Genomic DNA, 72,089 nt, shown 5'->3' with positions numbered 1-72,089 from the left:
CAGGCTGCCCAGCTGGCACGGATGCCCCCTGTGAAGCCCATGCTTGCACCAGGGTGGGGTGGGGTTGGGGAACAGGGCTCGGGCTGCCAGTTGCTGTCAGCAGGTGGCTTCTCTACTGAGCTGAGCCAGCAGCTGGGGAGCAAGAGGAATGGATCCCAATTAGGGGCTGCCTCAAGCTGTGGCCCGATGTCAGCGGGTCTCTCCGGCTACCCCCACCTCCAACACCCTCCTTTCTCCTCTTCTTTCTTAGAGAGCTAGGTCAGCATTCACTGCCTCGCATTCCCATCCCCAAATCCAGGGCTCAGCTACCTACACAGCAGAAAGAAAGCTTCCTGTGCCCGCATTCTACAAACCTGCTTCATAACACCTTCCATGGACACCCTGTTGTGGCTCCCTTCAATGTCCCCCTCTGTACCTGCAGCCAAGGGGGCATCTGGGCACCTGCCTATTAGTCACACCCCAAGTCTTGAACAGACCCAGTTGTTCTCAAACTCGAACATGCATCAGAGCCTGGAGGGCTTGCTTAGAAGGACTTCAGCCATATTGGGTTACAGCCACCCTCATTCAGTTTGGCCTCACCTTAACTAACAACAGTTTCAAAGATCCTATTTACAAAAGGTTCAAACCCACAGGACTGGGCAATTAGGACTCAAACATGACTTTTGTGGGGAACACCAGTCTATCCCCAACACTGTCTAAAAGCCCCCTTATGAGTCTCAGTTACACACTGAAGGGAGCCCCCTGTCCACACCAGGTGCCTGTCAGAGAATAACAAAAAGGCACTTCTCCATGTCCAGCAAGGGGACCTTGAGGCTAGAAAAGCCCCACGGTATGCCTCTCACCCATACAGCCATTTATATCCATTTTCTCACGTCAGTCTCACAAGCCTTATTTTATATAACAGGAGGCTGAGTCACCCATCAGTGATGATACTAGTCCAAAGTCACCTGCTGGTTATGTGACAGAGATGAGTGTCCAACCAGGTCTCTGCTGCCACATTTCCTGCTCTTCTTGCCTCCATTCGGCTTTTGTGTCTGCTGGGAATGTTTTTGGCTGCAAGTAACAGAGCCCCCAACCAACAGTGGTTTAAATGCACGGAGGTTTATTTTTCTCATGCAAGAAGTCTGGAGGTAAGACGTTAGTGACCAGGTCAGCAGTTCACTGATTATCAAGACACAGGCAGCCCCTCTGCCAATTCTTTGACCTTGCTCTTAGGATCCATAGTGGGTGCCATGGTCCAAGCGTAAGTCCTACCCACCCACCCCATGACAGTGTTAAAGGCAGGGAACAGGGGGTAACAAAAGGCAGAGCTTTCCTTGGCTTGCTCCCCTCCTGCCGAGGAGGTAACCCCTACTGCTCCCCAGCAGATTTCCCCTTACATCTCATTATCCAGAACTGGGCAGGCAGAGAAGTTCTGCTATCAAAGAAGAAAGGCAGTGAAAGCTTGGGACAGGAAACCAAGACAACAGCATGTAGCATCTTCCAGAAATAAATGCCCCACAGGATGTTGGGGGCAGTTGAATGACAAATACCTTCAAACCTATTGGGCTGTGTTGCCCAAGCCTTTCTCCCCTTCCTCCTCTCAGTGCCTAGGAGTAAACTTGTTCATTCCACACACATTGGTTCCTTCCCAAATGCCAGCAGCGCACCAACACCACGGCAGGCATCGGGCCAGCGTGGCCTGGCGGAAGGAGCATGGGCTTTGGAGTCAACCACATTGTCTTCACATCCTCACCACTTTCAAGCTGTGTGACTTTGGGCCAGTCCTTCACCTCTCCAAGCCTTTCTTTTGTCATTGCAGTGTGATTGTGGAAACCAAATGATTATAACGCATAGAAGGTACAGAAGAGAGCTGTTGACAGTGACCATGATCTAAGAATGGCTGCAGCCCCAGTTGACACACCGCCACGCCTCCAAGTGGCTCACCGTCGGGGGAGAGGACAGACCCCTAAACACCAGGTGGTGGCATGGAGCCAGCTCCAAGGGAGCCCTCGGACGGCGGGGCAGATGCGTCCGGCCATCATCGGCAGCTTTCCCACGCAACTCCACCGCCATCATCGTTCAGACCTCGATTCCTCCCAAAGGCCACCATCAAAAATGCTGAATAATAATAAGATGAAGAAAAACAGTCATGGCCAGTCATTAACTCCTTAGTTCAAGTGGGGCACTATGCCAGAGCTTTACAAATATTAACTCTTTGATCCCCATGAAAATTCCAGGAGGTGGGGACTACTATTAACTCCACTTTTCAGTGGAAGAAACTGAGGCACAGGGAGGTTAGAAACTCAAAGCCTGACCCCTGGGTATGCAGCCTGCACTCTCAACATTATGTTACACCATCCTGGGCATGTTAAAAGCAACTTTCCTGTTTATGGACTCCATATGGCAGCTGCCATTTGCTCATCTGGAGGAAATCCTGGTGAAATTGGATTTGGATATATCCCTGGCAAGAGGAGCAGGAGGAAAAGCATCATCACACCCCCAGCTCCTGCCCAGTCCCTTGGAGGAGGGAGGCACTCCATCTGCACCTCCAGGGGCTGTGGGCAGAATGACGCGGGCCCAGGCCATGCCAGTGGTATCCTCAGTTCTTGGGAGTGTTGATTCTTCATTGCCGTTGGAGTCCTGCATCCCAGATGGGCTTTGCAAGGCTGCAGAGCCAGCTGCCCCACCCCCCAGGCCATGCCATGGATCCTCCGTCCCTTCTGCATCCTGCAAACTACGCACATTGAGGCACCTCGAATGCACCAGGCCCTGGCCCAAACATCAGACACACACAGAGATGTACCCGACTCAACCTCAGCCCCCAAAAGGGCCCAAGGTCAGGGATGCACACAGAAACAGACAATGGGGGCAGATGTTTGCAAGGCTGGCTGCAGACCCCCAAGGAAGTCATTGTACCCAGCCTTGGTGAGGGGGCAGTCAGGGATGGCTATGGGGAGATGCTGAGCATAGGCAGAAAACAGAGAGCAGCCAGGGTGAAGCACTGAGGGAGGGATGATAACAGTGGCAAACATTTGCTGGGTCAGGCGCTTTTCAGTACAATATACTGAAATCAACTCATCAGAACTCAAAAGCAACCTGATGAGGTAGGTACCCCTGCCATCCTCATTTTATGGAGAGGAAACTGAGGCCCAGAGAGGTTATCAAACTTGCCCGAGAACATTGAGATGGTGAATGGTGGAGTCAGGATTCAACCCCAGGCAGCTTGGTCCTGTCATGCAAAGCCCAGGCACCAGGCAGGAGAGCCCACTCACAGACCCCACATTGTTTATGATGGCTGGAGCCCAGGGGGCGAGAGGTGAGGCTGGAGGGATAAGCAGAGTGAGTTTTGCTCGCTGAGATAGCTCTTGAGTGGGGCAATGGCAACCCAATCATGCAGCAGATTTGAAAGTGTGCTCAGCTCCCCCCACATCCCAGCTGATTGACAGCTGGGCCCGTAGACCCAATTTCCAAAGACCTAACCTGATGCCAACCCAGCCTGAGCCCTGGCCCCAGTCCCCATCAAAACTTCCCTGGCTAATTAGGGGAATGGAGACCATCAGCCCACATACTCATCGCCCACCCCTCTGACCCCTGCCTGGCCCTGTATCCATAATGCATTCACACGAACCACGGATGCCCTGTATGGAATCTTTTCATGGATGTCCTCAAACCACACCTGGCTGATTCGTTAAGTGCTGGACCAAAATCCAAACTCACCCAGGAGACAAATTAAGGGCCAACTGTTCCCCTCACGGGAGAATTAACCACAGAACTTTTACAACTGTAAAATCCCCAGTTGATTTTCAGTGCCAGTGCAATACAGAATCATTGTATTTTTAAATCAATCTGCAAATGTTTGTTCTATTGATTTTGTTGATTTGTTTATATATACCCTGTCTCATTCTACCAGGAAAAAAAAAAGGCTTGAGGCAGTTTTTAAAAATATATGTAACTAGATATAATAAATAGTCGTGAAATCAGGACAAAGGATAGGCAATGATAGAAAATAAAATAAAACTGGGAGTTTGATTAAATTATAAAATGTCATGTTGAGGCAGGGCAAGATGGCAGACTGGTGAGCTGTATGTTTTAGTTACTCCTCCAGGAAAGTAGGTAGAAAGCCAGGAACTGCGTGGACTGGACACCACAGAACAATCTGACTTTGGGCATACTTCATACAACACTCATGAAAACGTGGAACTGCTGAGATCAGCGAAATCTGTAAGTTTTTGCGGCCAGGGGACCCACGCCCCTCCCTGCCAGGCTCAGTCCCGGGGGAGGAGGGGCTGTCAGCTCCGGGAAGGAGAAGGGAGAACTGCAGTGGCAGCCCTTATCGGAAACTCATTCTACTGATCCAAACTCCAACCATAGATAGACTGAGACCAGACATCAGAGAATCTGAGAGCAGCCAGCCCAGCAGAGAGGAGACAGGCATAGAAAAAAAACAACACGAAAAACTCCAAAATAAAAGCGGAGGATTTTTGGAGTTCTGGTGAACATAGAAAGGGGAAGGGCCCTGAGGCGCATATGCAAATCCTGAAGAAAAGCTGATCTCTCTGCCCTGCGGACCTTTCCTTAATGGCCCTGGTTGCTTTGTCTCTTAGCATTTCAATAACCCATTAGATCTCTAAGGAGGGCCCGTTTTTTTTTTGTTTGTTTGTTTGTATTTAATCCTTTTTTCTTTTTCTAAAACAATTACTCTAAGAAGCCCAATACAGAAAGCTTCAAAGACTTGCTATTTGGGCAGGTCAAGTCAAGAGCAGAACTAGGAGAGCTCTGAGACAAAACGCAATAATCCAGTGGCTGAGAAAATTCACTAAACACCACAACTTCCCAAGAAAAGGGGGGTGTCTGCTCACAGCCATCATCCTGGTAGACAGGAAACACTCCTGCCCATCGCCAGCCCCATAGCCCAGAACTGCCCCAGACAACCCAGTGTGACGGAAGTGCTTCAAATAACAGGCACACACCACAAAACTGGGCGTGGACATTAGCCTTCCCTGCAACCTCAGCTGATTGTCCCAGAGTTGGGAAGGTAGAGCAGTGTGAATTAACAAACCCCATTCAGCCATCATTTCAGCAGACTGGGAGCCTCCCTACACAGCCCAGCAGCCCAGAACTGCCCTGGGGGGATGGCACTCACCTGTGACATAGCACAGTCATCCCTCAACAGAGGACCCGGGGTGCACGGCCTGGAAGAGGGGCCCACTTGCAAGTCTCAGGAGCCATACGCCAATACCAAGGACTTGTGGGTCAGTGGCAGAGACAAACTGTGGCAGGACAGAACTGAAGGATTAGACTATTGCAGCAGCTTTAAAACTCTAGGACCACCAGGGAGATTTGATTGTTAGAGCCACCCCCCCCCCCTGACTGCCCAGAAACACACCCCATATACAGGGCAGGCAACACCAACTACACACGCAAGCTTGGTACACCAATTGGACCCCACAAGACTCACTCCCCCACTCACCAAAAAGGCTAAGCAGGGGAGAACTGGCTTGTGGAGAACAGGTGGCTCGTGGACGCCACCTGCTGGTTAGTTAGAGAAAGTGTACTCCACGAAGCTGTAGATCTGATAAATTAGAGATAAGGACTTCAATTGGTCTACAAATCCTAAAAGAACCCTATCAAGTTCAGCAAATACCACGAGGCCAAAAACAACAGAAAATTATAAAGCATATGAAAAAACCAGACGATATGGATAACCCAAGCCCAAGCACCCAAATCAAAATACCAGAAGAGACACAGCACCTAGAGCAGCTACTCAAAGAACTAAAGATGAACAATGAGACCATAGTACGGGAGATAAAGGAAATCAAGAAGACCCTAGAAGAGCATAAAGAAGACATTGCAAGACTAAATAAAAAAATGGATGATCTTATGGAAATTAAAGAAACTGTTGACCAAATTAAAAAGATTCTGGACACTCATAGTACAAGACTAGAGGAAGTTGAACAACGAATCAGTGACCTCGAAGATGACAGAATGAAAAATGAAAGCATAAAAGAAAGAATGGAGAAAAAAATTGAAAAAATCGAAATGGACTTCAGGGATATGATAGATAATATGAAACATCCAAATATAAGACTCATTGGTGTCCCAGAAGGGGAAGAAAAGGGTAAAGGTCTAGGAAGAGTATTCAAAGAAATTGTTGGGGAAAACTTCCCAAATCTTCTAAACAACATAAATACACAAATCATAAATGCTCAGCGAACTCCAAATAGAATAAATCCAAATAAACCCACTCCGAGACATATACTGATCACACTGTCAAACACAGAAGAGAAGGAGCAAGTTCTGAAAGCAGCAAGAGAAAAGCAATTCACCACATACAAAGGAAACAGCATAAGACTAAGTAGTGACTACTCAGCAGCCACCATGGAGGCAAGAAGGCAGTGGCACGATATATTTAAAATTCTGAGTGAGAAAAATTTCCAGCCAAGAATACTTTATCCAGCAAAGGTCTCCTTCAAATTTGAGGGAGAGCTTAAATTTTTCACAGACAAACAAATGCTGAGAGAATTTGCTAACAAGAGACCTGCCCTACTGGAGATACTCAAGGGAGCCCTACAGACAGAGAAACAAAGAAAGGACAGAGAGACTTGGAGAAAGGTTCAGTACTAAAGAGATTCGGTATGGGTACAATAAAGGGTATTACTAGACAGAGGGGAAAAATATGACAAACATAAACCAAAGGATAAGATGGCTGATTCAAGAAATGCCTTCACGGTTATAACGTTGAATGTAAATGGATTAAACTCCCCAATTAAAAGATATAGATTCGCAGAATGGATCAAAAAAAATGAACCATCAATATGTTGCATACAAGAGACTCATCTTAGACACAGGGACACAAAGAAACTGAAAGTGAAAGGATGGAAAAAAATATTTCATGCAAGCTACAGCCAAAAGAAAGCAGGTGTAGCAATATTAATCTCAGACAAAATAGACTTCAAATGCAGGGATGTTTTGAGAGACAAAGAAGGCCACTACGTACTAATAAAAGGGGCAATTCAGCAAGAAGAAATAACAATCGTAAATGTCTATGCACCCAATCAAGGTGCCACAAAATACATGAGAGAAACACTGGCAAAACTAAAGGAAGCAATTGATGTTTCCACAATAATTGTGGGAGACTTCAACACATCACTCTCTCTTATAGATAGATCAACCAGACAGAAGACCAATAAGGAAATTGAAAACCTAAACAATCTGATAAATGAATTAGATTTAACAGACATCTACAGGACATTACATCCCAAATCACCAGGATACACATACTTTTCTAGTGCTCACGGAACTTTCTCCAGAATAGATCATATGCTGGGACATAAAACAAGCCTCAATAAATTTAAAAAGATTGAAATTATTCAAAGCACATTCTCTGACCACAATGGAATACAATTAGAAGTCAATAACCATCAGAGACTTAGAAAATTCACAAATACCTGGAGGTTAAACAACACACTCCTAAACAATCAGTGGGTTAAAGAAGAAATAGCAAGAGAAATTGCTAAATATATAGAGACGAATGAAAATGAGAACACAACATACCAAAACCTATGGGATGCAGCAAAAGCAGTGCTAAGGGGGAAATTTATAGCACTAAACACATATATTAAAAAGGAAGAAAGAGCCAAAATCAAAGAACTAATGGATCAACTGAAGAAGCTAGAAAATGAACAGCAAACCAATCCTAAACCAAGTACAAGAAGAGAAATAACAAGGATTAAAGCAGAAATAAATGACATAGAGAACAAAAAAACAATAGAGAGGATAAATATCACCAAAAGTTGGTTCTTTGAGAAGATCAACAAGATTGACAAGCCCCTAGCTAGACTGACAAAATCAAAAAGAGAGAAGACCCATATAAACAAAATAATGAATGAAAAAGGTGACATAACTGCAGATCCTGAAGAAATTAAAAAAATTATAAGAGGATACTATGAACAACTGTATGGCAACAAACTGGATAATGTAGAGGAAATGGACAATTTCCTGGAAACATATGAACAACCTAGACTGACCAGAGAAGAAATAGAAGACCTCAACCAACCCATCACAAGCAAAGAGATCCAATCAGTCATCAAAAATCTTCCCACAAATAAATGCCCAGGGCCAGATGGCTTCACAGGGGAATTCTACCAAACTTTCCAGAAAGAACTGACACCAATCTTACTCAAACTCTTTCAAAACATTGAAGAAAATGGAACACTACCTAACTCACTTTATGAAGCTAACATCAATCTAATACCAAAACCAGGCAAAGATGCTACAAAAAAGGAAAACTACCGGCCAATCTCCCTAATGAATATAGATGCAAAAATCCTCAACAAAATACTTGCAAATCGAATCCAAAGACACATTAAAAAAATCATACACCATGACCAAGTGGGGTTTATTCCAGGCATGCAAGGATGGTTCAACATAAGAAAATCAATCAATGTATTACAACACATTAACAAGTCAAAAGGGAAAAATCAATTGATCATCTCAATAGATGCTGAAAAAGCATTTGACAAAATCCAACATCCCTTTTTGATAAAAACACTTCAAAAGGTAGGAATTGAAGGAAACTTCCTCAACATCATAAAGAGCATATATGAAAAACCCACAGCCAGCATAGTACTCAATGGTGAGAGACTGAAAGCCTTCCCTCTAAGATCAGGAACAAGACAAGGATGCCCGCTGTCACCACTGTTATTCAACATTGTGCTGGAAGTGCTAGCCAGGGCAATCCGGCAAGACAAAGAAATAAAAGGCATCCAAATTGGAAAAGAAGAAGTAAAACTGTCATTGTTTGCAGATGATATGATCTGATATCTAGAAAACCCTGAGAAATCGACGATACAGCTACTAGAGCTAATAAACAAATTTAGCAAAGTAGCGGGATACAAGGTTAATGCACATAAGTCAGTAATGTTTCTATATGCTAGAAATGAACAAACTGAAGAGACACTCAAGAAAAAGATACCATTTTCAATAGCAACTAAAAAAATCAAGTACCTAGGAATAAACTTAACCAAAGATGTAAAAGACCTATACAAAGAAAACTACATAACTCTACTAAAAGAAATAGAAGGGGACCTTAAAAGATGGAAAAATATTCCATGTTCATGGATAGGAAGACTAAATGTCATTAAGATGTCAATTCTACCCAAACTCATCTACAGATTCAATGCAATCCCAATCAAAATTCCAACAACCTACTTTGCAGACTTGGAAAAGCTAGTTATCAAATTTATTTGGAAAGGGAAGATGCCTCGAATTGCTAAAGACACTCTAAAAAAGAAAAACGAAGTGGGAGGACTTACACTCCCTGACTTTGAAGCTTATTATAAAGCCACAGTTGCCAAAACAGCATGGTACTGGCACAAAGATAGACATATAGATCAATGGAATCGAATTGAGAATTCGGAGACAGACCCTCAGATCTATGGCCGACTGATCTTTGATAAGGCCCCCAAAGTCACTGAACTGAGTCATAATGGTCTTTTCAACAAATGGGGCTGGGAGAGTTGGATATCCATATCCAAAAGAATGAAAGAGGACCCCTACCTCACCCCCTACACAAAAATTAACTCAAAATGGACCAAAGATCTCAATATAAAAGAAAGTACCATAAAACTCCTAGAAGATAATGTAGGAAAACATCTTCAAGACCTTGTATTAGGCGGCCACTTCCTAGACTTTACACCCAAAGCACAAGCAACAAAAGAGAAAATAGATAAATGGGAACTCCTCAAGCTTAGAAGTTTCTGCACCTCAAAGGAATTTCTCAAAAAGGTAAAGAGGCAGCCAACTCAATGGGAAAAAATTTTTGGAAACCATGTATCTGACAAAAGACTGATATCTTGCACATATAAAGAAATCCTACAACTCAATGACAGTAGTACAGTCGGCCCAATTATACAATGGGCAAAAGATATGAAAAGACAGTTCTCTGAAGAGGAAATACAAATGGCCAAGAAACACATGAAAAAATGTTCAGCTTCACTAGCTATTAGAGAGATGCAAATTAAGACCACAATGAGATACCATCTAACACCGGTTAGAATGGCTGCCATTAAACAAACAGGAAACTACAAATGCTGGAGGGGATGTGGAGAAATTGGAACTCTTATTCACTGTTGGTGGGACTGTATAATGGTTCAGCCACTCTGGAAGTCAGTCTGGCAGTTCCTTAGAAAACTAGATATAGAGTTACCATTCGATCCAGCGATTGCGCTTCTCAGTATATACCCGGAAGATCGGAAAGCAGTGACACGAACAGATATCTGCACGCCAATGTTCATAGCAGCATTATTCACAATTGCCAAGAGATGGAAACAACCCAAATGTCCTTCAACAGATGAGTGGATAAATAAAATGTGGTATATACCCACGATGGAATACTACGCGGCAGTAAGAAGGAACGATCTCGTGAAACATATGACAACATGGATGAACCTTGAGGACATAATGCTAAGCGAAATAAGCCAGGCACAAAAAGAGAAATATTATATGCTACCACTAATGTGAACTTTGAAAAATGTAAAACAAATGGCTTATAATGTAGAATGTAGGGGAACTAGCAATAGAGAGCAATTAAGGAAGGGGGAACAATAATCCAAGAAGAACTGATAAGCTATTTAACGTTCTGGGGATGCCCAGGAATGACTATGGTCTGTTAATTTCTGATGGATATAGTAGGAGCAAGTTCACAGAAATGTTGCTATATTAGGTAACTTTCTTGGGGTAAAGTAGGAACATGTTGGAAGTTAAGCAGTTATCTTAGGTTAGCTGTCTTTTTCTTACTCCCTTGTTATGGTCTCTTTGAAATGTTCTTTTATTGTATGTTTGTTTTCTTTTTAACTTTTTTTTCATACAGTTGATTTAAAAAAGAAGGGAAAGTTAAAAAAAAAAAAAAAAAAAAAAAAACAAGGAAAAAAAAAAGATGCAGTGCCCCCTTGAGGAGCCTGTGGAGAATGCAGGGGTATTCGCCTACCCCACCTCCATGGTTGCTAACATGACCACAGACATAGGGGACTGGTGGTTTGATGGGTTGGGCCCTCTACCACAGGTTTTACCCTTGGGAAGACGGTTGCTGCAAAGGAGAGGCTAGGCCTCCCTATGGTTGTGCCTAAGAGCCTCCTCCCGAATGCCTCTTTGTTGCTCAGATGTGGCCCTGTCTCTCTAGCTAAGCCAACTTGAAAGGTGAAATCACTGCCCTCCCCCCTACGTGGGATCAGACACCCAGGGGAGTGAATCTCCCTGGCAACGTGGAATATGACTCCCGGGGAGGAATGTAGACCTGGCATCGTGGGACGGAGAACATCTTCTTGACCAAAAGGGGGATGTGAAAGGAAATGAAATAAGCTTCAGTGGCAGAGAGAATCCAAAAGGAGCCGAGAGGTCACTCTGGTGGGCACTCTTATGCACACTTTAGACAACCCTTTTTAGGTTCTAAAGAATTGGGGTAGCTGGTGGTGGATACCTGAAACTATCAAACTACAACCCAGAACCCATGAATCTCGAAGACAGTTGTATAAAAATGTAGCTTATGAGGGGTGACAATGGGATTGGGAAAGCCATAAGGACCACACTCCACTTTGTCTAGTTTATGGATGGATGAGTAGAAAAATAGGGGAAGGAAACAAACAGACAAAGGTACTCAGTGTTCTTTTTTACTTCAATTGCTCTTTTTCACTCTAATTATTATTCTTGTTATTCTTGTGTGTGTGCTAATGAAGGTGTCAGGGATTGATTTGGGTGATGAATGTACAACTATGTAATGGTACTGTGAACAATCGAAAGTACGATTTGTTTTGTAAAAAAAAAAAAAAAAAAAAAAAAAAAAATGTCGTGTCCTGTACAATCTGCTTGAGTTGGGCTGCTTTCTGGGTTCCAGGCTTCCTAGTGGCCAAAGCAAGAAGGACAAATGTGTTTATTTGCCAGATTCCCAGGGCTTATGAAGGAAAAATAAAACAGTTAATCAAAAAGAAGATGTGAAATTGCTAAACTGTAATCCAGTTGCCTGGACCTTTGAAAATGATAGTATAGCTACATAGTTTTTATCTTGCAACCTTGTGATTGTAAAAACCTGGTGACTGACCCTCACTTGTATCCCCTTCATCCAGATTTTTCAACTTTAGAGTCACAAAGGCAACCCCCTAATGTAAATGCAGGAACTTGAGTCAGCTCAGAACTAACCATTGACTTATTCTTGTAATGGATAGCTTAGTTCTAGCATGGCTCCACTCCTTTGCATCTGTAGATTGTTTCTGCTCTACTTGTTATTGACATGGTAACAACTCCATCTCCCCTTGTTCAAATCCATAAAAATCTTGAACTCAGGGAAAGAGATTTTTAGGCCGATAGGCCAGCTGAGCTCCTGCTTTGCACCTAGCAATAAAATCCTTTTCTCTTTAAAAAAAAAAAAAAAAGATCATCAGCATAAGGATTTCTGAGATGTGTTGCTCAAGCCTGCACTGGCTTTGGCCAAGGTTTTGGGGGATTTAGAGTGGAACCTCAAAACGCAACCTGATCTGTTGTGAGCATAATCCTCACCCCCCAACTCCCATCCCTCCACCAAATCATCTGTCCTTTCTGAGTTTCCATTTATCCATCCAAAAAATGAAGAGGCCACCCAAGCTAGCCCAAGCCCACTCAAAGCATGCTCATGCAAATCAAATGCAATAATAGATGAGGAGTTGTTTTTAAAAATTAAAGTTTTCTGCCAGGGATTATTATTGTAAATACTGTACACTCAACTCTTGATTTCCCATACTAATGGGAGGGAGCAGTGGTGCAGATAATTAAAAATGCATTTATATCTGGCTTCAGAACATGTTTTTGTTCTCATGTCTGGGGATGGGTGGGTCTGGTGTTCTGGGAATTCAGTGTGACTTCATAATCCTTAGGAAAAAGGAGAAAAAAGAATAGCAAACACCTGCCTTGAAAGAAGCCAGAAGGTCATCTCCCTGTTCAGCCCCTGCTCATTCCTTGTCTCTGCTGAGGATGGAGAATGTCACCTCCAAGGTGGATGCAAAAGCACTCAGCCTAGCAGAGCTTCGAGATAAATGATCATTGTTGTTTTAAGCTATCAAGCTTTAGGATGATTTGTTTTGCAGCAATGGATAACCGATACACCCCATTTCATGTGTTCCTACGTGGTCTGCCATCCTCACCGAGACATCTGTCAAGTCCTGATCATTTCGGGATCCCACTTCTTGCTTCTTCTAATCCCCCCCATCTGCCCCCCATCCTTCCTTCCATACATACTCCTTCCCAGGCCCCAAACCCATCTCTTTCCGCTGATATCCCCCAAATAATTTGCAAGGCTTTTGTGGGTGTAACAGACTTTACCAAAGGTTTGGAGGAGAAGCAGGGGTTTGCGTATCACGGGATCTCAAATGACTTACATCTGGATGCTAGAAATCCCTGCTCTTAAAAGATGTTTGGCCAACAGCTTGCTTTCTTAGCTTAAATCTCCCGACAATTTGCCTCCTCTTTCTCCCAGTTTGTCTCCCGTCCCTGTACTCCCATACCTCCAAATTCCCATGGATATCCTAGGCTGGTTATTAGGTTATCTGCCATTTCCAGACTTCCTGAGTCTTATCTTCCAGCCCCAGAAGATTGTCAAAATATTCTCCAAAACAAAGATAGTTTTTCCCTAAGGCGGCTCCGATGCCTGATATTAAATTAATAGTTGCACCTTTACTCCTTCTATTCAAGTGAGGCAGACACTTCTAGTTGTCCATTCAATATCCTTTCTCTTCTTCCTTCACACTTTTGATCTCTAATTTTATTTAGGACAATTAATTTTCCAATCTCCTTTGCAGCCAAGAGTGGACATGAGACAAGTTATGCCCCTTGAGGTGTAAACAGAAGTCTGCAGGGGATTTATAGGAATGTTTACCCTTTCCTGATATAGGCACTGCCCCATCTTCCTGCTTCTTCCCATGTAGGATGTGGGTGCAATGTCTGGCAGTGCAGCAGCCGTCCTGGGAACAAGAAGACAAAAACCACATGCTCAGGATGGCAGAGCAGAAAGACTGAATGAGTCTTCACTCTTGATGACTCCTTTCAACTGCACCTGCACTGCTTAATTCTGGACTCCACTTCTAGTGAGAAAAATAATCCCCTGCCTGTTGGGTTTGTTGTCCCTTGCATCTGAATGCAATCCTGCCTGAGTCAATAAATAATCACATTTTGATTCCAAAAACCTTTCCTTTATGGCTGCTGCTTCAGGTAAAAGGATGATGATGTCAACCACAAACTATATATTAAACAACCTGGGTAATGGTGTCAATTAAAAGTGATCAGGTAATGCCACCTGAAATGATTGAGAATTGTCTGTAGGTGGAAAGGAAAAACTGAGAAACTCCAATTTCAGAATAGTATTAGCCTGAGCTCTCCTAAGGGCAGAGACAGTGCCCTAGTCACGTGGGTCTACCTGTGTCTACACACACCTGGAACAGAGGGGCTTCCAATACTTATCAATTGAACAAATGCACTGTGACTGAACAAAGGAGTTAGCCAAGAGTGAGAGCAGTCCTGAGAAGGGCCAATCACTTCAGTTCAGGCTGGCCCTGAGGAGGAGGGTTTGTCTGGGTCTTGGCGGACTGACAGGACCCTCGGGAAGCAGCTTGGCAGAGCAGGCACGTGCCAACACTTCGATCCTCATCCCTGGGCTGAGGTCTCAGCTCGGCCACCAGGTAGGTGAACAACACTGGGTGGACACAATAGTTGCCCTCCCGGCCTCAGCGTTCTTGATCGTGACATGGTGACATTATCACTCCATCTTTTACCATCGTGAGCAAGAACTGAGAAAATGCAGGCAGGGCATTTACTGTTGGCTCACAGTAAATGCTGGCTTTACTATTCTTACCCTCAGGGATGTCATTTTGGTAGAATTGTGCAGGCGCCGGAACCAGTAAGGAGACACAGACCAATGCCAGACACCGCTCAGCAGACGGGGCCCTGCCTGGGTTCTGGGGTGAAGTTAGCCCCCCCAGGGGCCCCTAGCACATTGCTTGTTCTCAGATGTTCCTCTCTCCTGGCCAGACCCTCCTCATCACCCTGCTCTCTCAGGATTTGTCTCCATACCAGGAATTATCTCTGTACCTCGAGTGCAGCACATAGAAGCACTCACAAACGCTTACTGAAGGAGGAATGGGCTGGGGGTGAGGGGCCTGGCAGTGACGTGAGCAGAGCTGAGCTGGCTCCAGGCTGCCTAAGAAAAGGACTTGATGCTGTGGGGTGCTATGAGCTGCTGAGGTCTCAGGGGGAGGAGGCAGGTCCTTGGGGAGCAGAGGTAGAGAGACTCAGGATGGGGACAGCGATGACGCCCAGCAATTTGGGTGGGCTCCGAGCCAGAGTCCTGAGACCTACGGCAAGCAGGCTCTGGCCAGGACAGGGTGAGTCTGGCCATCGCTGGGGCAGGGCCACGCAGGCTGGGGAGAGAGCATGTGCCAGAGCCAGGAGCCGGGTCTTGCCCGGCCTCTGCCACTTCCTTGCTGTATGAGGATGGGCAGCCCCCATCTCTGGGCCTCAGTTTCTCCATCTGTAGAATAGACAGTGAGCAGGATGCCTTCCGAAGGCCCATCCGGCTCTGACATGCCGGGAGCAGGTACTGGGCTACACTCCAGGGGCTGGACAGAGGCTCTGCTAGAGCCCCCCTCACACAGAGTGCTGAGGAACCCCAGGGCCCCTCTGGCCTGGTAGGGCACCTGCTCCCCCAGGACTTCAGCTCAGGAGGGTATCACCAGAAAGCCCCCAAAGCATCAGGATGAGAGGAAGAGAAGACTAACGAAGCAAGAAACTTCCAGCTCTAACAAGCTGTGGAACTACAAGGGGCTTCATTCCCTCACCCAGTCATTCCCTCACTCTTTCATTCCCTCATCTATTCATTCCCTCACTCATTCATTCCCTCATTTCTTCATTCCCTCACTCGTTCATTCCCTCTATCACTCATTCCCTCGCTTGTTCATTCCCTCACTCATTCATTCCCTCGCTCATTCCCTCGTTGTTCGTCAGGCAGTCAGTAAAGCAAGCCCCTCCTTTGTGCCAGACCCTTTGCTGGGCGTTAGAGATGGTGAGACAAATAAGACCTTCCAGGAGCTCAAAGTCTAGAATCAAAAGCAGACACTGAAACAAAGAACTAGAATCGGCACCAGTGGGAACTGTGATGGGGCCCAGGAGGCATGTTCTGGTAAGGGAGATTGAAGGGAGACTGCACCCAGAAAGCCAGTACCCCTGGGCAGGGTCTTCCCACACTCCTGGGGAGACTGTGAGCTCCCCCTCTGCATCTTGAGGCCAACTGGAGGGTCCTAAGGTGCTCAGCACCTGGCAGCTTAGTTATCATTTAGCATCTTACTTCATCATCTGAGAGTCCCAGTGGGCGTTGCATGCACCCTCGCTTCACCACCCATCCCTGCTCTCCTGGCATCAGTCCCAGGTTCAGCCAGGGTCTCTGGACCCAGAAGCCCCCGGTCACTGCTCCCACTGGGTACCACAGCCCTTGTGGGACCAGCTCATCTCTTGCACTGAGCCCTGCTTCCCCACCCCCATCACCAGACCCTTTGCTTCCCTTGGGGAAAAGCCACCCACATTAGCCTCCCCGTTCCAGCCAGGCTCCTGCTGCTCTTTGATATAATGGCCTAATATTCTCAGAATTATTTTTTGCTCTGTGCTTTGTTTTCTTGAGCAGCCCCCATGAGGCCATTATCTTGCTCAGGGCATGGGGCACTGCTGTCATCAAGCCACCCCTGGAAACTCCAGCAGAGTCAGGATGATGCCCAAGCAGGGGCCCTGGAGGATTTGGAAGTTCGTGACCAGCAGCTGAGAAGGCATCAGGCTTGCAGTCTCTGAAGCATCACCCATCCAGGGAGCCCCAGTGCTCGCACCTTCATCTTCACCATGGTCCTTGAGCTGTGGCCTGGCCCGAGGGACCTAGCCCAACAAAGGAGAGGGTGGGGGGCCCTCCCCACTGAAGGGGCCCAGCTCTCACTGCCCTCCACCTGACTTAATTTCCCCCTTCCCATCTCCAGGGTCTGTCTCTGATCTTTTAAATCCTTCCACCAAATGACCACATGTCCTTCTCCTTTCCCCACTCCATCCTGAATCAGAGAACTCAGCAGAGCACCACACCCAGGGCCAGTGCGAGTGGAGGACAGGACAGGCCTTGAATGCCAAGCAACCTTGCTCAGGTCCCCCAACATTTTAGCATCTTTCTTTGCTCTTCTTTAAAATGAGGGTGCAATTTTCTGCTTTGCTCATTTATTCAGTCATTAAATATTTAACGAGTATGCTAGGGTCTCGTGTCCTAAGGCTGTCGTAAGAATGAGCTGGTAATAGCCGCAACAATAATAAAAATAGCCAAATTTCCCTGTGCCGGACACAGTGCTAAGCATTTCTCCTTCTTCTTCTTCTTCCTCACCTTCATCATCACCACCAACTGCAGCAGCCCAGCTAACACCAGGTGTGTGCCATGTGCTAAACACTGCTCTGAGTTGATTATGGGTATTGATGCTTTTAATCCACACAGTGAGGTTGGAACCATGAGGTTCGTTATTTTACAGATGCAAAAGCTGAGTTTCAGGAGGGTGATCTGACTAGCTTGTGGTCTGAGCCCTAAATCCATGCTCCTAACCACTGCACTCGATTGCTTCCGAGCTACATTAACGTATTTGAAAGTGCATAAAAAAGCAGGAAGTGTCACAATAAAGGAGTTTTATAAGACTCGGCCCCGGGCAGCAGTGGGGCCACATGGTGCCTCAGGAGGGGGGCGGGGGGCAGGGACATAGCTCTGCCTCCTCACAGCACCCAGGGCAGCATCTTGGGAGAATTCAGACCTGGATTTGATCCTGGCTCTGCCACTAACATGCTGGGTGGCATTGGGCAAGTTACTGCACCTCTTGGAGGCTTCATTTTCCCATCTGTAAAATGGGTTCCCATCTGTAAAAACTTCGCCAGGTTGATGGATGAAGACGTGAGATAAATACATGCAATAGCCTAGCACACTGCCTGGCACCCAGACCGCCAATTAGTGTGGCTCTTCTCTCTTCCTCTCTTCCCCTCCAGAAGCCCCCTCCCCTCCCTTGCCTCAAGGTGGGGCAACGATGCGGTGTGATTTATTCTCTAGAGCTGCCCAAGGGATCAGGCTGAGCTAGACTTCACCGATAACCACAAGCCTGCCGGCCACCTACCCCCACCCAGAGCTGCTTTCCTCCTTCCCCGATGGAGGCAGCACCTCTCGGTGAGTCCCGTGCCATGAGCCCCCGTCTCAGGCTCTGCTTCAGGGACCCTAACCTAAGCAAGCACCACCAGTAAGAAGGGTCCCAGGGCAACGGCAGGAAGTGGGGAGATGAGTATTCTTCGTTGCAGCTGGGAAAAGATCCAGGACGGACGCCAGGACCCTGGGAGGTAAGATGTGGTTCTTAGTCATGAACATCCTCCCCGGGAGGAAAAATGCAAGAGCCTGAGAACTGTCAACCCCTCAGCGCCTCTCTGGGGCGCCTGCCAGACCCCCGTCCCTGGACTGCCAGCAACTGTGCAGTGGCACTGCTGCTGGTGACCCCACCCATGAGTGGAGAATGTCCCTGAGGGAGCTGCATTGGCCTGGAGGCATGCCAGGTGGCCCCAAGCCCGTGGGCTCCTAAAGAAAGTGTGGATGTGTGGTTAAGGTTCAGTCCTGGCTTTGAATCCCTCTGTGCTGACTCCCTGACTGTGTGACCTTGGGCAGGTTGCTAAACCTCTCTGGGCCTCAGTCTCCTTTTTGTAAAATGGGGGTGATAAGATGGTACCTCCCTGATTGGGTTTAGGGGGGCATGAACTGAGCTTCCTCAGGTCAGGCTTTCGGCACAGCACCTAGTTCATTGTGAGCACTCAGTACTCGGTGGCCAGTACTATTAGGATGGCTGGAGAGAGGGGGGCTTTACTTGGAATCCTACAAAGCAGGGGGTTTGGTCAGAGCTTAAGGAGGTGGGAAAGGAACTGGGGTGACTCACCTTCTCACCCCTTTTCCCTTCTCCCCATTATGGCCCTAACTCAGGCCTCATCATCCCTCACCTGGAAATCAGCCTCCCTGCCCCTGGCCCGTCCCCACCAATCTGGGGCAGCACAGCCACCAGGCACATCCATCCCAAAGCCCAGGTCAGGCTGCTCCACAGGCTAAGCCTCTTCGGGCCCCCAGTGCCACGTGATGAAGTCCATACTTCTCGGCTCAATAGTCAAGGTCCCCAAGGGTCTGACACCGACCTCCCATCTGCTTCCTGCTTCATCACATCTCCCACAAATAAGGAGAAGCCCTGTCACTCCCTGACTAGAAGCCAGACAGTATGGACTTGGGGCTTGGTCCTCAGGCTGCCAAGACCTGGGGAAATTCAGGACAGGGAGTCCTTGTAGAAAGTGGCTGAGAAGTTCCAGGCACAGAAAGATCAATGTGGGACAAAGTAGGCAGGCCATTCTCCGTGGAGGTCCACCTGTGTTCTAGTTTGCTAGTGCTGCTGGAATGCAAAACACCAGAAAAGGATTGGCTTTTTTAAAAGGGGGTTTATTTGGTTACACAGCCACAGTCTCAAGGCCATAAAGTGTCCAAGGTAACGCATCAACAATCAGGTACCTTCACTGGAGGATGGCCAATGGTGTCCCGAAAACCTCTGTTAGCTGGGAAGGCACATGGCTGGCATCTGCTCCAAGTTCTGGTTTCAAAATGGCTTTCTTCCAGGATGTTCCTCTCCAGGCCACAGCTCCCCATCAAAACATCACTGTCAGTTGCACTTGGGGTGTTTTTCCTCTCTTAGCTTCTCTGGAGCAAGAGTCTGCATTCAACGGCCATCTGGGTCACTCTCAGCTGCACTTCAAAATGTCACTCACAGCTGCACTGAGTTCCCTCTGCCCGTCAGCTCATTTATATGGCTCCACTGATCAAGGCCCACCCTGAATGGGTGGGGCCACGCCTCCATGGAAATATCTCATCAGAGTTATCACCTACAGTTGGGTGGAGCACATCTCCATGCAAACAACCGAATCCAAGCGTTCCAACTCAATCCCCACCAATATGTCTGCCCCACAAGATTGCATCAAAGAATATGGCCTTTTCTGGGGGACATAATACATTCAAACCAGCACAATCTGCAAGAAAATGTCAGCAGAAAACTGCAAGTCAAAAATCCACCCCCATGAGACAGGCACAAGAAAACAAGAGTGACACCCCCACAGCTGGCCGGGTCCAGGGGGAAAGGTGCTCCCATCCTTTGCCAGTGCTAATGTGAATTGTCACAGCCTTTTTGGAAAACAGTCTGGTGATATCTATTAAAATGTAAAATACACATGCCTTCCAGCACAGCAATTCCAAGTCTGAGTGTCAGAAATACCACCACTGTGTAAGAAAATAGGAAACGGGATGAACATCCATCATGGGGGTGGGGTGGAAGGCTGAAAATTTACAAACACCCACCCACACCGTGGAATATTATGCAACCATTTGAAAGAATGATTTGTATGTACACCGGCTGAGCTGGAGAAATTTCCACAATGTATTATTAAGTGAGAAATGCATACAAAGGATCCCGTTTTGTGACACAATCAATATGACATACAGCACTTTAAATAACCCTGCTGCACACGCACACACGCACGCTCCCAGCAAGTTCCTGTCTCTGCTTACCGCGGGATGGCTGTGCGGCATCCAGGTGAGGGGGAGGAGGAGAGAGAGGATGGGGAAGGAATCAAAACACTGTGGCCTTTATTCTTAAGGTGTTCCAATATAAAAATAGCATGAATGCCATCATTTCGTTGATGGAAAAGTCCTCGGTCATTGGCCAAGATTCCATCAAGCTGTTGCTCAAACATCGAGCCTGTTTCTCAGCGTTGGTTTCTGTCCTGGGCTGCAGAGATGCAAACGTGGGAAGTTTATGGCCCAGAGAGGGAAGCAGATGAGTAAACCTTAAGGTACAAAAGAGGCAGCAGGTGCTCTGTGGACATATGGGTGGGCACTGCAGGGGACCTGAGGGGAGTCTCCTAACCCAAAGGTCGGAGAAGGCACCTGGAGGGGGTGACATCTGACTAGAGGGTCTGGAAGGAACCAGAAATGGAAGAGCCAATCCCTGGAAGCTTTGTCTCCCTGGTTGAGCCTTCCTTGCCTCCCTCCCCAGGAGAAGATCAGGGAGTACGTGTCCAGGGGAGAGTTCAAAAAGTCCCCATGTGAATTAGACCGTCACCCCATTTTGCTGGGAGAGGAAGCAGGGGCTTAGAGAAATGGCGTGGCTACCCAAATTCATGCGGCTCATCAGTGTCAGCAAAGAACTCAAACCCCAGCCTGCCTGAGTCCAGAGTCCATCGTCCACTCTGCTGTGCCCCCACCTGTCCTTGCGAGACTGGGGATGGGGTGGGGGATCCTTAGCAGATCTGCACTGCATTCCTACATCGGGGCCAGGCTTGCGATGGGCCCAAAAAGGATGCAGAGATGGAAAAGATGTGGATCCTGTCCTCACAGAGCTCCCGAGGAAGGGCGGAGATGAGCCTTGTGCATCCGCAAAGCCACTTGGTGATAAGTGACCCGAGCTGGAGGTGGCTGGGCTGAGAGCCTGTGAATTGAGATGGCCGTTCTCCTGGGCAGCTTCCTAAGGACAAGTGACAGACCCTGCCCATCTCTTGTGTCCTTATTAGGCTAAGGACACAGAGAAACCAAGCAGAGTTAGTGTCTTAGATATCAAAGCTCCAGGGCCCCCAGACACCCTAGTCAGCCCTCCATTGGCAGAGAGGTAAATGCAGTTCAGAACGGGGACTGGATTTACCCAAAGTCACCCAGCCAGGTTGTGCCAGGAGCAGGACAGGAAGCCCAGCCTCCCAGGCAGTGGAGCCTCTGCCCAGGGGACACATGCCCTCACTCGTCTCTTTGCAAGCACTCAGCCAGCTCCTTGCCATGTGGTAACTGACTGAACAGAACTAAAACCCCGTTTGATAGAGATGGAAACTGAGGCACAGAGCGTAACCTGCTCCAGGTCATACGACCACCCAGTGGCAAATCCAGGATCCAAGCTGATGTCTGCCTGGCTCCAAGACCCTGCCATGCCCTGCCAGCACCCCAGCTCACTGGGGCTCATGACTTACTGATGAACCATTTCACATCTGTCATTTCACCCTCATGACGACCTTCCAAAGCCGGAGGCTTTATGCTCCCTTTACAGATGGAGACACAGAGGCTTGAAAGGCCGAGTGACTTCCCAAAGCCATGCAGCAAGTTAGTGAACAAGCCAGGATTGGAACCCAGTAGGTCTGGCCCCATACCTGCATGCTTATCCTCCACCCTAAAACATCCCCATTTGTCCCTTTGCTTCGTGACAATTTAAATCTGGAGGAATCACAGTCCCTGCAACTTGAAAGCCTTTTTCCAAAGCCAGAGATGCTCCCAACCCAATCCATACTGAAGGACGATCTCCCATCCCTAAGGACCCAAGAGTGGCGTGGAGTAGCCAGGGCCCCTACCCTCCTACCCCCCAACTCACACACACACACACTCCTCCTCCAGCCAGCCATCTCCCAGAGCCAATTAGTGAGCCCGGGCGGTCTCGGGGGAGCCCCGCAGGGTGACAGACTTATTGATCAGCTCCAGTGGTGGCATGTCACACAGGAGAGAGGAGTCCCGGAGTCCTTTCAGCAGTGCTCTCCTCCTTCCCAGTGCAGTGGGGACTCGGGGGGTGGGGAGGAAGTTGTATTTACTGTGACGGTAATTGAAAGGCAGCAGCAGTCACCCCACATTGTCCTCGCCAATACCTAATTGCTGGACCAAAAACTGCTGAAGACTTGGGCCCAGGGCTGGGGGGAGGGGGGAAGTTAATATAACCCAGGATCAATCGAGAAAGCTTTCACAGTGTCAGGCACAATAAATGGAGCTGAACAACTGGAAGCTGCAGAAAATTAGCCTCCAGGCTGACTCGGTTTGAAAGCTAAAAGCTGGTAAATGCAGAAACAGAACAGAATGCTCAGCCCCTCTTCTGTCAATGTGTTTTCTGGTGGCAAGTGGAAGCTTGGTGCCAGCTCAGAGCACGCAGATTGGCTGAGGATGGATCAGACAGACCCTAACTTGGCTCCTGTGAAAAGACTTAGGCCACGAAAAGCCCACAGTAGCCCTTGACCTTGGGCCAAGTGTATCAGCTCCCCACGCTGCGGTTTGTTCATCTGCTGGACAGTGTACCTGCTAATGGGGGGTCGCGTGGTAAGGAGGGGACACAAAAAGACGCGGGTTTGAATCCCAGATAGGGCACATCCTTGCCATGGGACGCTGGGCAGGTAACTAAACCTCATCTAGAAAAGAAAATCATGATGCTTGGCTGGGATAGCCTGAAAAGTGCCCTCCACCCCCACCCCCAAAAAAAAGATATCCACGTCCTAATTCCTGGAAACTGTGAGTGTTCACTTTATATGGGGAGAAAGTAAAGGATCTTGAGATGGGGAGATTATCCTGGATTATCAGGGGCAGCCCTAAATGCAATCACATGTACCCTCGTAAGAGGGAAGCAGAGTGAGATCTAACACACACCAAGGACAAGGCCAAGCGAAGACACGGCAGAGATCTAAAGATGCTGTCCTTGAAGACCCGAGCCAAGGAACGCCAGCAGCCACCAGCGGCTGGAAGGGGCAGGGAACATTCTCCCGTGGAGCCTGCAGAGGGGACGTGGACCTGCCAACACCCAACTTCAGCTCCAAGACACTGATTTCAGATTCCTGGCCTCCAGAAGGATGAAAGAATACATTTCTGTTCTTTAAGCCTCCAGGTTTGTGGTATTTGTTACAGCAGCCGTGGGAAACCAATATAGCAGTTTGCAGAGCTGGAAAGATGAGACATAAGGATTAAAAACACCTGGCACCACAGAGACTTCAGAGATCCTTGTTGCAATCCCCAAATGATCCGCAGTTGGCATGTTAAAGCCCAGAGTCCCCTTTCTCTGAAGGTCTTTTTTTTTTCTTTTTTTTGGCTTTTATAAAGGGGGTTTATTTGGTTACAAAATTATAGTCTTAAGGCCATAAAGTGTCCAAAGTAAAGCATCAACAATGGGTACCCTCGCTGAAGGACGGCCATTGGTGTCCAGAAAACTTCTGTTAGCTGGGAAGGCACGTGGCTGGCGTCTCCTTGCTCCCAGGTTGTGTTTCAAAATGGCAGTCTCCAAAATGTTGTTCTTGGCGCCTTTTGTCCTCTCTTAGCTGCAGCTCCTCTTCAAAATGTCACTCTCATTTGCTCTTCTCTCTAAAGGTCTTAAGTTTCTCCACAAAGCATCTGAAATTCCTCTGAAGTATTTATTAAGTGAACTATTTATTGTCTGTTTCCCCAGCTCTAGAATGTATGCTCCCTAAGGGCAGCCTTCTTTGTTTTGTTCACTGATGAACTCAAGTGGGACCATGCCTGGCGCATAGTAAGCGTTCAATAAAATTTGTTGAATAATAATGATGGAACAATAGAAGAAGAAAAAAAAACACCAGGCATTAAGGAGGTGCTCAAAAGAAGGTGACCATGGGGTTGTAACAAAAGGCTTGGAAAGGGCCAGGGGCAGTAGATTTCCTCTGGGCCTCTGTTTCCTGATCTGGGGAATGACGACACCCCAATAGCACAGCTCCCAAGCGCTGGCCCAGGGCCGAATACCCAGTGATGCAGGTGGGATGGGGGGGGTGCTTTAAAAACTACAAAATGCTGTCCCGAGTCCCTACCCAGCCCTCCTGAGTGAGCCTCCCATCACCCACCCCTCCCCCCAGCCCTCTGAGACCCTGAGGGGTCTTTAGTTGCCTTTTGGGGGGGAGTGGTCCATGAATCCCTTCTAATCGTTTACAAAATGTTCTGTGTTATGTGCAAACATTCCCTTCCTGCCTAAATGTTTCACCACTTTTAGATTCTCAAAGGGGGTCTGTAACATAGAAAAAATCAATCCCTGGAACAATCGGCCTCTCATATTTCCAGTGCCAGCCAGTAACAGATGCCGGCCACAAGAATAGCCTCCAAATTCAGACCATCGCTGGCTGTGCCCCAGGACAAGACTCTCTGGAAGACGTGGTATAACTCCTGGCTTCCGTGAGGGCAGCGCTGGGTGCAGGGACGGGCGGAGCGGGCAGGAGCTCTGGAGCACCAGGAGGTAAGGGAGAGGCCCAGAGGTGTGCTGGAGCCGGCTTCCCCAGCCCCGAGAGCCGATGGCGCCCATCTCTTCTCAACTCCATTGTAGCTTGAAATCAGCCGTGGTGGGAGTATTTACACCATGGCAATCAGCAAATGCTAGAAATCTGGTCTTTGGTTTCCCCTGGACAGCTGGTTTTTAACCATTTACCAGCACACCCTGGAGACACACCCACCTTGGAGACAAGCAACCTTTTCCAGAGCTTTGCAAGGAAGCTCCCCCAACTGTCCCCTATATGTGGGGGTCCTGTTCCCGATATTCAACACCAATATTTACCAGGACCCGTGCAGCAGGGGGTGGGAGTGGGGGACTTTGGGGCATGGTGAGGCTGGTCCACCCAGCTCGCAGAGACAGCTCAGTCCGGGAGGGGCTGTTGTCTGGGCCCAGGCTCCCTCCACCCCCCTCCTGAGTGGGTGCTCACTTCTCTCTGCTCCGAGCATGGGCATCACTCATGAAGTCAGTCTTGGCTTCCAATAGGGCTTCCCCCATTCCAAGCAGTGGGATTAGAGGCAAGTCACTTCACTCCTCTGCACCTCCAGCTCTTCCTCTGTACCCCGGTGCTGGACGTGGGGGCTGTGAGAATTAAATATGACAATATCAGAGCATGCTTAAGCCAAAACTCACACCCACTGAGCATCTTCTATGCACCAGGACTTTGGCACATGTTACCACAATTCACCCTCATGATGACCAGGCCTCATAGAGTGGGTGTCCAACACCATCATCTCTCCTTCCAGATGAGGAAACTGAGGCTCAGAGCCATAAATTCCATGCCCAGAGTCACACTGGGAAGCTGGTAAGTGTTGGGAACTAGACCTGTCTGATGCCAGGCCTCTGCTGTTGCCTGACACCCAGCACCAGGCTTGGCACACCAGCCGTGAGATTCTGGCATTCACACCCCTTTCCCAGGTGGCAGGCGTGCTTGCTACGGGGGCCACACTCCCAGTTTGGAAGCAATGGTCGTGTCTCTCCTTCTGCAAAGAGGGTCACCCATCCCAAGTTAATTGCTGGCCTTGGAGCAGGAAGGGATGCCTGGGGATTGGAAATGGAGCCCCAGCCTCAGCCAACAAGCAGAGCAGTGGAGCTTCCCCAAAACCAGGCACAAGGCTGCTTTGCAGGCTGATGCTGCTAGTCCCACACCTGCCGTCTGGCTCGCTATTGGCCCTTCCTCTTTGGAGCCATTTTACTGAGATGAAAACATACCCATGTATATGTGGTGGGGATCTGGGATGGCTGAAATATCAAATTAACAGTGCCAGTCTGAGAACTGCCAGATTGGAAGTAATCAGGAAAGGGGTGAGAAGGGAAGAGGCCCAGGTATCACCAGTACTTGGTCTGGTCAAGTGCTTCCCTTCAGCTACACACAGATCAGAATGAAACACTCTCCAGGGATTAAAAATGGAGATGTTTGTTACCAGGCAGGTAGCTGCAGCACCCACAGTGCCTTGGCTCGAGAAGATGTGGGCCAGACAATGTGACCTCCCTAAGGCACCAGCAGCCTGCCACACCTCCCCAAGAGGATTGCGCTGTCTTCCGGGGACCTCCAGGAGCCACTGACCATAACAGGCAATGGCAGCTTCAGGGGACTTGGGGAGAAAAAGCCGTCACCTGGAAGATTTGGGATGATTAACTCTGGGCACCTAAGCAATTCAGCATCTAGACTCCAAGAAAAGGAGAGAGAGTGGCCATCCATCCACCCACCCATCCATCCATCCATCCTTCCTTCCTTCCTTCCTTCCCTTCATCTACCCATCCATCCATCCATCCTTCCTTACTTCCTTACTTCCCTTCATCTACTCTTCCTTCCTTCCTTCCTTCCATCCATCCATCCATTCATTCATCCATCCACCTATCCATCCATCCATACATACATACATACATACATCCACCCATCCATCCATCCATCCATCCATCCATCCACCCACCCACCCATCCATCCATCCTTCCTTCCATCCATCCTTCTTTCCATCCATCTCTCCATCCATCCACTCGTCAATTCCATAAACTCTTCTCTCTTCAGGGCCTTGCATTTACTTTTCTCTCTAGCTGGAACACTTGCCTTTCAGATGCCCACATAGAGGATTCTTCTCATTGTTCGGGTCCTAGCTCAAATGGCATCTCTTCAAAGAGACTTTTCCTGACAATCTATTTAGAGCAGCTCATCTCTTGCACCCCCATGTTTAACACCCCTTCTTAGCACTTATTTCTACCTGAGGTTATCTTATTTATCTGTTTTGTTACTTGTTCATTGCTGAATCCCTCCTCTACCACTAGAAAACCAGTTTCATATTTAATGCTGCATACTCCAATTTGCAAGAGTGGGCAAGTGAGCAAGTGGGCAAGTGAGTGAAACATTTGCTGAGCACCTACTTGTTCCAGGTCCTGTGACTGGTCACTTGGGCCCCTCTTTGTAACAGAGGTATGAGCATGGCACTCAGACAGCCTGGTGTATCAGGGAAGTCTTCCCATAGGAGGTGGCATTTGAGCTGAGTTTTGAAGGAAGGATAGGAATTTGGGGGGTGGGGGGACAGCCATGGGATAAAGGGCATTCCAGAAAAGGGGAATAGTGTGGGCAAAGGCCCTGGTGGGGAATGTCTCAAGCATAAGAGCAGAGTGATGTGTTCAAGTTGTATCTTCAGAAGATCTCTCAGCAGCACTGGTGTGAATGGATCGAAGCAGGTGGTTGGCACCATGGCCAGAGAGAGAACACTTCGGAGACTTTTGGCAGGAAGCAAGGTTAGGGAGGGATGAGAGGCTGTTGTGGATGTGAGTGTTATTAAGGGGGCAGAATAGAAAGGATTCAGGGTGAGAGCAATGGCATCCGGTTTCTCTCTTGAGCAACTGGATGGATCCTGGGGCCCCACTGAGTTCAGAGAGCCAGAAGCAGAAACAGTGGGAGGAAGAATTCTGTTCTGAGTCTGTTGAGCTTGAAATGCCTGCGGGACCTTCCCACATCACCGGCTCACCCCTCCTCTGAGCACTGCCCAATTTCAGGAAGGACAGAACCTGCTGGCTTGGGGGAGGCCTGGAGGGGAATGGGGCAGGGGTGGTCGTGGACAACAGTCCCCTTGATTCCTCCTTCAGAGGTTGGAATGGAGGGAACCTGGAGGACATCAGGCCATCATCTTCCAGGTGAGAAAACTGACGTCTACAGAGAGGATGTAATTTTCTGCATCACTCAGGAAAAGCTGTGTTTGCCACATTAACAAACAATCTCCAAATATCATAGGTTCTAACCACAGCATTTATTTCATGTCTGCGGCAGGTCAGCTGGGGGTCTAATCTACGTCCACCTCTTCCAGGCCTCAGGCTGATAGGGCAGCCAGTCCCCAAGCCAAAGGGGAAAGAAAGCCTCCAGAGGGTCTCCCACCAGCTATCATGACACCCATATCACACCCCAACGCATTGCCTAGAGGCCATCCACAGCTCCCCAACCCCAAAGGGGAGAGAACATGCAGTCTTCCACATGCCCAGGAGGGAGATCTGGAAATGTTTGGGCAACTGCACTGGTGAGCTTGCAGCTCAAGTCACACCCCATGAGTCAGTTGGGAAGCCAGCACCCCTAACGGAACTGGCTCGGCGCTGCCAGTGTGCTAAATGTCCCACACGCATCACCCATTTAATCCTCACAATGGGCCAATGGATAAGGCACCACTACTGTATCCAGTCGACAGTCAGGAACATCGTGGCTCAGAGAGGAAATATGTCTTGGCCAAGATCACCCAACTGGTAAAGGGTGGAGCTGGGATCCAAACCCAGAAAGAAAGGCTGGACCACCCAGAGGAGAAATCCAAAAAAATGGCCCTGAAACCCTTTCTGCCTCTTCAATACTCTGCAACCTCAAACACATTGCTGGTCCTCTCTGCATCTCGCTGTATTTTTCCTGTGCATTGCAGCCATCTCCAACCTCAGTGCTCGTGGGAGTAGATGGTGAGAGTGAATTTCATCTTAAAATGTGTCAAGCTGTGTGTGCAGTGAGAAAAAAAGTGTCATACACTTTCCAGGTGTTTTTATTGGAAAAGAAAGGTACAAAGTCCAGAGTCACGCTGTCTTCCTAAGTGGGACAAGGCTAGCCAGCTGGAAAAATGACAGCTCCAAACCAGCTCTCAGTGTTAATTGCGTCACAGCCCATACCCCCAGGTGGAGAAACACGGATGCAATTAACATGGAGCCCATGACCCCCAAGTGCCTGCTCTGTCATCATCCATTGGAATTAACACCACCGTCCCCAGCCACCACTCTTCACAGTGCCACAGCCCACCCTCTCAAAAAAGACAAACTTGCAGGGCTTTCCATGTGCCAACACCAGGCTGAGAGCTTTACATGTAACCTGCATGCTGCTGCCTATTTTGCTCACCATGGTGTGCTCTGTACCCCTGGTGCCTGGCAGAGTGCCAGGCATGCAGTAGGTGCTCAATAAATGTCTGGGAATGGATGGATGATGTCCCCAAGTCTTTCCAGTTTATGGATTCAGCTGTTCTTTAATAGTCAAATAATAAGTCTCCAGGCATATGAAGAAAACACCTGTTGCTCCAGTCCCCCATTCCAGGAAATCCATCTCACTCAGACTTCCTGCCACCTGGTTCTTCTCCCCACCCTGGCTTGTGCCAGCCCAGATGTGGAACACAGCCCCTTTGCCTTGATCACTCCCAGGTCCCACTAGGGCAAGACACATCCATACATATATCCAAAGTTTGTTGAAGATTTGGGGTGCTGATGGAAGAAAACTGCATTGCTCTGAAAAGGAAAATCAAGCACCTCAATTTTGAAAATCTTTCTTCCAGTCCCACCTGTGGAAACTTTCACTGACAAGTTCCCTGACCCTGATCCTGCGCCCACCTCTCTCCCCTTCCTCGCCTCTCTTGCTGCCAGCCTCCACTCCCTGGCAGCCACCCGCTCACGTCTCATGCAGATCAGTTTGTTTTTTAGCCCTTTACCGGAACTCCCCCGGGTCCACTTTTACCTATCCAAAAACTCACTCAAGCATTCTAGTAAACATCAGCATTGTCAACCCTGGCATCCCAGAGTCCCAGTGGAAACTTTGACATAGCTCTTTCTCCTCGAACACGAAATTCTTGGACTTGGCTCTTGGTCCAAGTGGCATTTCATCTTCACAATAACCATCTGAGATAGGTGCAGTGTCACTGCCATTTTACAGAGGAGGAAACTGTGGCACAGAGGAGTGAGGTGACTTGCCCAAGGTCACCTGGTTGCTGAGTCATATAACCAGGTTTCAGTGCAGCTCTGTGTGAGCCTGAGGTCCGTGCTGGCATCCACCTGTCATGCAGCCCACGCTGTGCTTTATTGCCCCACCCCACCCCCAAGATCCATGCCCACTAACAAAGAAAATGCAGGATGCAGAAGAACCTTCTTGAGCAAACAAGACTCTGGAGGGACTGGGAAGGCTGTTGGGTTTAGGGATGGGATAGAGGGGCAGAAGCTAGAGAACTAATCTTTACAGGGCATCTGCTGTGTGCCAGGCACCAACTGGGCACTTTGCACATAGTATCCCATTAATCCTGATGGCAATCTTTTTTACCAACATTTTACAGGTGGGAGAACCAAGGTCTGTAGGTCACACAGCCTTGTAAATGGCCAACCTGGGACTTGAAGTGGTATCTCGTAGGCTCCATCCCTCCATCACCACAGTCTCCAAGAGGCACTCCTCTCAAGGTAAGCCTCAGTGGAGAGAAGAGGTCAAATCTTTTTTTTTTTTGGCAGCAAATCCAGCCCTGTTCTCACACGATGCTCTGTGAAGGGAGGGCAGTGCCCAGACAACACGAAGCAACTGGTCTACCCAACCTGTCTCTACTTCTGCACAGAGCTGATGTGGGTCTATTGCCCACCTCTGCAAACCCACCCTTCATGTCCTTTCCCATCTGTCCCAACAGACAGTTCTAGCATCCTGCTCCATGGGCTTCTGCTCTTGGTCTCATCCATGTGGCACAGACTTTGGAGTGAGACTTTAGGTTGAATCCCGATTTTGACTGTTGATAAGTGACTACCAAGTAAAGAACCAAAAGGCTATGGTGTAGAAGCTCATAAACTCACAGAAGCTTGTGGATAGGTTCACAGGCATGAAAACGTCATCTGGTCCAGTCTTCTCTCTCCACTCTGATAACATTATCCACATTATACAGACAAGACAATCGAGGCCCAGAGATTTTCTGTGGCAAATGGCAAGGAGGAGACTAGAACCTGGCTCCTAGGCCAGTGGGCTTCCCATGGGGTCCAACAGAGCCCCTGACTCCACAGAGAAGCAACAGGGTCACCCTGAGGAAGAGAAAGGAAGCACAGAGGGCAGGTTCTATCTGTCGGCCCAACTCTGCTTTTATCTCTATATATGTTGGGGCTCCATGTCAGGTTTTATTTGAAAAACTGATTGCTGCTCAAAGGAAAATCCAAAAACCAAGGCACTGCAGCTCCAGGGAGAGATCAGAATGGCCTTTGAGGGATGAGAAGGTCAAGATGACAGTGGCTAAGCCTCAGGAAATCAGCTATCCAAAAAGCATGCACCTGATTTCATCTACAGAGTATCTTCTCCACCCCAAAGACCTTTTCATATTTTCTCTCCTCCATTGTCTACTCAACTCTCTCTCCCCGCTCACTCTCAGCTGATGACTTGCCCCCTATCTCATAGAGAATATGAGAGCGATTAGATGTGAGCTCCTTCATCTTCCCACCACCAAGACTTCCTCTTGCCCTGTGGGATTTACCCCCTCCTCTAAACCATCTCCTGAAGTGCCACTCCCCACCCCAACACACACATCCCCTGAAGACCAGGCTCTCCACTAGGACTCTGGGTCCCAGGGACACTCCCCCACACACACCTCTTTGTGCTAACCCATTTCTCTCCCACATCTTCCGCCTCTCTTTCCGGGATCCTTCCTGTTAGCATTCAGAAATGTTCTACCAACTCGAACTCAGAAAAAATCCTTCCTTTGACCCCTTATCCTCTATAGGGCCCACCATACCCTCTGTTCCCCTTCACAATCAAGCAACACGAGAGTCGTCAACAAGGACCCTGTCGCATGGCTGCTCCTCTCAGCTTTTCAGCCTTCCCTCCTCACCAGTCCAACCAACAGCTCTTGCCAAGGCACCCAATGGCTTCCATGTTACCAAATCCAATGGGCACTTTCTGTCCCCACCTGCCTTGAGCTCCCAGCACATCCAGCACAGTTGACTCCTCCCTCCTCCCTGAGACTTTCTTCCTTGGGCTCCTCTAACATCAAACTCTTTCCCTCCCTCCCTCCCTGGCCACCCCTTCTTGGTCTCCTCCGCTGGTTCCTTCTCCTTTTCCCAGCCCAAGGATAGGCCTTTGGACTGAGTCTAGAAACTTCTTCTCTTCCCCCTCTACACTTTTTCTTTAGACGATTTCATCCACACCCTTGGCTTTAAACCACCTGCTCACTGATGACTCCAAAATTTAGTCTCTGCCTCCTACGTCTTCTGACACACATGCTCAGTGCCGCCAGCCTGCCTCAGGATTCCACTGGGGTGTCTCAGAGGTGGCTTACTCTGGCTGGGACATAACTGGATTCTTGATCTTGCTCCAGCAGGTATTTTCCCCAACTCCTCAGGCTCCATCTCCAGTCCTCTGTCCAGAAACTTGGAAGTCATATTTGAGGCCCCCATGCCCTCAGCATGCCCTGTCCGACCCCTCAGCTACCTCTCAAAGCAATCTGGAACCATCTGCTCAATTAGCCAGTCACTGTGCCACCTCCCTAGCCCAAGCCACCATCATGTCTCACTCGGACATTGACTCTGTCCCAGCCCCAGCTCTCCCTGCTTCCTCTATTACCCTCCCTCCAATCCACTCCCAACAGAGCAGTCAGAGGCTATTTTGAAAATGAGATCTAGTCCTGCTCCTTCTCAGTTCAACCCCATAACACAGCTTCTGAGGCCCTGATGATCAGGCTACCTTCAACCCAGATTCACTCTAAGCCACTCTCTCCCTTGATGTCTATACTGGGACTCCCTTCAGCCACACTTTCTCTTGCCTCAGGACCTTTGCACATGCTAATCTCCTTTCCTTTCCCCATTTCCAGTTTTACTGGCTCAGTCCTACTCATCCTTGGTGGGGATGGGGGCAGGAGGAGTCTCAGCTCCACACTAAGTTAAATGGCCCTGTCTTGAAACTTCTCTAAGGCTTACTTCCCCCTTGAACTTGCCCAAGCGATGCCTGACTTCCCCACTGGATTGGGGGTTCCATGAGGTCAGGAGCTCCTTCTGTCTTATTCTAAACATGACACCCAGCACTATGCACCACGCTCCACCCCAAGCTCCTAGGCGGTGTCCAATAAATGCTCACTGGGTGAAAAACAAGCTAAACCAATGCACAGAACTCTCAAGGGGCTGCCTTGGGGAACCTCACAACCACACGAGGCTGGGCAGAGATCATCCCCACCCCACAGATGGGAAAGCTGAGGCTTAGAGAGAGCAGTGACTTGCCCTCTGAGCACACAGCCAGGAGGCAGCAGGCCGAGACTCAGACCCAGGTCCATTCAGCAGGCCCCAGGCTCTCGACCAGGCTGCCCAGGCCAGAGACAGTATCTCAGTGACCTCCCCCTCTGCCCGACTTTGATGACCGGTTCCAATTAGAGTGACATCATAGGCGGCGATAGATCCACAATTGGTTATAGATTTAATTAAGCAAACCCTGTCCCAAACCATCACTTGTATAATTGGCCTCATAAGACACATTTTCCTTTGCCGTTCGGTAAGAACTTAAATTGCCAGGTCAGCAGTTCTGCCTAAAGTCAGAGCCATCACCTGGCCATGAATATCAGCAAACCCTCCCAGCCCTGCTCCAGGCACTGGAGTCACCAGCCCTCACCCAGAGGTGGGCAGGGGGCAGCGGAAGGGATGGAGGCTCAGGAAGGGGAGGGGAAGGGATGGGCTCCCGGCCAGGTGACCAGTAGGTGCGGGAGCTAAAATTGAAATTCGGTCCACTTCTCTGGCCTCACACCCCACACTGCTCACAACTGTTGTTTGTTTATCTGTTTGTTTAACAAATGTGTCAAAGCTTCCCTGAAACTTACCACTTCCTCCCATCCCAGCTGGAGAAACAATAAGCTTCTCTTTAAGTAGAACTGGACTGTAGTACTTACCACGGTGCATTTGCACCTGTTTACTCTCCCTGTCGCTGCACCTCAACCTCCAACCGTGAGCTCCTGGGGGGCTAGGATTGCATTTATCTGGTATCAAAGGTGCCTGGCACAGCCTGAACCAGAGGGAGCAGATCCTACGGGGGAGCTTCCTGGATGGAGTTGTTGCTTTCAGAGCAGTCATCTTGTATATTATTCATAGAGAGAGGGCTGGAATATTTATGAATGAAATGATGAGATGTTTGAGATTTGCTTTACAATAATATAGGATGGGGATGAGGGGAAGTAGATGGGGGTAAAAAGGCCAGGACTGGCCTGGGTTGGTGGTGGTTGGGGCTGGGGGCTCCTTAGATGCTCTGTCCATTTTCACATAAGTTCAAAACCCTGCCTAATCAAAAATGTTTAAAAATAAAATATCCTTCCCCAAATACTAATCATGGTGGTGGTAGTAGCTAAAAGTGGAGGTAGAGGTGACCATCTGCTGGTCACTTGCTATGTGGGAGGCACTGGCCAGGCCCTTGATGTGCGTCATCTCATTCAATCCTCCCAACACCCCAACGGATGTGACGTCCAGAGGTTCAGAGACAGAGATGAGACACTCGAACCCAGATCTGCCAGGAGCCACTGTCCATGGTCCCTGTCCCTGTGCCACATTGCCCAGTGCCGGCCATGCCTGGGGCCTCCTCACCCATAACCCAGGGAGGGGCCCTTGCAGCCAGCACCTCAGCCCCTTGAAGAATCCGTATCTGTATCCATGAAGGAAGGTGATGATGATTTGGGGAGTCACCGGGAAGTCATTTGGAGCTAAAATGTCATGGGCCAGTTGGCAAATGCTGTCTTGGGCCAAAAACAAGATGCAGCTGTAAAGTTCTGACCATCTTCCTCCTGCATAGTTCTGAAGTTCACCCCTGTCCCCACCTTGGCCCAGGTGTCAGTTTTGCTCACTGTCCCCCTGGTCACCTGCCTCCTACCGGGCCACAGGCAGGTCAGGCCTTCCCACAGTCACCAGGGAGCTCAGTCTAGAACCCACACTGATCATACTTGACCTGAAGCCCTTCACCTGCTTCCTGGGTCCCGGGGAATACAACCAGACTCCTTAGCCCTCCAGATTTGGGTGACATTTCTGCTCCCTGCCCTCCCACCCCTGATCTGCCAGCCTCATTTCCCTCCCTCTCCCCCCATCCCATGCACTCTTCTCCCCACCCCAACTGGGATGAACAATTTTCAGGCAAGCAAAAGGCCCAGATTCTCATATCTGGATGGCTTTACATGTCCTGTTACTCCATGTAGTTTGAACAATACTTCTCTCCTCAGCTGCCACCTCCCTCAACCTGACAAGCTCTCCTCACCCTCCAAGACCCAGCTCAAGTGTCACCTCCTCCAGGAAGCCTTCCCTGACACCCCAGGCTGGGATGTACGTTTCCACAGTGCACTTATCTCTAGCCCTGCACTCAGTCCCCTGGGTTGTCCCTCACCAGCCAGGGAACTTCCCCAGGGCAGAGCCCCACCTCTGGGCCCCCTAGCAACTGACATTGGGCCTAGCACACAGTAGGTGCCAAATAGACCCTGGTTATACAATCACGATCTGGTCATTTAGCCTCTAAGCCTCAGTTTCCTCATCTGTAAAGCAAGAGTAATTGTACTTACCCCATAAGGGTGACATTCATTCTGAAAATACTATTGAGCCCCTACTATGTGCCAGGTTTCAATCTAGGCCCTGGGTTTACAGCAGGGAACAGAGCTGACAAAACTCACATGGAGCTCACATTCCAGCAGGGGGAGACGGACAAGAATTATATAAACAAGTACGGTGTATGGGATATCATATGGTATTACAAAAAATAAGGCAGAGAAGGGTGCTGGAGATGTGCAGGAGGAGAGAGGCGAGGTAGCCATTTAAAATGGTTTGGTCAGAAAAGGCTTCCCCGGGTGACATTTGAGCAAAGTCCTGATGGAGGTGAGGGGTTGATCCATCCGGGATCTTGGAGCAGAGCACATGGGCAGTGGGGATGGCCAGTGCAAAGGCCCTGGTGTGGGAAGGTGCCTTACGAGAGCCAGATGTGGAGCAGAAGCTGGGTGTGTTCCCAGGTGACGAGCCATTGCCTTGGAGTAAAACCATTCTGAGCAGCCGAGCTACAGGTGCTGAGGGCCAGGCTGGCGGCGAGCGGGCACAAGAGCACAGCGCAGAGCCTGGTATGCAGAAATCACTTACTACACATTGGCTGTGTGTGCTCTCGTCATCCTGAGCATCATCGCTGTTTTCCTGATTATTAAGGCATGGATGTTATCTGGTTCTGACGACGACAGTTTCTGGAAACGTTCTGCATGCTGGAGCTTCTCTTGAAAGAGCCCTTGGCCTCAGAGGAGACTTCCTTGAAGCACAATTGTTGGCAGGCACGAGCTCAGCCGTGCCTCTTTAGAAACAACATGGAAGTCTCTTCACCTGGTGCAAAGGCTGGGGACTCACTAGGGAGCCCTGCTGAGAAGAGGCTTGAAACAACAGCTGCAGCGGGCAGCAGACAACACCACCAGGGCAAGTGCAGTGTCATCGTGTGCACTGGTGGGTGGAATGGAGGGCAAGGGCAGCCGAACCCAAGGGGGAAAGTATCTGGGCTGAGAGTTCCAGGCTGAAGGGGGCTTCCCTTGTGCCTAGAAGTGCCAGGTAAGCTGGAGGGAAGTGAGGCAGCCTGGAGGTCTGCAAGGCAAGGACAGCCAGGGCTCCCTGCCTTCCTGTGCACACAGGCTGTAGAAGCTTCCAGGCCCACTACATGTCCAGGGCTGACCCTCAGCCAGGACAGAGAGGAAGGGTTCACAAAAGGAGCACTAGGAGAAAGGGAAGGAAGAAGAGGGAAAGAAGGGAGCAGCGGGAGAGAATGAGGGGTTAGCTTCTAGGAGCAGGATGTGTCTGGAGGTATCTGGTAATCTGATGGAGGAGACAGAACCCCTGCACCAGGGGCTCCCAGTCTGATGGGCGAGGCACAACCCTGCCACGAAGTGCTTATGGTCTGATGGGAGAAACACAGTTCCCCTGCCTCTCTGCCCTCTGCTCTCCTTCCCAACTGCACCCCAGAAGACTTCCACAGTGGGGAGAACCCCCTAAAACAAATCACTGACATGGAATGCCTTCGTTCAGAAATCAAGGTCAAGAAGTGGCTGGTGACTTCCATGGAAAGCATCTTCTAAGGGAGTGATCGGGGTTTGTTTTTAAATTCCAAGGAGAACCAGAGGGGAAAGAAAGAAAATGAGCCTCAGCAAACCCAGAGAGACTTCAGTAGAGCTTTGTCTTAATAGAGGTTTGGGCTTTTTTCTAATCACAAAATTAAGACATGCTCCTTCCAAAGTCCCAACACTATATAACAAAGAAGAGGGGAGAAATCCCAGAATATTTGTTTATCTTTCCCTCCCATCTTTACCCTAAGCATTTTTACACTGTTGAGCCACACTGCCTCGTCTTCATTTAACAGCAACTTGTGGAGGTCCTACTATGCACCAGGTTTGTTCTGGGCACAGAGGATAGGGCAGTGAACAAACAAACTAGCTCCCTGCCCTCGTGGAACTGACAGTCTGGTGGGAGACTGGCAAGATACAAATAATCACACACATAAAATACTTTCAGCAAGCGACAAATTCTATGAAGAAGACAAACCAGGGGAATGACAGAGAATGAGAGAGGAATGGAACAACTTTTGGCAAGGTGGTCAGAGAAGGCACCTCCTGGGGAAGAATATTTGCAGTGAGCCAATCACGAGAAAATTCAGCGCATTCCAGGCAGAGGCAAAGGCTCAGAGACTGGAACACACTTGGTGTCTTCAAGGAACAGAAAAGAAATGCCACTGGCACTGGAGGCAAGTCCCTGTGTTATTACTAACTCAGGAGGAACCTCTTAGACATCAAAAGGGGGGACTGGGGGATTTTGTCCTCGAGCAGGCGTGGGCAGCCACGCAGCCTGAACTTATTCTAGAAGTGTAGAGTGGACTGAGGCTTAGGAACCGTTTGCTCTCCAGCTTCTCTAACTAGGGAAGGTGTTTCGCTGAGGGTGCACAGCTGTGTGCCAGGATGAGGTTGGCTGGGAGCTAGGAAAGCGACCTCTAGACCAGCCTCTGTTTTAAGCACAAGGAAAACCTTAGCTCATTTAACCTACGTAACAGCCCTGTCGAGAAGGTGCTGTTACTCTCCCATTTTACAGATGAGAAGACCAAGGCCCAGAGCTGGGAAGTGTCTTGTCCAAGGAGACCCAGCTGGTCAGTGGCAGGCAAGGATGCAAACCCAAGCTGTCTGGTTTCGGAGTCCTCATTAAACTACTAACTGCTGCCTCTGCTGATCCAGCCAGAGGATATAAATAATAAACACACCTCGTCCCGGAGCTTCCGTTTTGCTGGATGACTTAGAGAAAAAATGTTAAGTAATTTAACTGATAAGTTCTCTAACACATTATTTCATACCAAAAGAAACATAGAGTGATAACAGAACACAGGGCAAAATTTGCATGAATTTTTAAAAGAATACTCAAGGCTGAAAATACTCTGGCCTTTTCCGATGGCATGAGAGCAATCTACCATTCTACAGATGAGCAAACTGAGACCCAGAGAGCAGAGAAGACTCATCCAGGGTCCCCAGGGCATCTCCCAAAGGCACTAGGCTGCACCCTGAGACTTGAGACAAGGCAAGCCAGTCACTGGCAGCCTGAGAAGGTGAAAGAAGCCAGAACGAGGGGACCAGACATCGCCGAGCCATCGCTGCCTCTTGGCCGGCTGGGACAGATACACCCAGCACGGCCCTGGGAGTCTAAAATGAATTTCCATTTGCCAGGACCAAGTGGTGTTGGCTCAGCAAGACATCACCCAGAACCGGAGGCTCTCAACTTACTTTGGTAATGCAAACAGGACACCCACACCCAGGGCTCTGTGAAAACACCCCAGATGAGAAAAGACAGACCCTGAGCCCAGCCAGGCCACCACCCCAGCCTCCGTGCAGAGCAGGGAACAGAGGAACACGGCAGGTAAAAAGCACTGGGGCAGGCAGGACTGGGTCTGGGAGAAACAGACAGACAGAACCGATAGGCAATGGACAGATGGACGAGTGGGTGCATTCCAAATAGAGAGCTGGATTATATATATCAAATAGATATTGTACCTATCAGGGATCAATCAGACAAGATTTTATGTATGTATGTGTATGTGTGTGTGTTTATATATCATACAGATCAGTATATTTTGGAGAAACACAGATTAGATGTTTCAGGAAGAGAGACAAATTCGGTGGGCTCTGGTGCTGGCTGGTACCAACACTAGAAAGTCAATTATTCACATCTTTTTCCAACTCTGTGTTTAATGACATTGTATCGACTACCTGAAATCAGCCTTGGTGACGGTGTCTACACCATGGAAATCTGCACACACTACAAACCAGAGCTTTATTTTCCTCAAGACAGCTGGTTTACCAGCACACCACTCTTCATATATTATACATAACAAGTTGGATGGATTTTATATATATATATATTGTGTACATACATATATATATACTACTATATATACATATACTACATATAATACTATGTATCGTAGACATCTATATATAGTAAATAGATCATGCTTATGAAATAGACAAACAGAAAATTATATACATACACCATAAATACACACATATAATTTATATTTTATTGATCCTTTAGAAGTTCTGCTATTCAACCGTTTTGATCTCTAAAAAAAGGCAATATATGGTTTAACTTGACAAGTAATAACATAATTATAAAACATGCCTATAGCTCGGGCAAGATGGCGGCATAGAGAGGAGTGAAAGCTAAGTAGTCCCCCTGGAACAACTACAAAAAACCAGAAACAACTAGTAAATAATCCAGAATAACTGCGGGGGGACAAACGAGACCATCCACTCATCATACACCAACCTGAATTGGGAGGAATGCCCGAGAACACAGCATAAAATCTGTAAGTAACACCTGCGGAACCAAGTCGTGAGGCCCCCTCCCCTATAGCCCAAGCTGCGGAGCCGCGTGGTGCCACAGAGAAGCTCTCTCCCAGCAAGCGAATACAGCTCAGCTGAGCTCCAACTGGGGTTTTAAGTAGCGAGTGTGAACTGCTCACTACAGGTACTCATCCCCAAAAACAGACAGAGGCTTTGGGTGACGACTGACCTGGGAGAGCCGGAGGGTAGCCTTGGACTGGGTCTGAAGGGGACTGTTTCTTCTTTGGCTCAGTGGAGAAAGCCCAAGTCATTTTCAGTTTCCAGGGCTGTGAATCGGGGAAGGGCGGAGACAGCACAAGCAGAGAGCGAGACCATTGAAATGCTAATGACCTCCACCTGAGGGGTCTGTCTTCTCTAGGAGGAAAGGGGTGGGGCCCTTTCCATTCAGAACCAGACCCCAGAGCCGGGGGGAACACGGCCATACCTCCTCACACCAGTCAAGTATTATAGGCTAACAGGCGTCACCTGCTGGGCAGAAAAGCCCAGTGACCTGAGGCATCAAAGGGTGGAGCAATTTTCTAAGACATACCCTCAGGGAAACCAGATACTGAATATTTCTTCCCTCTGGGACCTGAGCCTGTTCTGGTCTGGGAAAACCTGATTTGGATAACCAAGGAAACCATGCCTAGACAACAGAAAATTACAACCTACACTAAGAAAAACAAAGTTATGGCCCAGTCAAAGGAACAAATGTACACTTCAACTGAGATACAGGAATTTAAACAACTAATGCTAAATCAGTTCAAAAAGTTTAGAGAAGATATTGCAAAAGAGATAGAGGCTGTAAAGGAAGCACTGGACATGTATACGGCAGAAATCAAAAGTTCAAAAAAACAACTAGAAGAATCTATGGAAATGAAAGGCACAACACAAGAGATGAAAGACACAATGGAAACATACAACAGCAGATCTCAAGAGGCAGAAGAAAACACTCAGGAACTGGAGAACACAACACCTGAAAGCCTACACGCAAAGGAGCAGATGGAGAAAAGAATGAAAAAATATGAGCAACGTCTCCGGGAACTCAAGGATGAAACAAAGTACAATAATGTACGTATCATTGGTGTCCCAGAAGGAGAAGAGAAGGGAAAGGGGGCAGCAGCAATAATAGAGGAAATAATTAATGAAAATTTCCCATCTCCTATGAAAGACATAAAATTACAGATCCAAGAAGCGCAGCGTACTCCAAACAGAAGAGATATGAATAGGCCTATGCCAAGACACTTAATAATCAGATTATCAAATGCCAAAGACAAAGAGAGAATCCTGAAAGCAGCAAGAGAAAAGCGATCCATTACATACAAAGGAAGCTTCATAAGACTATGTACGGATCTCTCAGCAGAAACCATGGAGGCAAGAAGGAAGTGGTGTGATATATTTAAGATACTGAAAGAGAAAAACCACCAACCAAGAATCCTGTATCCAGCAAAGCTGTCCTTCAAATATGAGGGAGATATCAAAATATTTTCTGACAAACAGACAATGAGAGACTTTGTGAACAAGACACCTGCCCTACAGGAAATACTAAAGGGAGCACTACAGGGTGATAGGAGAAGACAGGAGTGTGTGGTTTGGAACACAATTTTGGGAGATGGTAGCACAGCAATGGAAGTGCACTGAACAAAGATAACTATGAATATGGTTGAGAGAGGAAGGTTGGAAGCATGTGAGACATCAAAAGAAAGGAAGGGAAAGATAAAGACTGGAACTGTGTAACTTGGTGAAATCTAGAGTGTTCAACAATTGTGATAAAATGTACAACTATGTTCTTTTATGAGGGAGAGCAAGCAAATGTCAACCTTGCAAGGTGTAAAAAATGGGGAGGCATTGGGGGAGGGATGCAATCAACGTAAACTAGAGACTGTAACTAACAGAATCATTGTATCATGCTTCCTTTAATGTAACAAAGGTGATATACCAAGGTGAATGCAGATAAGAGGGGGGAATAGGGGAGGCATGTTAGACACTTGACATTAATGGTGTTGTCTGACTCTTTACTCTACTTTGATTTAAGATTATTTTTCTTTTTGCTACTTCCTAACTGTCATTTTTTTTTCCTCTTTCTTTTGCCTCTCTACCTTATTTGACTCTCCCTCCTGCCTTGTGGAGGAAATGTAGATGCCTTTATACAGATAGTGGTGAAGGTGGTGAACACATAAATATGTAACCATACAGAGAACCATCGATTGTTTACTTAGGATGGAATGTATGGTGTGTGAACAAAACCATCTAAAAAAAAATGGGCTGATGACAAAACCTCAAGGGCAATATACTGAGTGAAATAAGCCAGACACATTAGGACAAATATTGCAGGGTCTCACTGATAAGAACTAATTATAATATGTAAACTCATAGACATGAAATATAAGGTACCAAGATATAGGACAAGGCTTAATAATGGGGAGCAGTTGCTTAGTATGAACAGAATGTTCAACTAGGATGAACTTAAGTGTATGGAAATGAACAGAGGTGTCAGTAGCAAGATGTGAGAATAGCTAACAGTGCCAAATGGTGCATGAATGAGGGGGAAAGGGGAAGCTCAGAGTCATATGTGTCACCAGAAGGAAAGCTGGAGGTCAAAAGATGAGAATGTATAAAACTGAATCCTATGGTGGGCAATGTCCATGATTAACTGTACAAATATTAGAAATCTCTTCCATGAACGAAACAAATGTATGACAATACAACTAGAAGTTAACAATAGAGGGGCATATGGGGAAGAAATATATACCTATTGCAAACTATATACTACAGTTAGTAGTATTTCAACATTCTTTCATAAACAGTAACAAATTTACTATACCAACACTACGAGTCAACAATTGAGGGGGATTGGTTAGGGATATGTGAGAATTCAAGTTTCCTTTTTTCTTTTTTCATCTTTCACTTTATTTCTTGTCTGGAGTAATGAAAACTTTCTAAAAATTGAACAAAAATTAAGTGCAGTGATGGATTCACAGCTGTACGAGGGTACCAGGGGCAACTGATTGTACACTTTGGATCTTTGGATAATTGTATGGTATCAGAACGATCCCAATAAAAATTAAAAAGGAAAAAAAAAAACTTCTTGTGGTATAAAAAACATTAGGAGCGTATTAAAATGTGTCAAGTTTGTCAAAATTGTTCCCATGCAAACTTCTAAAGAAAATAAATTTCAGTTTGTCATTGTAAAAAAAAAAAAAAAAAAAAAAAAATGCCTATAATTAGAAACCATCCCAGACTGGAAATCAGAGAGACCCCAGCTCAAGAATCAACTCCACCACTAACAAGCTGTGTGACCCCAGGCAAATGGCTGGCCCTCTCTGAGTCTCTGTTTCCCTGCGGGGAATGTATGTGAGGGCACTGAGCCCCACCTCCAGGCCAGCTGGGAGGACAGCTGGAGGGAGCAGCCCACACCCGGGGCCAGAGTTTCTCAGGCCTGCTCCAGCCCCGCCAGCACCTTCTGACTGCGGGTTCATCCCCGGCGCCCGTGTGTCCCCGACGGCTCTCCAGAGGATTCGCCTAAAGGAACGGACTCTCACCCAGGGGAAGCATGACCTTTTCCAATCCACACTCCCAGCTCGAAGAGGATGAGGCGCCAGCTGACAGATGTCCCAGCCCTGGCATGGTGCTGTACTGAGTCTGGCTGGGGAGGGGCCTCACTCAGCCATCCATCAGCAGAGTGGTGACCTGTGCTGTCCCTGAGGATCCATCATTGGATCCATCATTGGATCCCTGCTCACCCATCTCTCCTGATCCTTTCAGCAAACCCCCCCAGGAGACAGGTGGATGAGAGCCTTTCCAGCAAACAGAGGCCAGCGTTTCAGCACTGGAAAGAGCTCTGGCTCTTTCCTTGGGCAGGTCCACTCCCTCTCCTAGCCTCTGTTTTCTCTCTGGTATGTTTAGCCTAAGGCATGAAAAATCAAGATTGCAGCCCTATCCTGACAGAAGGAAGCTCTCAGAGTTCTGACCTTGGTACCATGTAAAGGAATGGACACAGATTCAAATTCCAGCTCTACGACTTACTGGCTGTTTGACTTTGGGCAAGTTACTTAAACTCTCTGAATGTCAGTCTCCTCATCAGTAAAATGGAGATAGTTAACACCTGCCCTGCAGTGTTCTTGTAAGGATTAAAAGAGACCACAGCTAAAAGTGATGACACCTGTCATTTTTACACCACCAGCCAAGCACAGTGCCGTGAACTTTATGTATCATCTCATTTCTCCCTAGAACCATCCATTCTGCCCATTTTACAAAGGAGGAAACTGAGGCTCTTGGAGGTTAAGTGCCTTGCCCAAGGTGCACAGTTGGCAAGTGGCAAAACCCAGATCTGAACCCTGGCAGTCTGGCTCCGGAGTCAGGAGCTCACCCACAACACAGATAACACTGAAGTCGCTCTGTCCATGTCGGTTATTCAAGTTAACGTTGCTCATTTTGAATCCTTCCTTTTCTCAGCTAAGAAGACCTTCGGGACTAAGACTATTCCTCCAGATCTAAGCCTTGGGGCTTTGGGTCACGGCTCTGAAGGCAAAGGAGTCTATCGGTGTCTTTTGAAAGTAGATTGAACCCTTGACCAGAGATGGGTTTGCTGCTGTCCTCTGACCTGCTTGTCCTGGGTTAAGTACAGCTTAGCGTCCTGTCAATGAGTTGGGGAGATTTAAGGATGTGCAGAGACCCACGGAAGGGACAGGGAAGCTGAGGGCAGGCAGTGACACGTAAAGCAGGTGTGCACAGACAACCTCAGCTTGGTCTCCAGGGGATCCTCTAGCCCATTTCTCCTCAGACCCTACAGAAAATTAGTTTGGGGGTAAAAAGAAAGAGCCAAGCTCTGGCATCAGAGATCCAACTCAAATCAGGGCCCTCCACTGGCCAGGATGCAGGCTGTGTGACCTAGGGCAGGTGAGCCAACCTCTCTGGGCATCTGTTCATCACCAGTAAAATGGGGATGTTATTGTCTGTTTTGCAAGGCTGCGATGCGTGGAAGTGCCTGGCACATAGCAGATACTCAATAAACGGTAGCTGTCATTGTTTATATTTTATTTAGGCAAGCCACTGTCTCTGAGCCAATTACCATCAGCCTGCTTCAAATCCAGCAGCTGTTGGCCAAAATCTCTCTGGCTGGTTTCAACATACCTAGGACTTTGAATTCACCCAATGGCTTTTGAAAGAGTTGGTTGACTTTCACTGCTAGTTATTTGCCAAGTGTCTGGCCACTCAAACCGAGCCCAGAGGGTGAGTTCTTCAAAGGAACAGTGTCTGGACTGAGTAGTGTAGGTTACATTCAGGAGAAGCAGCTGTTTCTTGCACATCTGCAGAGCCGTCAGGTGTAGGATGGAATTCAAATCCCTTTCTTTTCAAAACAAGGGTCCATGGCTCCAATAGAAAATCCAGCCTGGCTTAGCCTCTGAGGCAGCTAGAGTGGCACTCAAACTATATTTGCAGAGAGGGCAGGGGGGGGCTGCTGATGGCTTGGGACCCTGCTCCAAGCCTGTCTCTTGGGCTAAGCTATCGCCATCTGAGCTGTCACCTTGTTGGACAGTTGGGGTGGCCAGGTCTGTGATGATGCTCACCTTACACCTGATGCTGAAATCATCACTGACAGGCAGGCAGGGCATCACGGGTTCATGGAAAACATCCAGAGAGGGGCCAATTCTCTGTTCCAAGCAGACCCCAACCCCACTTGGATGAGCCCCAACTTCTGGCCATCAGCTGAAAGCAAGAATGAAGCCACAGCACTTGGAGAGGAGCAGAAGAGAGGAAGGAGGCCATAGTGCTCAGGGTTTCATCAGAGGGAGCAAGTGGTGGGACGAGAAAGGAAAGAGCCAAAGTAGGAGACCTGGCAAGCAAGGTGGATTTCCTTTCCACCTCTGCTGTGTGAACTTGGGTATTCTGTTTGCCCTCTCTGGTCTTTTTCTGTCTAATCTGAGAAATCAAGAGAGGTGATAGGCTGTGAAGTGTGTAAGGCAGTGGCTGGGTTTTGTTCACGGCTGTCTCTGGAACTCCTGGGTCCGTGCTGGCACACAGCAGCCCCCCTATAAATAATTACTGAGCCAAGGAGCTTCTCCTCCATTCTTCCTCTTTACAGTTATACCATCGGCAAGCTTTTGATTAGCGAAGCATTCTATGTCCCTGGTGTAAGAAACAGTCGGTCTGGATCTGACATTAAAAGCATTGATCTCCAGCCCGTTCAGACCCTAATGAGGCAGAGACGGGCAGGGACGCCATCACTCTCGAGCCCTCTCTGGAATCACAGCTCTCCCCACTGCTGCCACCATGGGGCTGGCAGCTAACAAAGGCAAACAGGGCCTGGGGCCCAAGGCCACTGCAAACCCAAAGGCCTGCAGGGCTGGAAAATAATGGGAGTGAGGGGGACCCAGCGAGATCTGGGGTGAACTGGACAGTGTCCACCCTGCCCACCAGGACAACTCTGACTAGCTCCAGCCTGTCATTGCTGGAAGAAATGCAAGCCTGGCGCGCCCAGCTCTTATGCATATTGTTCCAAGAAGAGACGGAAATCTAGATTGTTATATGAAATCACCTGATTTTTAGGTGTTGGCAACAAATTCAACAATTTAAAAGGGGAGGTGGGGGCAAGGCCAGCAGAACGTCCTCGGGTGGGATTCAGCCTGGCCCCTGAGGTCAGGAGGGCAGAAGAGAGAGGACTCGGCCCTTGCCCTCGGCCCTATCAGTCTGATGGTGGAGACAAGCTCTGTCCCTGGCAATCCCCTCCTTCTTATGGGAAAGGCGAAAAGAGAAAGAGTCTTCCCGATACTTCTAAAGCAGAGCACAAACGTGCAGATGAGCATCGTGCAGGCCTAGACCAAGGTCCCTGAGGAGCTACAGGGCAGAGGACCCATCGGAGGCACTTGGGATGAACTGGGGAGACATCCTGACCCCTTCCTATGAACTCTGGAAGAAGAGACAGACTCTAGGGTAAGAGGGAAGCGTGTCCCAGTGGGGAGAACAAGGAACAGGGCAGAGCGAGCTGCTGGGGAGGGCGAACCTGGGAGCTGAACGGACAGACACGGCCTTAGAATGTCTGAGCCAGAACTGCTCCCCAGGATTGCCTGGTCCCACGGTCCAATACAAAGAGGGTAAAAGGCTCGAGGAAGGGAGGAACTTGCCCGAGGCCATGCAGTGAGCTGGTGGCAGAGACAGGACTGAAGCGAAGTGTCAGGAGAGCAGGCTGGGAGGAGGGAGGCCGCGAAGCCCACCCAAGGGATGGCTGCTTGGGAATTGACGTGGATGAGGTGCCTCTAGCCGGTGCTTCCCCCTCCCCCAGACACCCCCTTCCTGCTAATGTATGCTGGAGCCAGGTGGGGGGCGCCGTCTGCTGCCCCATGACTGCCCTTTGAATTAACTTTAGGCTGAGCAGATTAATAACTCGATCCGTCTTCCTCCCAACAGGCTCCAGAGGTCTGGCTGGGGTGGGGGCTGAGTGTGTTCCAGAAGGGGCTTCAGCACCAACTCTGAAGATGCCCCTGAGACAGGAGGCCTTGCCTGCCAGGAAGCAGGGCCTAGAGCGGGCTGGGGGGCCGCTGCATTGTGCAGTCCCAGTGGTGGGTCAGGTGCCCAGGGCCGGGGGCTTCCTCTCAGCAACCTTGCAAGGCCAGGGCTCTTACAACCCACTGCACAGAGAGGGCACAGGGGCTTGCTCTGGGCCATCCAGCCACGAGTGGCAGCCCTGGAATTCCGATCTTTCGGAAGGTAAACTAGATGATATAACATCCCTGCCTGGAACCTGTGGCTGACCCCTGCCCTTCTCCCCTGCCTCGTCTCCCCTCACTGCCACCCTCACCCTGGCCCTCTGTCCTTTGCCCTTGCTGTTCTCTCTTCCTGGAACATTCCACCACCATCTTTTCACCCAGCTGGAGGAATTCGTGAGTCTGCAGTGGTCGCGGGAAAGAGGGCAAGAAATCAAGCAGGAGACGACAACGGGGCTGGGTCTTGACAGGTTTGGGTGCCAGGCCAAGGAGCTTGGACTTCATTTTATGAACAGTTGGGAGGCAGGAGAGGACTTTTTTCCTCTTTGTTAATGAAGTCAGATGTCTCTGTCACATCCTTTACTTTTTTTAAGTTGAGATATCAAATGCATAAAGGACACTGGACTTAAGTGAACAATTAAGTGAACTTTTCCTGTATCTACTTCCATAAAATGTCTACCCATGTCAAGGCACAGATCACTTCCAGTATCACAGAATGTTCCCATATGTTCCTTTCCCGTCAAAACTGCCTCCCCCAAGACACTGCTCTGACTTCTGTCACTATCAATTAGTTTTACCTTTTTTTGACTTTATACAAACTAAATCGTAGAGTTTCTGGCCTGTGGCCTCCAGAGACGACTGCAATATCATAAAGAGTGTGTGTGCACAGACCTTTACAACTGCTTCAACTGATAGACTATGGCAGAAGTGTCGCTGTGCAATCTCTGGGTGGATCATAAAAATGCCACATACTGGACCACACCGTTTTGGGACAGTGACACTCGGAGCCCAGCCCCCATGCCCCGAGGAAGCTCCAGCAGCCTGGTAGAGTCCCACCGGAGAGGAATCCACCGCCCGGGCTGAGCTCCCAGCACCTGCCAGCAACAACCTGCCAGTGTGCAAGAGAGCCATCGGGAAAGAGCTCCTCCGCCAGCCCCAGTCGCGCCACCCCGAGGTTGCCATCGTTGAAGCAGAGATGAGTCGCCCACTGCATCCTGCTCAGATTGCACCTTGTGAGCAAATTAAGTTTTCTCTGTGCCACTAAGTTTGGGATGGTTTGTTACGCTGTGATAGACAACCACAACATGATCTGTGAGAGCATTTTAAGGAGAAGAGTGATGTTTAAGTCTTTTACCCTGTATATAATGAAAAACTCAACACAACCAGCTTAAGGAGTAAAAAGAGAAAGAAAGAAAAGAGGAGTACGGAGCCTCCTAGCTCAAAGAGGGTTAATTCGGGCATGGTTAGATCCAGGCCTTCCTCAGCCACCAGGACCCTGCCTATGCATTGGCTCATTCTCTGTCTCCATGTGGTGGCAAGAGGCCTGCCAGCACTCAAGGCTACATGCTCCCAGCCTCAAACATGAGCAGAAGAGGGCTGCCCCTCTCTCCACAGCCCCAGCCTGGGTCCCCTCCCATCTCCTTGCCTCTGATTGGGCCATGGGCCCATATTGAACCGATGATGATGTCTATGCTTGAACTGCTCAAGCCTGAGTCCCATGTGGGCCCCTGGAGCAGGGCTGCAGTGGGCATTGGGAGGGCAATTCCCAGGGAAAGAGAGTAGGGGGCTGGGGGGCAAAACGATGTCCACCAGGAACATTTTAAGCACATGGCTCTGGTCAGCTTAGGGCCAGAGCTCACCTGTGAGGGACACAGAGCAGGAGAGTGTGATGGCTTCATGCCAACTTTCCACAGCTGGTAACACTTGCAGGATTGAGTCCCGCCATCCCTGGGTCTCTTGTGTCCTGTTCCCATTCAAAGAACAGCATGCTCAAAACCCAGCCCTGAGATGATGAGGAAAAATAATATTTAAAGGCACCTATTAAAGATACTCAGAGGGCCCTTCGAATGTCAAACAGCTGCGAGCAAACTCTAATTTGATGATCTATGTACTAATGAATCCCAGACATGCAGATTAAATTCTCTTTAAATTGCACGTGGTTTTAAAATGTATTTCTCTCTGGCACATCTAGTTCAGAACAAGGTTAGCAAAACACCTGTGAGGCAGGTCCACGGTTCCAGGGACTGAGCAAGAGCTGAAGATACCCTGGGCTTGGCATGTGGGGAACCAACAAGCTGGGAAAAGAGGTGCATTAGCAATGGCACGGACCACTGTGAGCCAGAGCATGCAGCAAGGGCCGCCCAGTATGCATGGTTCATTCATTCTGCAAACATTTACTGAGCACCTACTATGTGCCGGGTCCTGCCCTGGGCACTGAGGACACAGCAGTGAACACAGAAGCTGCTAAGCTCCTGCCTGCATAAAGCTTGTATCAGATGAAGGAGACAGACAATAAGTAGGTAGCAGATTACTAATCAAGGCAACTTCAGCTTATAATGAGGGTTTTTAAGGAAAGAAGCGGAGAGCTGTGCTAACAAAGAACAAGGTTACAGGGTGTGATGTGGGGGGGACAGAAGGGGGGAGGTATTCTGAGAAGGCCTCCCCAAGAAAGCAAAGTCGTGACGGAGTTCCAAGGGGTGAGAAGAACTGAGCCCGGACAGGCAGCAGGAATGGTCCGTGCAAAGGTCCCACATCGGAACCAGCCTGGAGTGTTCCAGGAGCAGAAAGCAGGCTGAAAGGGAGGGAGTGTCAAAGTCCTCTTGGCTGCAACACAGAGACCTTAAATCCCGGGGCGGGGGGGTAGGGAGGGGCAGAGGTGAGCAATAGGAGGGGAGCTCACTCAACACCCGCCCCCTCCTCAGAAATTAAAAATGCATGCACCTGCCGGAGGGAAGCCCAGGGGGCTGCTGGGATTGCTCACGCTCTTTCTTGATCTGAGGCTGGTGACCCAGGCAAGCCCACTAGGAGAAAATTCCTCAAGTTGAACGTGTGTGGGATCTGGGCCCCTTTCTGTAGGTGTATTATTCTTCAATAAAATGAGAAATTAGAAACTTAGGTGCACAGGGAGTATGCTGGTTTTAATCTGTTATGCACCCAAAAAAGCCTATGCTCTTTTTTGTTGTTGTTTGTCCAATTCAGTTTTATTGAGATATATTCACATACCCTACTACAACCATCCACACAGTGTACAATCAGCTGTTCACAGTACCATCATATAGATGTGCATTCATCACCAAAATCAATTTTTGAACATTTTCATTTACTCCAAAAAAATTAAAATAAAAATAAAAATACAAGTAAAGAAGAACACCCAAAACATACCATCCTCCATCCCCCCTATTATTCATTTAATTTTTGTTCCCATTTTACTACTCATCTGTCCATATACTAGATAAAGGTAGTGGGAGCCACACAGTTTTCACAATCACACAGTCATACCATGTAAGCTACATATTATACTATCATCTTCAAGAATCAAGGCTATTGGGTTGCAGTTTGACAGTTTCAGGTATTTCCTTCTAGCTATTCCAATACACTAAAAACTAAAAGGTGTCATCTATATAGTGCATAAGAATGCCCTCCAGAGTGACCTCTCAACCCCATTTGAAACCTCTCAGCCACTGAAACTTTATTTTGTTTCATTTCTCTTCCCCATTTTGGTAAGAAGATCCTCTCAATCCCATGATTCTGGGTCCAGGCTCACCCCATGAGCCATGTCCCATGTTGCCAGGGAGATTTACACCCCTGGGAATCAGGTCACACATAGGGGGAGGACAATGAGTTCACCTGCCGTGTGCCCAATGTTCTTTTAATTCATCCTTGTGGTGGAGACTGGGGGTGGGACCTTTTGGTTAGGCTATTCCAACTGAGACGTGACCCAACCCGTTCAAGATGGGTCTTAACCCTTCACTGGAGTCCTTTATGAGAGGATACAAAGACATTTTGGAGACAAGCTGAGAGAGAAACACCCTGAGACATTTGGAGACTTCATTGAAACCAGAACCAGGAAAGAAGGACCAGCAGACGTTGCCATGTGCCTTCCCATGTGACAGAGGAACCCCGAATGCCAGCAGCCTTTCCCCAGAGAAGGTATCTGTCTCTCAATGCCTTAATTTGGATGTTTTCATGGCCTTAGAACTGTAAATTTGTAACCTAACAAATTCCCATTGAAAAAGCCAACCCATTTCTGGTATATCACATTCCAGCAGCAAAACAGGGAGTAACAGGGCACCTTCTGCAAGAGCACATGCAAACTAGAGGCCAGAACTTAACTGCATTGGATGGGTTGCCTGGGGAGGGATGGGAGCTGGGGACAAGGATGAAAGAATTTCTGAAAATCTTCATGGAGTGCTCAGACACTGTTGCAAGTGACTTATGTTTATTAACTCATTAGCTCATTGTACATTCTCAACAGCTCCATGATCTCATAGAGCTTACATTCCAGTAAAGAAGGTAGGCCTATGAGGTTGCCCCTGTTATCCTGTGTAATAGATGAGAACACTGAGCCACCAAGAGTATGTGAATGAATGAATGAATGAATGAGAACAAAGAGGTCCAGGCTGCCTCTGAGTGACTGTTGACATGCGGGTGGGAAGGAGGTGAAAGAAGCTTCAAATGCCAGGACTAGGTGTATTTTCTTGCCCCCACTCCACGCACTCCCAGCCCCAGCCTGCCCCCATCAAGGTGAGTGTCCCAACCTGCATGGCCAGGTACAGGCGCCCGCAATGCCAGCACCCGCCAGAGCCTGGCTGATGATGACAACATGATGGATTGGGAGCTCAACACAGCCCGGCGGCTAGAATGACAAAAAGGAAGGAGTGATAACTTTCCCCGTCCCCCATCTATTTTTATTTCTCTCTGAACCGTGAAAGGCAGGGTTCTAGCACGTTACTCTCACTGGCTGATGGAGACTTGAAATGTTCCCAGTAGCTTATCAACGTCCTGGTCCTGAGTTTTGGGAGTGGGAGGAGAAAGGCTGGGCTGGGGGCAGGAAGAGGAAACTTGGCCCACCTGGGTTCCGGACCCCTCTGAGTGGGGTACAGGAGAGGCCAAGGGGGTCTTGAGGGAGAAGGAGCCCCAGATCTGAGGCTGTAGTTGACTGACATGGGCCTCAGCAGATCCGCCCAGGGCCCTGGCACCTCATCTATAACATAAGTGGGGCCATCCCAGCCCTTCTGGTCGCTGGGACGCAGGAAGGACATGTGAACCAGCACCAACATCATGGCTAGTCCCCAAGTCCAATCAGATAACCTGAGACAGAAATGTCCCTGGGTGTCCTCAAAGGATCTTGGGGCCCTTGCTCCCTGGTCCTTCAGCCACCTGCTGTTTCAAAGGCAGACTCCCCAAATTTGGGGTGGAGCCAGCCAAGGTACAATCTGTGGGTCTCCAACCTCCAGCCCTGAGAACTGGACAAGTCATTGTTCCTGTCCGGCCTCAGTCTCCTCATCTGTCCAATGGGGACAGTAATGTCCAAGTGCTGGGCATGGTGGTGAGAGGCTGCCGGCCTAAAGTAGACACTCAGCAGGGCAGTGGTCATCGTCATCTTGCAACACACTCATCCGGCGAGTGAGGCACCCAGAGGGCAACATCGAAGGAGGCACTGGCTGGCAGGGTCCCCTGAGTGCAGGTCGGCACCCGAGACTGAGCACCTCCTGATCTCTCTAGTCCCAGCCTGTGAGTCCGACTGGGACCACTGACCCCAAAGGGTGACCAAGGATGACAGTGGACAGTTCCCGTTGTTTATTTGTTTGCTCGTTTTATATTGTGGAAAAATATATATGACACAAAATTTGCCATTTTTACCACTTTTAAAGGTACAATTAGGGTGGCATTAATTATACTCACAATGCTGCACAGCCTTTACCACTATCTATTTCCAAAATTTTCCATTACCCTAAACACCCCATTGTTTATTAAGTGCTTACTGTATGCAGGGCTCTGCGTGTCCAAAGGGTCTGGACCTTCTGGCCATCCTTCTAACAAGCCCCTGCGTGGCAGAGGCGGGGATCTTCATGACCACTTTACGTGGAAGAATCTGGGTGGAGCTCAGGAAGGCTGCGCCATGGCCCAAGGTCACCAGCCGGTAGTCAAGTGGCAGAATCCAGCTCGGAGGCAGGTTTCAAGGGATTCTAAAGCTCAGACCCTGTCTGCTGGGCTCTGCCATCCCTTGTGCCCTGGCTCGTGCCAGGCTTGCTTCCTTCCAGGGCATGTGGGGATGGAGCGAGGGGAGGAGGGGGCCCTGCTGCAGCCATCCCTATCCCCACACTCCCCCACCTCTGAACTGTCCAGGGTCCCTCCCCTGGGCACCCCAAGTACTGCCCCAGAGCCAGAGAGGAGATGGGGGCTCTTAAGCCTCGGCAACCAGTGTTGAGGTGACTCGGGCTGCCCTGATGCTGTTGGCAGGAGCCTGAGTGGAGCAGGATCAGCCTCTGGAGGCAGACAGGTCTGTGGTGTGGTCCCCCACCTGCCCAGGAGGGGGCAGTCAGGAGCTAACATGCCCATGGATCGGGCTGGCTCTCTCGCTCACTGCGCCCTGCTGATTTCCTCCTTAGCGCATACTATAATCCACGGGTGTCTCCCTCATAGCTTGGTGCCTTCCTTTATCGTCTGTCTCCTGTTCCAACATCTAAGCTCTGGGCAGGCGGGGCCCAGGGCATGCTCTGTGCTTCCTATCTATAATAGGTAGGAATGCGACAAAATTTTGCTGAACAAGAAAGTGACCCGATGAAGGATGTAGGGATTATATCCAATTATAGATGAGGAAGCTCAGGGGAAAAGCATTTGAACCCAAGACTTCGGAATTGCACGCCCCGTACTATGTTCCCTCTCTGCTGGGCTGCCTCTTGGGAACTTTGCTTGAGAAGGGATGGTGCAGTCTAAATGGGTGCATGCAAATGAAATGCAAATGACAATGCAAATATCACTCGGGCTCTCTTACACAACATCACAGCCTCTGGGAGAAATCTCTTGCAAACGGCTCTCTGAACCTCTGCTGCAAGCTGGTCCCTGCAATAGCAGCTGGGATGGAGATGGGAGCACAGAACCCCAGAGGATGGGGTGGGGGCTGGGCCGGTTATGACATTGGAGCTGCAGAGCCAGCCGCCCCTGTAATCTAAGGTCTTTGGGGTAGCACTCCTGCACCCAGGGGCTCAGGGCCCACCTGTCCCATTTTGCAAAGAAACCAAGGCACACAATGGAGACTGAAATCAGCAGAGCCGAGATAAGGACTCTGGTGTGATGGTAAGAATCAGAGTTCTCGTCCCCTGTACCAGGCTTCACACACATGGTCTGTTTGGGTCCTGAAACAACCCTATGCAAGAAGAATTTGCGTGCCCATTTTACAGATGAGAAAAACTGAGGCTCAGTGAGGTTAAATAACTTACCTAAGCCTATAGAGCTAGCAAGTGACTGCAAAGCTGCCCTTCTGAGCCTCTGCCTGGCACCGCCTCATCACCCCTTCATCTCCTTTCCCTCCTACGCATGTGTACCCATGGTGTTCCTTGAAGTGCCCTTTCCATTCCCTCCTTTGTTCTAAGACCTTGCCATCTTTCCAGCCTGGTAGAAGTCCTTCTCCTCCAGGAAGCCCTCCATCATGCCCCCATTCTCTGAGCTCCTGCAGCAGGGAGAGGCTATGCCTGCAACTTCTTCAGCCTCCATCTGAGTCCAAGCCACTGTCATCTCTTGCCTGGAAGATGATCCCTCCTGTCACCTCTCCCCTTCTCACTCCATCTTAGCCACAAGGACCTACTTTCTGTTCTTCTGACCCACTGGGCCATTCCTGCCCCTGGGCCTTGGTACCACCTGTTCCATCTGCCTGATGCCCAGTGCCCCTGGTCTTCTGCTCGGCATCTCGCAAGTCAAGGCTCAGCTTGTAGCTCATCCCTGTGGAGCAGCTCCCTCCTCAGCTGCTCCTGACCTCATCCCTCTGTCTCCCTGCTCACAGTCCTCAACCATGTCCCTGGTGGTCAGCTTCCTGGTTTCTTGTTTGTTCCTCTCCCTATAAAGTTCCATCCATGGAGGGAAGTAACCTGTCTCTCTTGTTCACTGTGTATCCCCAGCACAGAGGAGGCACTCGATAACTATGTGTAGAAGGAATTAATAAACCGACTAATCAATTAACCAGACAACTGACCATGAGTGGAAGAGGCTCTGGGTCCAGAGGCACCGTGGAGGGCCACTGTCTCTATCCCGGGGAGCCACCGGGCACTGCCCTGGTGTGGGAAACTGAGTCTTCCATGTTGCCTGAGGCATATCTAGGGTGGTGGCTTAGAACGCTAAGCCACAGGCCTGCATGGAACGCTGTGCGGGCCTGCCCTGTAAAGATAAGTGTCTTGCGACTATGACGACAAAGTTTACCATTGTCCTAAACCTAGATTGTTCCTTCTGATATGCAACAGGATGTAAACATAGGTATCTGGTGGGCTCTCCCGAGCCTGAGGACATTTAGCATATACTCCCCGATCTTCTGAAATACATAACTGGAGCAAAGGTGCATTATTGTCCACTTAGCACGAGATGCAGTGGGCCCCCTGCTCCCTTAATTCTTAACTTTGTGTCTGTGTCTCATTCCTGCGCCGCTCTGTCAGCAACACCCTGGCATCAGTCAGTCAGCGAGGTGCTCATTCAAGAAACACTCGCTGGGCCTGATCACACCCTGGCATCAGTCAGTCAGCGAGGTGCTCAGTCAACAAACACTCGCTGGGCCTGATCACACCCTGGCACAAAGACGTAGTGAGGAGCAAGAAGACGTCGCCCTGCCCCTGAGCTCGGTGTCCAGAAAAGGAGAGCCAGTGAATGGCGCTGAATGAAGACACCACTGCAACTGCAGCTGCCCCGAGCCCAACTTCCCAGGCCCTGAGACCCCCAGACGGGGTCACATTCATTCCTTCACTACTGCTCGCTGGGAAGTGGTGATGTGATTAGCTGTGCAGACCTGAGTTCAAATGCTGCCTCTGCCACTTCATAGGAGCAAGACCTTTAGCATTTGCCTAGTTCTCTGGGCCTCAGCTTACCCATCTGTGAAAGGGGATGACAGTGAAATCTCCCTGGTAGAGAAAAGTCGCTCCTCCACTTACTACGGAGTGGCACATCTGTGAGTCTTGGCTCCTAGGGGTGCCAAGCTGGGCCTTGGGGGTTCTGGGCCAATGACACTGCTACCCTCAGGACACTTCCCCACAAATGACAGAGCAACAGAGGACTGTGAAGCCCTGGGATGAGTGTCAGCCCGACACAAGTGCGGAGAGCTGTGGGGCCTCCAACCCAGTCCCGTGGGCCAGAAGAAGTGCCCAAAGCCGTTAAAATGGGTCAAATCCCTTCCCCCACTCATCTCATTTTTCTTCCTTTAATAAAAATTTTCCCCCAGAGATCTGGCCTGAAAGCAGAAGCCTGGATGGGGGTGGGCCTGGCAATTGTTGGCTCAGCTCCTCCCTGCTCCCAGGTCCCCCCATCAGCTCTGAGACCCCGAGGGAGGTGGCAGCCTGACTTTTCCTGTCTGCTGAAAGTCCAGAGTCACCTCTAGCTGGTGACAGGGAAGGAGGAGGGAGGAGCCTCTCCCTGGATCCAGGGCTGGGGTCCTCCTACTGGCCCACACAGATCTTCCCGGGCCTGGACTGCTCAGGGTTAGGTTGACTCCCAGATGGCAGGGCCAGTGGCAGAGGCCTTATCCTGCAAGTCCCATAAAGAGAACAGAGGGAGATGGGGTGCTCCCCTAGAAGTGGGGAGGGGGACAGGCAGCCTCCCCTCTCCTCAGCACACACTGAGACTCCTCCTCAAAGCACAGTTGAGAAACGAATTAATCCAACTACCTCCCTGTACAAATGGGGAAACTGAGCTCCAGGAGGCAGGGGGAGGAGCAGCTTGCTCAAGGTCACACAGAGACTCCCCTTCCTGGTGACCCCACCTCAGGGAACCCCAGCACAGCAGGGAGCAGCGCCAAGCTCTGGATGAAATGGCCGGGAATGAGCAAAGCCTGGCAAACATGATCCCCGGAGCCCCCTCGGGCAGCGCCCCTCGCCCCGCTCCACCCCCATCAGCTCCTGGGACCCGGCTGTGCTCAGGCCTTTGGCTCTGCTGCCCCCTGGTGGTCTCCGGCTTCAGTCTCCTGCTCCAGGTTCCTGACTGCTGTCGGCCAGCCAGGGTCCTGTCCAAGGGGACAACTAAAACTTAAGAGGATGAGGAACAGGGAGGGGGGACAGCGAGAGGGAGTTGAGGCAGCCACAGAAAGCAGTTGAGGCTTGGCCTCCTCCTTCTGCAGTCCCCCACCCACCCACCCAGGCAAACCAAAAGCTATCCTACAGAAGTCAGCATGGGGGTCAGGAGAACATCATGTTTCTTTGGACCCAGACAGAGCCAGATTCCAGTCCCAGATTGCAGAGCCAACAAATTCTTGGCCACTGCTCCCACCCAGAGGTGGAGTCTTCTCCGTGTCCTCAAATCTGAGCTATCCTTGGACAGAAGTGATGCTGCATAACTTCTGAGGCTGGATGGTAAGAGATCTGCCACTTTCACCTTTGCCTCTTAGAACAGTCCCTCTTGGAGTCCAGCCACCATGTTACCTGGTAAAGAGGCCACCTGGAGGGAAACTGAGGCATTCCAGTAGACAGTCACAGCTGAGACCCCAGCCAAAATCCAGCACCAACTGCCATCCACATGAGTCAGCCATCTTGGCTGTTCCAACCCCTGCCTAGCTTCCATGCAGCTACTGTCTAGCCAACACCATACAGAGCAGAAGAACCCCTAACTCAGCCCGGTCATCCTACAGAATCACAAGAGAGAATAAACAATGGTGGTTGTTTTAAGCCACTAAGTTTTGGGGTGTAATGTTATGCAACAACATAACAAATCAGGGCTCCACTCCTTAGCAGCTGTGTGACCTCGGTTTGTCACTAGCCTCTCTGAGCTTCATTTTCTACATGGGGTAGCAATACCAGAGTAGTTGTGGAGAGTAAATGAGAGGATATGTGTAAGGCATGGAGCACTGAGTACCTGGAACCCACTAATAATAACATGCATTGAGCACTCATCTGGTGCCATCATTTAAAACATCACAGCAACTCTCTGAGGTAGATATTCAATTTTGCAGATGGAAAAACAAGTTCCCAATTCACTATAAGGAAACTAAGGTATGAGAGGATAAGTAACTTGCCCAAACTCACTTACCTGGTAAAAAATCCAGGATTCAAAGGCACATAGTAGGCACAAAATAAAAGGCAACTATCATCATTGTCACCATCATCACCATCACCATCATCTTCATCATCACCATAATCATCATACTATTGTCATCACCATCATCACCATCATTTTTATCATCACCATCACCATTATCACTGTCACCATCACCTTCAGCATCATCACCATTACCACCATCATATTATCATCATCACCATCATCACCCATCATCTTCATCAAGATTGTGCCAGTTTGAATGTATTACGTCCCCCAGAAAAAGCCATATTCTTTGATGCAAACTTGTGGGCAGACGTTTCAGTGCTGATTAGATTGGAACACTTGGAGTGTTCCATGGAGATGTGACCCACCCAACTGTAGGTGATAACTCTGATGAGATAATTTCCATGGAGGCATGGCCGCAACCATTCAGCATGGGCCTTGATTACTGGAGCAGTATATAACCTCAGACAGAAGGAGCGAGCTTGCTACAGCCAAGAGGGACACTTTGAAGAATGCACAGGAACTGAGAGAGGAACTGCAGTTTACAAATACATTTTGGAGATGGCCCTTGAAAGCAGACTTTTGCTCTGGAGAAGCTAAGAGAGGATAAATGTCCCAAGAGCAACTGGAAGCGACATTTTTGAGGAGCTGAAGCCTGGAGAGGAACGTCCTGGGAGAAAGCCATTTTGAAACCAGAACTTGGAGCAGACGCAGGCCACATGCCTTCCCAGCTAACAGAGGTTTTCCAGATGCCATTGGCCATCTTCCAGTGGAGGTACTCAATTGTTGATGTGTTACCTTGGACTCTTTATGGCCTTAAAACTGTAACTGTGTAACCAAATAAACCCCCTTTTATAAAAGCCAATCCATTTCTGGTGTTTTGCATTCCAGCAGCATTAGCAAACTAGAACAACCATCATCACCACTGCTACCATCATCATCATCAACCTTATGCAGTGTGACCAAAAGAACTGGCTCTCTCAGAGAGAGAACAGCCTCTCTCCACCCAGGGATGCCATGCCTTCTGAAGCAGATGGGTCCTCAGCAGTGGGATGAGGTGCACAGAGCTGTCCTCCTCCTCTTTGAAAGCTGTCCTTAGGGCACAATGACCAGAGCAGAGTGGTGAGTCTTCACCTAACACAGTATCCCCTTCTGGGCAGAGCTCCTTGAACCCGTGGGGATGGAAGCCAGGTTGTGGGCGTTTTGAGTTTCCTTCACCACATCTGAGCTAACTGGAGCCCATGGGCCTCAGGAAGTTGTCCCTCGTCCCTTGCCCTGCCCGTCTCCCTGACAAGCCTTGGAGGAAGATGAAGCTTTCTCCAATTATTGGTCCTTCCTATGACAAATATTTCCTGAGCCCCCATGAGGGTCATGTACTCTGCTGGTCTCTGCATCTATACAAACAAGATGAGAACAAGCTTTGGAATCAGACAGGCCTGTGCCAAAGCCAGACCCCTTTAATTCCCAGGTGTGTGACCGTGAGCAAGTCACTTAACCTTTCTATGCCCTAGACAATGAATAGATCACCACGTGTGCACAGCCCCTTCCAAGGCACCTCCAGGCCCTCTCTGCAGCCCCCTCCCTCGGTGGTATCAGCATCTACGACCAAGCCTGGAGTGGACTGGAGAGCAGGGCTGGACTCAGGATCTCATGAACCCACGGGTCCTGCCCTCAAGATCCATGGCTAAAAATCTGGGCAGGCTGTCAGTCATGGACGGGCCTCCCAAATTCTCTAGACTGCTTTTCCCGCGATTCTCAGGTCTGAACTGCACCAGGCTGCAGAGAAAGGATGAGCTGTCAGTCAGGGATCACTGGAAAAATGGGTCTGCCTGTGGCCCCTTCCATGGCCTGGTCCGTCGCTGAGGCCTTGCCTGGTGGCCACCTGTGCAAGTCATTGAAAAAACTCAGGAACCTGCCATCAAAGACACAAGACTTCAGAGAGTCGGGTTCAGATGCCAGGTACAATCGTAGGAACTTTCCAGGTTTATATTCAGCAAGTGTCTATTGAGCAACTACTATGTATCAGGTACTTTTCTGAGCACTTGGGAGACATCAGTGACAAAAACAAAGATCCCTGCTGTTTTAGAGCTGATTTTTTAGCACAGAAAGAAAAAAACTAAAATAATAATAATAAATAAGTAAATTATATACTAGGTGACAAGCACTATGGAGTAAGAAAACCAGAATGGTAAGGGGCTAGGGGGATTGCAATTTCTAATAAAGTGGTCAGGGTGGGCCTCATTGAGAGGAGACATTTGAGCAAAGACTTGAAGGAGGCAAGGGAAGACATGAAGTCAAGCAGACATATGGGATGGAACAGCCCGTGCGAAGGCACTGAGGCAGAAAAGAGCTGCCATGCTCCAGAGCTGCAAGGAGGTCAGATGATGCAGGGGAAGCGGCAGGAGACAAGGGCCTTGTAAGGCCTTTGGCTTTACTTTGGGGTAGGAGGAGGTGCGCTGTGGGGTGTTGAACAGAGAAACCACAGAATCTGACATTTAAAAAGCCATCCGCTCTCTGCTGCCTGCAGAACAGAGACTTGGAAGGGGGCAAGGCTGGAAGCAGGGAGAGCAGCGAGGAGGGTGCCTGGCAATCCAAGTGCAAGATGATGATGGCTCAGCCCAGGGTGGTTGCGATGCAGGTGGGGAGATGCGGTCGGATCCTGGACATGCTTTGAAGGTAGAGCACTGACCAGGAGTCCCCGACAGACTGGATACTGCTTCATTTCAGCTTCATGGCCCCTCTGAGAGGAGCGAGCTGAGTCGACAGGGCCGAGAACTGAAGTCTCTTTCTCTCCAGGCCGCTCAGGGAGATGGCAGTCACACAGCTCTGCAGTGAGTGGGGCTGCCACCAGGGATAAGCTCAGGGCCTCGGGCAGAAGGCGGTCAGGGGGCCGGCACCTGCCTGCCCAGCACCCCATAAAGCGAGCTGGAGCATGAATTGATGGTCCATTAATAGCCTGGAGCTCAAAGCAGCCATGTCCTCTGCAGTTTATAAACTCATAAAAACGCCATGGTCATGGCCACATATCCCTGCCTCCTTTAGCTGAGAATGGATGGGTTATCCTAGGGGAAGAGCCAACAGGGGCCTGAGCTGGGGAACAACTGGACTCTCTGCCCCTCCCCACCTCCCCTCTCAGCCCCGTCCCGAGGAGTAAGCCACTGGCCAGGCCCCCTCTGTCTCCTGGCTCTGTCACCCCTTCCCCACTCTCCAAGCTCCTGGTGGGGAGTGCTGGAAGGGATGGGGGAAGGAAACATCTGATGAGCACCTGTCACATGCCAGGCAGTGGCACCTTCCATTATCCCCGTGATTATCACAGCATCCCCATAAGGTCAGCCTCACAGGCCCCATTTTACAGATGGACAAACTGAAAAGCTCAGAGCATTGAAGGGATTTGCCTGAGGCCCCTCGACCAGCAAGACCTGAATCCAGAGCATTGGGCTCCTGGGTCCCTTCCCATGACCCCCGCATTCTGCAGCCACCTGCTGCCCCCGGGTCACTGGTGCCTGCTCACGGGCATGGCTAAACAGCAGCACGTGGGCAACGACGAGGGTGTGCCAATGCCTGCCACGCAGACCTTATCCTGCCCTGGCACGACTTCAGCACGTGTTTACAGGGGCACCGCAGCTTCCAGGAGACTCCAGATCGTGTTGCCTCACCTGTTTTCCCGTGGGCATCTTTTCTCCACCCATTCATTCAACAAATCTATCTTTGTGCCCTGACACTGCTGGGCACTCTCTCCTCCTCAGGCACAGTGCCAAGTCTGTATTGATTCATTTAACCCTCCCAACAATTTTACGAGGCGTACAGTATTTTCTGCAGTTTACAAATAGGCACCAGAAGGTTAAGTCATCTGCACAAGATCATGGGGCTGGTAAGTGGCAGAGCCAGGCTTTGAACTCACCTCTTTCCCATCTGAACCCCCTGGACTACCAGGCCTCCCCTCCCATCTCTAGGCTTCACTACCCTCCGGAACGGGACCCCCTATCTGTCGAGCTCACCCCCGTGTACCTGGAGCAACGTTCTAAGTAGCGCAGGCATCCAAGACGCGGAAAGCGCGATGGGGTGCACGAGCGCCACCTGGTGTCCTAGCGCAGTCCTGCAGCGCGGCGCGCGCGAACAGGGCCGGTGGGGGGCTGGGCTTTGGAACCCCTGAGCCTAAGACCCTTCTGGACCACTGCACTTTGTGCTACATCTGCACACCGTCTGAACTAGTATTTTCTCTATATAGTTTTCCTAAAATCAACTCGCTTGTTTTTCTTAGCCGTGTCTGAGGCAGTAATTTCTGAGAAACCCCAAGTCTCAGGTGCTAGCTGTATTTTTTCCTTTTACACTTCAAAGCAAATGTTAACTACACAATTTCAAAAATTATATTCATGTACCACGGAAAATCGTCTCCCCACTGCCCTTTGCAAAGCACTGCTCATTCAGGAGCTCACGCCCTCATTCACTGAGTCAGTCCACAGGGTTGAGAATCTTCTGTCCACAGAGCACTCTGCCCCAAGATGAAGTGTCGGGTGAAGCAGGCACAGCCCCTGTCCCGGCAGAGCTAACGGAGGCAGACATTAATCAAAGAATCACAAAAATAAATATAAGTACAAGACCCAAAATTGCTATTAAATTATAAAACCAGTTAGCTATGAGGAAATACAAGACACTGGATAGAACCACAGTAAGGGGAGTCATCTTGGTCAGGGCAGTCAAGGAGGGCTTCCTGGAGATGGTGGTGCTTGAGCTGAGACTTGAAGGGAGAGCAAAAATTCACAAGGTGAAGAGAGAAGGGAAGGGAAGAGGATCTCGGCAGAGGACCAGCATTTGCAACATACCGGAAGCAGGAGGGAGCCTTTCCCAAGAGTTCTAGGTCTATGCCGTGGTGCTTGTCCAGGGCCAAGACACACATTCTGCCTGTGTCACCTCCTTCCTTTGGCTTTCTTTCTCCCGGCTCCAGCCTAACTCACCCACCCACATACCCAGCACTGCCAAAGGCTTAGGTCTTTTTTTTTTTTTCCATTCCGGTAGCCCTGTTATTTTGCTGTCAAGATCCCCATTTGCAAAACAAGGATATCGGATTTCAGAGATGTCAAGTCACTTTTCCAAAGTCACACAGCTTGGTGGAGCTGGGATTTGCACCCAGACCTGATGCTCTCTCACTGCATCAGTGTGCCTCTCAACAGTGTCCCAACTCTTACTCCCATGGCCTTAGAATCAGGAGACCTGGGAGCAATGCTTCACTTAGCACAAATGTGCTGAGCAACTTCGGATGGGTCACTGCCCCTGTCTGAATCTCAGGATCCTCATCTGTAAAATAAGGGTAGACGATGATAGAAATAATATGCAAAAGGCCTGGACACTTGACCAAAGAAGATATATGGATAGTACATAAGCACATGAAAGAGGCTCAACCTCATTAGTCATTAGGGAAATGCCAATTAAAACCCCAACAAGATACCACTACATGCCTATTATTCAAATGGCTAAAATTAAAATGACCAATCATATCAAGTGCTGGCAGGGATATGAAGAAACTAGAACTCTCATACATTGCTGGTGGGAATGTAAAATTATACAACCATTTCAGAAAAGCTTAGCAGTTTCTTAATAAGTTAAACTCACACCTACCAGGTGATCCAGCCATTCCACTCTTGGATATTTACCCAAGAGAAGTGAAAGCATGTGTCCACACAAACATTTGTGCGTGCTCATTGCAGCTTTATTTGTAAAAACCAAAAACTGGAAACAATCCAAATGTCCATCAACTAGTGAATGGATAAATAAAATTGTGGTTTATCCATATAGTGAAATATTATTCAGAAATAAAAAGGAACAAACTATTAATATACACAGCATGCATGAATTTCAAAATAAATTATGCTGAAGACAGTAGACAAAATGAGTACATTTTGTATATACTGTGTATGTGTATATATGTGTGTGTGTGTGTGTGTGTGTGTGTGTATCTAGAACTCTAGAAAATGCAAACTGTATTGGCAGAAAGACCACTGGTTGCCTGGGTGGAGGGGCAGCTGGGAAGAGGAGGGGTTACAAAGGGGCACTAGGAAATTTTGGGGGTGATGCGTATGCTCATTATCTTGATGACAATGATCAGTGTGTCCATATGTCAGAACTTTAAAAATTGTGCACTTTAAATATGTGCAGTGTATTGTATGTCAATTATATGTCAATAAAGCTGTTTTTTAAAACAGTCTGGTATGAAGCACCCAGAGACCAGAGAGACAACCCTGAACCAGAACGGCTTGAGGGAGGCCCCCAGATATCCTCAGTGGCTCCCAGGCCCCATGCAACCTCACCTCCACCACCAAGCACTGGATTCCAGAAGGAGGATTAGAGCCTAATTAGCCCAACCCCTTATGGTATAAAAGGGGAAACTGAGGCCCTATGCACTGCACTGCAGCTGATTCTGGCTGCAACACAGTAGGAAAAGGGTCCTCCAGAGAGTCCTGGTCTCAGCCAGGCCGTGGTCACAGTCATTGTTGGTGGAAAGTCGCATGACCCAGAGGTTGGCATTGACCTGGGCCAGGGGCATCAGTGCACTCAGCAAGTGACCGACGCAGACCTGGACACTCTCTGAGCATGAGGGCTCAGGCTGCAGCCTTTGAGACCAGACAGACCTGGGTTCACATCCTGACTCTGCCTCTTCTTTAAGCCATGGCCTTGAGCAAATCACATGACCCTTCTGTGCTTCAGTGTTTCATCTGTAAAATGGGGGAAAGGGAGCCAGATGCTTTCTTAGGATGCTTTCATTAATAGTTACAGGAAACCCAACTCAATCTGACTTAAACCACAAAGGGAAGTCATTGACTCATGTAACTGGAAAGTCCAGGGTTGGGTGTGATCAGGCAAGGCTTGGTCCAGCAGCTCAGGGATGTCACAAGAAACTAGTTTTTTCCATTTCTGTTCTCTGCCTTTTGAATTGTGGGCTTTCCCCTAAAGCTGGCAACCAACGTGGTCCCAAGATGGCCACCAGCAATTACAGAGCTCTAGGTGTCCTGGTCCACCCACTGCGGGAACGAGAGGACATCTTTCTCCCTGCATCTCCCACACAAGTAGAGAATATGTTAGCATCCTCCAATGGACAACACCTTTGCCCAGGCAGGTATAGGCATGAGGTGTCTGTATCCCACAAGGTTCTGGGATTGGGGCTGAGGACAGGGGGTCTAAGGACTGGCGGGGAGCAGGGAGGGAGGTCGGGAGCAGTGACCATGGCTGGCCATATCTCTAATTAATCCAAGAAGGCTCCTTAGAATCATCAGGGATTTCCAAAGTGGGGTGAGGAAGATGGCTGAGCCAGACAGAAACCACTCTCAGGGTTTGCGGTTTTAAAGGTGTCAGAGAGGATATGTTCAGAGAACGGAAACTAGTATATAAGCTTAATGTGCATCCTTGGGCAGTTTTATTCTAAATTTTATTTCATTTCATTTTAATTTAATTTTTGAGTATAGCTAATACATTGACATGGTTCAAAAAGCCAACAGCATAAAACTGTAGACCATGAAGATTTTCCGTCCACCTCTATCCTCATCCGCCCAGTTCTCACCACCTCCTCCCACAGGTAACCATTGTTCAGCATTTCTCATGTAACTTTCCAGAATTTCTTTAAGCATAGCCACCTAAGTAATGATTTAGATTGTTGGTTGTCCTTCTTTCAATATAAAATGTGAAATATTAAACTCACTCTTTTTTTCTCTTACCCATGGTATTCTATTGTATGGATGGACCATAATTTAATTAACCAGCCCCCCCCCCTTATTGTTGGACAGGGATTGTTCCCCGCTAATGCTATTATAAACAATGAGGTGATGAATAACATTGTACAGTTGTCCTTTCATGGGTGTGCAAGTGCTTCTGTAGGATAAAGTCTCAAAGAGGAATCGCTGGGTCAGAGAGAACCTGCATCTGAAATTTTGATGGATTTTGCCAAGCTGCCCCCCTCTGCCACTGTCCCAGGGCCTTGCCACTCTCACTGCACCATCAGCAGCCCAACAGAGTGTCCAGTTCGCTGACATCCTCACCAGCAGAAAGTGTCATCTTACCTTCAAATTTCTGCCAGCCTGATAAGGGAAAATGGCACGTGGCTGTAGTTTTCATGGATATTGATCTTCCTGTGAGTGAACTGAACTTCTGTTCTTATGTCTAAGAGAATCAGGATTTCCTTTTCTATGAATTGTCTGTTTATATCCTTTGCCTATTTTCATGTTGAGCTGTTGGACTTTCTCTCTTTTTGTTGCTGGGAATTTTTTTTTATTAGAGACATTGTTAGTTTACAGAAAAATCATGCACAAAATACACGGTTCCCTTATACCACCTTATTACTAACACCTTACATTAGTGGGTAATTTGTTACAGTCAATGAAAACACATTTTTATAATTGTACTATTAACTATAATCAACAATTTACCTTAGAATTCACTGTGTTGTACAGTCCCGTGGATTTAAAAAAAATTTATTCTAGTAACATATGTACAACTTAAAATTTCCCCTTTTAACCACATTCAAATATATAATGCAGTGTTGTTAATTATGTTCATGATGTTGTGCTACCATCACTACCATGTTGGCCCTTTGTCTCTGCTATGAATTGCAAATATTTTTCCCAGTTTGCCATTTACCCCACTGTGCCCCTCTCCCCATTACCATGCCCCTCTCCTCCAAGGGACCACTCTCCCCACTTCTATCATCATAGATGAGTGCTTCCTGTTCTTGAGCATCATCATTTGAATCAAATGTATGTACTCTTTGGTGTCTAACTTCTTTCATCAACACTGTTTGTATGATTCTTTCTTAATGTCACACGTGGCAGTAGGTTTGCTCATTTTCGTTACTGCCTAGTTTTCCATTATATCATTATATAACAATCGTGTTTAACCATTGTGCCAGTTTGGATATATTATGTCCCCCAGAAAAAGCCATGTTCTTTAATGCAACCTTGTGGCGGCAGACGTATTTAGTGTTGATTAAGCTGGAACTTTTGGATTGGGTTGTTTCCATGGAGACGTGACCCATCCAACTGTAGGCGATAACTTTGATTGGATTATTTCCATGGAGGTGTGGCCCTGCCCATTCAGCCTGGACCTTGATTGATTTACTGGAGTACTTTAAAAAGAACCACACAGGTTCAGATGCTTGCTGCAGCCAAGAGAGACGTTTTGAAAATGGCCGTTGAAAGTTAACACTGACATTTTGGCAAATGCCATTTTGAAACACATCCTGGGTGCAAAGGGAGAAGGCACCAGCCACGTGCCTTCCCAGATAACAGGTGCTCCAGACACCATTGGCCATTCCTCTGTGTACATACCCTATTGTTGACACCTTAGCTTGGACACTTTATGGCCTTAAGACTGTAACTCTGTAACCAAATAAACCCCCTTTATAAAAGCCAATCCATTTCTGGTATTTTGCATAACAGCAGCATTAGCAAACTGGACCAACCATTTTTTTTTTTTCCACCATTCCTGGTTTACTTGGTGTGTTTTAGTTTCCTAAGCTGCTAAGGCAAATACCAGGAAATAGGTCAGGTTAAACAATGGGAATTTATTTGCCCATGATTTGAGGCTGAGAAGAGGTCCAAATCAAGGCATCAGCAAGGCGAGGCTTTCTCCCCGGAGATGGTGACTTCTGGACTGGCTGCTGGTGATCCTTGGTCCTGGGATCCTCCGTCACACTGCTGTGCACTGTGGCTTCCCTCTTGGCCTCTCCACTCTCTTCCAGGTTCTATTGAATTTCAGCTGCTTGCTTCCATGGCTTTCTCTCTGTGTCTCTGAATTTCATTCCGCTTCTAAAGGACTCCAGTAATAAGATTAAGACCCATCCTGATTGGGCTGTGTCACACCTTAACCGAAGTAACCGCATCAAAAGGTCCTACTTATAATAGGTTCACACCACAGGAATGGATTAGATTTAAGAACATGTTTTTTCAGGGGTACACACAGCTTCAAACCACCAAATGGTGTTTAGACAATATGACATTTGGATAGTTGGTGGCTTTATTTATACGTAGATCTTTCTTTTTATATGACATGATAATGCATACTCCTTTGATACATGTAGAACACACAAGATCCTTTAGAACAGATATGCACGAGACATGCAATAATGGATTTCCACCCTGGAGTCCAGGATGGTTTGTTTGATGGGGATGGGGGGGGGTGTGGCTGGACTAGGCATGTGGGGCAAAGGGACCAGAAGGTGTGTAGCACACAGGAGCCACACCTGCTTCTGGTTTGAAGGGCAGCTGCAGCTTGTGCAACACTGACAGTAGTGCTTCTGTTTTATACTAACCAGTTTGGGACTACACGAGATAAATATCATCTCCAGCATCTGGATATAGCTACAGGGTTTTATGAACCATTCCTTTTTCTAAGTTTAGGGAATTGGCATTTTTCCTAGGTTATCTCAATGTTGCTGCTTTAATTCCAGATCAGATGAAAAGGACAATATGCACAACCCCCCACTAAAATCCCAATGTAGCCTAGACAGTGAAGTGGTACATCATTAGAAGGCTTTAAAATTGCAGCTCTGAGAACCATGGGAGCTCAGGTCTGGACTGTAGACATCGTCTAGGGCCAAGAGAGTGGGCTCACTCATGCATGTGGAAAAGTGAATCTGTCCCAACTTGGAGAGGGCGGGCTTTCCACCCTGTCATTCAGGAAGAGTGCTGTCACCCCATTGTTCTCCGAGCTTGGAGCCTATGACCTGGGGATTGTGTAGAGTCTGGCTACCACCTCAATGCTTGTTGAGAGTGGAAACTGCCCCAGTATTCCAGGAGAGTCTGGACATCATCCTGATGTTTGAAGAGGGTGGAGCCTTCACCCTAGTGTTTGGGGAGAGCTTGGCCCCTGCAAAAGTACTTGGAAAGGATGGGGCTTCACCCCATCAGGCCCGGAGGACAAAATGTTGTTTCACAGGTGACATTCAGACCTTGAAATCTAATGCAATATGCCCTGCAGGATTTTTTTCATGAATTACAACAAATATATCACACTAATGCAAGGTGTTAACAATAGAGTGGTGTATGGAACTCTATATTTTATGTATCTTATGCATGATTTTCTGTAAACCTACAACTTCTCTAATAAAAAAAGAGGTATGTTTTCTTACTCAAAAGCAATACATTTATTAGAGAAAAAAGAAAAACAAATAAGCAAAAGGAAACCCAAAAACACTGAAAAATCTCACCTTTCTAAAAACAGCTATTAACATCTTGAAGTATATCCTTCCAACCTCTCTTTTCTTCTTTCCTCTGCTAGCAAGCCCCCTTATGTTCTTTTTCTTTCCTTTTTTTTAACCTCATGTAATCCTAATATATGTTTTGAATGCTGCTTTTTAAAAAACATATTTATATTAAAAATGTCCTTCCATTTCTATCCCATTTTTTTATGGAAAAAAGAATTGCGGCTCTTTTTAGATCTCCCAAAGTGCACTTTCACTGTTCTTCAAATGATCCTCTTCCTCGGAAGTTGGAGGCACCTTCACAACATCCAAGAAGCCATCCTGTTCTGGATGCAAGGAACACTAAAGAAGACATCATCTTTTATTCCATAGAGACCCTCAATCTTAATCATGGTGGAAATTGAATGCACCTACCTAAGATTCTTCATCATACTTTCTGTCAAATCTGTCACAGACAGCCCAACATCCCAAGAGGTAGAGAATTTCACTTTGATCACCTCTCAAGCACTGTCAATCACCTGTTTGTGAACCACTTTCCACTGGTCCTTATCTGTATCATTGCCTAAATCAGTGTGCAGATGTTTCAGGACGTCCCCAGCAACATTTACTCCACTCCATATATACACTCTAGAGTCTCCTGGTCCCCGAGGACCCAGCCACGACCTCATGAGGAAATGGAACCGGGCTGAATCCAGATTGCAACCACTTCCAATAACACGTTTTTGGGGAAACCCACTTATTTTCCACTGCATTGGAAACAACAAGCAACTTTCACTCTGGGCTGCATTTTACAACATTAGGAATGATGAATTTAAAGATGTTCATGTTCAGCTGGACCAAATTAAGATGGCTTTCTCCTTCTCATTGACATGTCCCTACTGTGATAATAACCAGCTTGGAGTTTGCAGTCATATTATAGTCTGTGCCAGAGACAGTTTTATTGTTCTGAGGAAAAGTCTGCCATGTTGGAGACCCATCATATGTCCTTTCAATTTATCTTCCATGACATCAGCAAGAGCAAGTTCATCTACCAAGTGCTTCATTAAGATACTGATGGCACAAGCTGTGCCAACAGCACTAACCCTAATAACTATTACCTTATTCTGGGGGGTAGGGTCTCCCTTAAGAAGATTCTGAATCAGCTGATCCTTGAGAGTTGCCATGTTGGACTTGGAATGGAAAGGAACTGGGACTGCATGTAGGGCAGGCGTTGGCAGCACGCAGCAGTGGGATACAGATGTGGCGGCAGCTCCAGGACTCAACTATTCTACTTAAAGAAGAAGAAGAAAAAGGGAATCTTGAGCAAAGGACATTGGGGAGATACATTTTGACTTGGGAAATAAGGCCTCAAGCTTTGCACACTCTTAAAAGGAAGGGGTAGGAAGCAAAACCAAGGGTCAGCTCAAAGAGGGTTTAAGCAAGATGATAAAATTGTTGAGCATGTCCCATGTAACAGATGTTTTGCTAGATAGCTGGGTGCTTTTCGTGTGTTATCACACACCAGGTTATCAAGAGAAAAAAGGGAGACTGAATTTTGCCTAGAGCTGGCCCTGCTGGGGGTACTGTGGACTCTTCCGTTGTATCTTTGATCCAAACCTTAAATCCTCTTTTATTCTCCAAGTAAAACTGTGTATACAGACTGTTCTACTTCCTCCTCGATTTTTTTAGAGAAGCTGTGGTTTTACAGAACAATAATGCATAAAATATAGGAACCCCATATGCCTTAGGCTGAAGAAAGAAAAAAGAATTATAATAAGTGAAAATAACCTAAGAGACCTCTGGGACACCAATCAAGCATACAAATATATGCATTATGGGAGAAGGGAGAGGGGCAGAAAGAATAATGGCAGAAAACTTCCCAAACTTAGCAAAAGACATGACCATTGACATCCAAGAAGGCCAGGGAACTTGAAGAAAAATACACCCACCACATATTGATCAAACTGTCACACGCCAAGGACAAGGAGAGAGTTCTGAAAGCTGCAAGAGA

At 48.4% G+C, this 72,089-nt stretch overlaps 1 long non-coding RNA gene and 1 pseudogene across 1 annotated transcript; one reads left to right on the top strand and one right to left on the bottom strand.

Annotated features, from left to right (window-relative positions):
- Positions 1-24,985: 24,985 nt before the first annotated feature.
- Positions 24,986-49,861, top strand: LOC119520717. Its single transcript, XR_005214216.1, has 3 exons — positions 24,986-25,091; positions 30,683-30,803; positions 48,070-49,861. It is a non-coding gene; the product is annotated as an uncharacterized LOC119520717 (long non-coding RNA).
- A 20,738-nt stretch (positions 49,862-70,599) lies between these two features.
- LOC119514583 lies at positions 70,600-71,262 on the bottom strand (annotated as a pseudogene).
- Between the last annotated feature and the right edge of the window lie 827 nt (positions 71,263-72,089).

The sequence above is a fragment of the Choloepus didactylus genome, chromosome 2 (assembly GCF_015220235.1).
Source record: "Choloepus didactylus isolate mChoDid1 chromosome 2, mChoDid1.pri, whole genome shotgun sequence".
In the NCBI taxonomy this organism is placed as follows: domain Eukaryota; kingdom Metazoa; phylum Chordata; class Mammalia; order Pilosa; family Megalonychidae; genus Choloepus; species Choloepus didactylus.
Note: the sequence above shows the minus strand (reverse complement) of the source record. Positions and strands in the feature narration are given on the sequence as shown.